This window comes from Gossypium arboreum, chromosome 10, assembly GCF_025698485.1.
Source record: "Gossypium arboreum isolate Shixiya-1 chromosome 10, ASM2569848v2, whole genome shotgun sequence".
Classification (NCBI taxonomy): Eukaryota; Viridiplantae; Streptophyta; class Magnoliopsida; order Malvales; family Malvaceae; genus Gossypium; species Gossypium arboreum.
Genome location: NC_069079.1, coordinates 6211819 through 6266421, shown reverse-complemented (window position 1 = coordinate 6266421; position 54603 = coordinate 6211819). Strand labels below are relative to the sequence as shown.

Genomic DNA, 54603 nt, shown 5'->3' with positions numbered 1-54603 from the left:
ATTAAAACATAAATCGATTTAATAAAACAATTTCGTTTAATCAAATATTAACAAATAATAACGTAATTTTATAATGAATACTGAATGAGATGCACCTAACAACTAAATCAAAACCAAATCCCAAACCACAATTTATAATAAAAGAAAACAAAAATGACTCAACCTCCTAAGGAATTAAAAACAATAACATTAACGAAAAGAAAATGGAACACAAGCCAAGACCCTTCGAGTGTCGTGTCTGCGCCATAGTCTGAAGGATTATCTGTAAAGATAGAAACTTGGGGGAGTGAGCTTTGGAAGTTCAATGTGAGTTCCTTTACAATAAACCAAATCACACAACTATATTTTTAAATAATAAATACACATCATACATCATTATCAAGAATAGCAATCGGATATAAATATTTGTCAATTTCAAACATGGTAAATTGGTGTTGCAACCTTGGTCAAGCAATAGTAATAATATATTCAATCATAGACAATCAATTGAATCAATTTCAGAGTTATTCATATTGTTCACGAAAGATATAGGCACATAAATCAATTCAATCGTTTCATTAAGTAAATTCAATAATGTGTGCATGAATTGTCACATATGTCATACAAAAATCTATTTGAAAATGACTTGTCCTACCCCCAACCACTAACGCTCCAAAATCGGGAGTTGTCTCGAACTCCCTCCACAGACTTAATACCACATCCAGATTTGGGTAATTGCAGATAAAAGTTGTCGGTAACAACGGAAACACGGCCATCTCTCAGATAAGAGCTATCAAAGGGACCGTGAGAGCACAATGAAAATGTCGCAGTTAGGATCTACTGTAACTATGGGTACATAGCGAGACCGTCGCAATTAGAACCTGCTATAACTGTGAGTACACAACAAACAATTAAATGTAGATAAATTGTCGACTCTTCCTCCGATCATATCACCCAATCCTTGCAAAAGTAATATAAATACATTCAAGTCATTCAACCTATATATTGTTTACCTTTAATCTGATAACTAATCGATGAAATTCATGAATAAATTAGACATGCAATTTTGCAAACAATTACGGCATTTGGATCATTCAATCGAGTATCCATAACATTCATGTAACATTATTCACTATTCAAGAAATCAATCAATCAAAAGTAATTCAATAATCCATATATTTCGTTGTTCTATTCCTACTCCAGGACATAATTGATAATCAAGTTCTCTAAATACTATTAAAAACCTAATCAGGGACTGATTTGAATAAAATAATTAAAGTTGAGACAAAACTGTAAATTTTAAGTTTCAGGGGCCACACGGCCGTGTGCAAAGCGAATATGTGAGGGAATATCGAGGGACTTGAGTTAGATTTGAATCAGAACTCCTCATGTGGCTTGGAAAGGGACTTAATGATTGAGTTAATGAAAATTTCAAGGGCTGTTTGGTAAATGGCCCGTTTTGGCCGAATTTCATGAATGGAAAATGAAGTAAACAAAGTGGATAGAACCTAGGAATAAAGGGTTATACTGTGATACTTAACCATTTGACAATTGCAAACATTTCTTAAGTACGTTCTACCACATTAATTTGTTCATCCTTAGTAACAATGGGGTTTGAACTTTAGTTCCGAAAAAGTTATACTAAGCCCTTATCCACTAATGTTAAGACTAAATTGATGATAATGTTTAAAAGAATATAGTCCTATAGTTTTAGGATATTACATTTTAAATATTAAAAAAATTCAATGGGATTTTGTAACGAAAAAATAATTTAAAAAATATTAAAATTTAAATAAATTATTGAGGCGATACCAAAAATTGGTATCCCCTCACAAATTTTGGTATCTTTTCTTGTTGTTTGGTATTCTTCCATAATTTTTGGTACTTCTTCATTTTTTTTTTGTATTCCCTCGTAATTTTTGGCACTTCCTCATATTTTATGGTATTCTTTTATAATTTTTGGTACTTCCTCTTATTTTTTTAATTTTCCCTCATAATTTTTGATATTCTCTCATAGTTTTTTGAACATCTTCATAATTTTTCATACATCATCATATTTTTTGGTACTTTCTCTTCTTTTTTTTCTGTATTCTCTCATAATTTTTTGTACTTCCTCGTACGTTTTGATACATCCTTATAATTTTTAGTACATCCTTCTTCATTTTTTATACTTTCTCCGATTTTATAATATTCTCTCATAATTTTCTGTACTTATCATTTTTTTTAGTATTCCCTCGTATTTTTTGTATTATCTCATAAGTTTTGTACATCTTCATAATTTTTTGTGCATCCTCGTATTTTTTGGTATCCCTCGTAATTTTTTGTACTTCCTCATCTTTTTTAGTATTTCCTCATGATTTTTGATACATCTAAGTTTTGGTACTCCCTCATAATTTTTTGTACTTCCTCGTATTTTTTTGTACTTCCTCATAATTTTTTATACATCATCATAAATTTTGGTACTTTCTCATTACTCTTGGTATACTATCATAATTTTTGGTATTATTTGAAAAGAATGTTTGGCATAAGATATAATTTTAGAGTAAATAAAAAATATTATTTTTAAATTTTAAGAAATTTTAATGAGATTTTGTAATGGAAAAAATATGCTAAAAAGTTATGATTTTGGTATTCCTCAAATTTTTTGTATTTCCTCATATTTTTAATATACTCTTAAATCTTTTAATATGATTTCAAAATGATGATTTGGTACGAAATATAATTTTGGAGTAAAATTAATTACTTTTAAATATTAAAAAATTTCATGGGAAAAAATTGATAACTTTTATTTTATGCTAAATTTTGTGAGGGAAAAATTATATTTTATGATCAATTTTAAAAAATGAAGAATTAAATAAATAAAACAAATTTAGTAACACAAACCAAAATTAATATCCCTCATATGTTTTAATATTTCCTCATGTTTTTCTTTTTACTAATGTTTTTATTTTATTAGTTTTAAATTCTATTAGTATGCAAAAATATTTTATTTCTTTTAAAATTGATTTCTCAAGCCAAACCTTTATTTTGAAAACAAATAAGAAATTTTGACGTCATACTAAAATTATAAGACAATACTGAAAATCATGAAAGATTACCAAAATTATGATCAAATATTCTGAAGGAATTCGTTTTTCAATTTTTTTTTTATCAAGTAACTCATTTACAAATTTTTTTCAAAAATTTTACCTATTTATTAGATAATTCATTTGCAATTACAAGACAACACATTCAAAATATAAAAGAGTTTGAACAAAAATATAGACTTGAAATATAATATTAGACAAAAAACAATACTCGTTTTATAAATGAGTCAAGCCTTGAATAAGCCCTTTTTTACCCTTAGCCCAGGCCCAACCTAAATATATATCTAAAATATCAAAAGTACCGATAACCTTAATAAAGTATTGATACATTTCACAAAAGTATCAATATCCTACCTAATATCAACACTCTCTTAAAGTTTAATGTTTTGAAAATTTAAAAAAAAAAAAATTAAATATCGATACTATAAGTTTTAATATGAGATAGGTCAATTTATACCTGAATTTAACATTTATAATCTAAACTGAGATTAAGCAAAAATTTAAACTTATTTTTTGAGCCGAACCCAAACTTAACAATCGAGCTTAAATTTTCCAAAATGCCACCCACCTTGTTTTATTGTAAATTTTAAAAAAAATTCCAACACTCACCAACTTTATCATGATAAATAAATTTCTTCCGAAATATAGAACAGATAATTGAAATGAAATTCCTTCTTTCCAATATTATCAAAAAAGAGAATTCTGTCCTTCAAATACCCCTCTAAATAAACTTATTTTAAGAAAATCTTTGAAAAAGACAGAATTTGAGGCTCTTGGGGCTTCATATATACCGAATAAATTTGTAAGAACTATTAAGGGGCGGAAAAGAACGATCAAATTTACAACATTTGCATTAGAAACATCAGAGAGAATTTACTATTAAAAAAAAACTCATATTCCACAAAAGTCTCAATGGTGATCTCTTCCCATATTATTCATGTATATCTAACACCTACTGCCGGTTCATTGGACAACTTTACTAGTCTCACTCAGCGAGGTTAATCAAATCTTATCCTTAACAAGGCATGGTTCACAATGCTTCCTTTAGATGAAACCTCCTCGCTATATCCCTAGCATTGTCATATTCATTTAGCTCAACCAACATTTTCTTCAACCGACGAGCTAGTCCACCAGCCTCACTTTCACTCACACCTGACGCATGCCTTCTCTCCAATGTTTTTCCTAACGACAACACACAATCCACCAGCGGTTGCAACTTGCTACTGCACATTTAAAGAGTAAAAAAGAAAAATCATGAGATGCAGAAGTCAGGAAGCTTCCGAACGAGAAGCAATCATGTAATTAAGTCGGAAAATACCAGACCAGTACCCTTGCAGTCGTTTAAAAGGTGAGCCTTTTATGTTATAATTATGTACATATAACTTCTATTATGAGTGTAACGTATTGGTGTGAATTTCGAGAGAGATAAATTTGAAAAGTAAACAGTAAAACAATGATTACAGACCAAGAACAGGGAAAGCAGAAAAAATGTAGATGAAACAAGCAATAATCCACGGGGGAAGAGGCCAGGAATGACAGGAGCAGGATGTTGGATATTTATTCAAATTTGTAGATTATTTAACAGTTCAAGCATAATTGAACCATGGATGCGCAAAATTACTCGGTTCAATAGGTAACACAGATGACCAATTTGATCACAGCAGGTGGAGAGCAATTATGGAAATTTAATGCACCTTAACAGACTATTAGTACCTGGAATCTCGTGAGACATTTGTGCCTGCCCACACCCCAGATAAAGAAGCTACAATACGTTCTGTTCTTGTGACAGCATCATGAACATCTGAAGCAATGCACCGAATATGAGGTAAAATTTTCCCACACAAAAGGTCATCTAGAGCAAGCCTCTCTAAAACTGGCAATGCCAGGATATCCTTCCACAAGCAGATATTTCTCATCAAACGAACAGACATCCCAAACCGATATGCAGCAACTCGTGCAGCATTTGGCACAGCCTTCATCACAAGTGGGCTCCATGTTGGGACCTGCGAAGCAAAAATATCAAAGAATCACAATAATAAGAACAGTTATGAGTTAACATGTCCATAGTCAAAGATAAGACACACATAGAGGCACAGATGCCTTTCTGCAGATGTGCACACACAGAGTTAAAGAAAGCTAGATTGAGATATAAATATATATATACAGAGAAAGAGAGAGAGAGTAAATACCACAATATCAGTAATCGCATCCCTTAGACGAGAGCGGATAGTAACTAATAATTCTGCTAAAGCCTCACTAGAAGGAGGAACATAATCTATAATCAAACTCGTTGCAGAAACAGCATTCTTTGTTTCTTGTGTGCTAAGCAAGTCCCAACAATGGGAAATTTCATGATGCAATACTGGAAGCGCAATCTTTTCCACTAGTGCAGGAATGAGGTTAGCATCAGAATCATCAAGTGCAGAACTTCCATCTTCACAAAAACCATAATTGAATAGCAAATTATGCCTGCAAAGGTGAAAGATATTCTTAGTACGAATAATAATTAAAACAGATGCAAAGTATAAACCTTTAACATGTGTCTGTTCATTCAAGCATGCACCTTTGTTTCTACCAATCAAACCGAGATAACCAAGCCCATATCAAAATATTCAAAACAGGGTACTTCTTAGCATAAATTCTAATTGAAACAGATACAATAATAAACCTTTATCATGTGTTTGTTCATTGAAGCATGCACCTTTGTTAGCACCAATCACCATAAACTAAGATAACAAAGGCAGCAAGCCCATATCAAAAGACTCAAAACAGGCTATTTAAGTTCAATTAGCAATATAACTGAAGTTCTTTAGTTAAGCACCATTACCATTTCATATCAGAAAAGTCTTCATCACCATGGAGTGGGTCCCACCTAAGCAGCTCAAGTCTTACATATGGAGAGAAGATAGAAGGAATACTTAATGACATGTAAGCATCCCGATAGCTTGAAGAATAATCTTTCTTCAATTTTTCAAACTTCTGTTTAACAGCAGAAAGTTGGGAATATTCCTCAGATGCATCACTGAAAATTTCATTTGCTGTTTGAAGCAACATGTCACGGTTTGATCGATATGCTGTACCCTCACTATCACTCTCGTCAGTGCTTGATTCTCCTTCTATTTTCTGGTAGGAATGGTCTGTCTCCATGGATGATAATCTCTTAGAATCAAATCGAGCTTTCCTGCGTTGACGAGCCTCAGCCCTTCGTTCCATATCCAAACGTTTCTGCCGGTTAACATCTCTACCAAATTCATCTAACTTAACCGGTAAATTTACTTGTTCTCTAATGGCAACGGATGCAGCCTGGGCTGCATTTGTAGCAACTTCAATCATTATGGCACTGCTTCCACGTTCACTGAAAACCAACATTGCTGCTTTCACAGCTGCTTCAACCTCCAGCATTTCATCATCATTGTTTGCAGATCTTCTTTCCAAGACAGCCAATGCCCGTTCTTCATTAAGTTTCTGCATATGCTCTTCAAGTTCCTCTATAAGGGGAGCTTTATGCTGGGTAGAAAGTCATAGTAAAAAAGATAAGCATCAGTATACAAACAGGTCTAGTTACAAGCATGCATGAAAAAGAAGCCTCAAGAAACCTGAATATCTAACAAGAAGTCACTCCAAACAAATAAAATTCTTAAGACCATGTTTAAATACAAAAATCAAGTGGTATTAAACATACCATCTAAATCCCAACCGAAGGGCTTTTTAATAATTTATTATGCTTGTACGTGCTAATGTAATTTCAAATATTTAGCTAATTTTCAGATTGTGCATTCATAGCTTACAAGTACTTTTTGCTAATTCAGTTTCTCGCAGCTATCAATGATTGAGAACTTGATATTTGTGACTCAAATTTTATGTTAGTAATATGCTTTTCACAAATGAAATTTCAAATTACTTATTCAGTATTTATTTTTGAGATCACTGGTACTACATGAACAAATCCTGTGTAACAGTGTGTTTGCATGCCTACGAGTAAAATTGTGCTTCAAACATTTTTGGATGTAAAAGGACACTAACTTTTATTTTTACATATTTAAATTATCCTTAATAAAAAGTGATACAAAGAATTAATATCCAGATAGTAATTGAGATTGATATGAATTGAATTCTATCAAAAATGAATTTAACATTTATTATATTTCATTCAGTTTATGTACTTCCTACTTTTGTTATTATTAAATATTTTTGCTGATCAGATTTATTATTAAATACTTCATCACTTATAATTTTAAAAGTAAAAGTTCTAAAATTTAAGATATGTACTCTCCAAAAGAGACAGAGAGAGATCAAAACAAACATCTAATTAAGGAGGAAACTGGCACACAGGAAAACAGGATATAGAATCAGATAAAGCCATACCTGCAAAAATTCACATATAACAGAAACATAATCACGAAGCTTTTGCATAAAGATGAACTTCTCACCAGCAGCAGATAGAGACTTCTCAAGAGCCGTGATATTGAAAAGAGAGGCTGACAAATTCTCATCAGCCTTACTCAATGATGAAATGGTTCTGGCATGAGATTCCTGGTAAGGACATAAAAACTGATTAGGTACCAAATAATTCAAACATCTCTTAATGCACATGAAAACTCAGGTAAAAACATTTGAAAGTGAAGAGTACCTATGCAAAAAAATTTGTAGCATATTTATAAAAGAAAGAATATTAGTAGGCTTTTCTTTCATTAAAAAACACACTAATTTTGTAGCATAGAAAGAGCAAAAATACATCTGTTTATAAGCGGATAAAGCACAATATTCGACTTCCTTGACTCATTCATTATTACAAATTTGTCATGCCCTCTAACTAACTATACAAGCAAAAGCTAGCACCTCTCACAAGTGTTCAATAGGTTCAGGAACTAAACCAATAAAACTCATCTAATGACCTTTGAGAAAACCCGAAACTTAACTTGAGCAAAATATATCCTAAAGTGTAAAGACCATAGTTTAGGGAAGCTAACAAGAACTAGATTAGGAATACGTATCTCAACAATACAACGAAATGAATTAATAAAGCTTGAACAATGACACAAATAAGCACCAAAAGGACTGATTGCAACAATGGACTTTCCTGCATATTGGACTTCCCTTCTGTACTTAGTAGCACAATGGTCATGTCACACTCATTACATGCGTTGCAGATTCGAAGTTAAAACCTGAACTTTAATAGGTATGATTAACCCGTTAAGTAACTATGTGATTTTAGAAAATCCATCAAGAAGTTGATACAATAGTTGACCCATGGAGCCCTTCCATTCAAATCTCATTTGGGTATCAAAGAGCTATTGACAAGTTCTACACATCTTACTATCGACCAAATCCCACATAGTTTTATGGGAAACAATAAATCTACTAAAAAGAAGCTATCAGTCATAAGCAATGGAAGGCTCCACGTAAACACCACAACAACACTACTTAGGCAACTTGTTTGGAACTCAAGTACTACTATCTAATCTTGCAATCTCATTTGAATTGGAAGTTATCAAAAACACATTTACTCAATGCATCACTAAGAAACGCAGCATCGTCAATTAGTCAAACAATCCCAGCAATCAATCAGTTATCAAAAGTCATTTAAGTCCTCGAAAAAACTCTATGGCAAGAGCTTCAGAGATAATATTAGACATCTAGCATAACTTTTGATGCAAATCAATCAAGGAAGCCTACATCACAGTGCACCCATTTCATTGCAATGCCCCACCACCGAAGCCAATAAATGACTAAAATTGGAAAACAAACCAAAACCACAGAAGTAATAGTTTCTAGCATCCTTCCACTTTAGAAAGCTTGAAAAATATCAAAACAATTGACTCCTTACAAGTGTGACTACAGTTATCATGTTCTTCCAGTTTCATGTTAGATTACCCTTTGGATTCAATTTAAAGCATACTTCTCATACAAACTATTGGCAACAACCAAAACTAAAACATACCAACTCATACCCACTAACAGTTAATCAAAATTAAATCACTTTGGCTTCTATTTCAAACTCTTTAAAGACAAGTAGAGAACATAGAGATACCTTAAGCCTCCTCAAATTCTCTTGTAAAGCCTTTTTAGCAATCTCAGCTTGTTGAGATATCGACGCAACATCTAAACCTTGAGAAGCCCCAGCTGCACCAACAATGCTTGAAGATGGAGTAGGTGGCACACTTGGCATCATCGAACCATATGAAGCAATTGTCGAATACCCAAACCTTTTCTGGTGTTGCTGAGGCATATTATGAATCATAGCAACTCCAGCAGTGGTATTACTACTAATTACAACTCCATTTGAAGCGTCATCCAACCTCTTCCCCAGTCCTTTCCGGAACTGCTCTTCTTCCCACAACTTCTCCTCCTCATCATCATTATCCTCATCATGAATCTCATCTTTCCTCGAAACTACACCAATTGCTCTCTCCTCAACAACCTCAAACACACCCTTTTTCCCACTTTCACCCAACAACCGCCCTCGGAACTCTGCTTCCTCCTCATCACTGAACTCTTCCTCTATACCACCACGATTACTCCCACTATCCAGTGATATATAATCAGAAGCAGGCCTTGCAAAAGACTTCCGAGCCCGGTCCTTCTTTGCCTTGATAGCCTCAATAGTTGCCTGGTCAGGAAAGGCCGAAGAATCCATATCTACTTCTTTACCAATCGCCATCGTTGTCAACCTAGATTCTACTTCATCTTTATCAAGTTTATGTTGTGGGACATTCTCTTGCTGGGAGTTCAAATTTTGGGATTGGGGTTTGAGAAGGCCTTTGAGAACAATCTTAGGCTCAGATGACATGGAGGAAGCCCGTGAAGAAGGGGCAGCAAGGGTGCGTGTGTTCTTTTGGAGCTCAAGTAATGCTTCTTTTGTATAAGTACCGGCTTGGGGTTGTACATTGGAAGGTAAAGAAGAAGAGCTTTTGCGGTCTTTCATGGAGGTAATCTTGTGGGCAGATGAGGATTTGGGAAACCGAGAGGAAAAGGGTTTTTCTCTTTCTCTATCTCTGCTTCTATTTGAGGATGATTTGGTTGTTTCTTCTTCATTTTCATCGTCAGCGAAACTAAGGAGTTTCGGAATTTTCTTCGTGGCGGGTTTTGAAGATGAGGGGTTTGTGGTGGCGGTGGTAGAGGTGGGGTTGTTTTTATTATCGTTGCCATTGTCATCGTCATCAACATCATCGCCACGGCGACGGAAGTTTCTGGCTCTGGTACCGCTGCTCATAGTCAATGGAAATCGCCCGAACACTGTGCCAAAAATCACAAAAACAAATAAAATAAATAAAGGAAATAAATAATATATTGAAGAAATTACATAAGTTAAATTAAACACTTAATTTTTCAATACTTCCCTATTAAATTCAATGATTGTTGATGTTATAACGAGCATAAAATATACATTTTTAAACATCTCAAAAAAGTATTAACTCGTTTTAATTCAAATGAGAGAATTTGATTTTTACGAGTTAAAATTTCATGTAATGATAAGTTTATAATTTAATATGTTTTAGTGTATCAAATGATAAAACACAAAAAAATCACACAATGCATTTTTTTCTGTCTCTAAGTCTAGTTACATTTCTAGTGATTTGAACCCCAAAGCAGGAAATTTCTAATATAACAGTTATGATCTATTCACAACCAAAAAGGAAATTACAGCCTTTCAGTTCAAGAATATAACAGGATACTGATAAATAAATCAAGATGCTGCCAACCATATAAACACCAAAAGTTATAAAACTTTTAATCGCAATTAAGGTCGATGCCCTTCAATATTGACAAAAATGTAAAAGAAGAGCCAAACTTGCACTCCATGTGAAGCAGAACGCAAGCATTAACTTCTGATTTAATATCTGGAGAAGATACAAAGAGGCAGATGGCTATTTGATATTTGGATGCAATCCTCCATCAGACACCACATTGCCCACTTCTCCAATATTCCACTCGGGGCCAGGCACTTAAAAAAAAAGCATTTAACAAACTCTTATCACCGGATCTTTAAACATTACAGCACATGATACATGCTGAACTGAAGACAATTCTAGGGAACACATAATCATTACTCATCAGTTAATTATACATCCATTCTGATGTTAATAATCCTGATCCCAGGCAACTTACTGTAATAAACTCAAAACAGTGGCAATAAATCCAGATTTCAGCTCCAACAAAAATATCATACTTGCTAAATCTCAGCCGTAAACTAAACCATAATCAAACACATCCACCAAGAATGTTTTCTCCTTTACCAAATTGCATTAATTTTATAGTGATTTCAACCCCAAAGCCAGAAATTTCTAATATAACAGCTATGATCTATTCCCAACTAAAAAGGAAAAGAAAAACAAGTCATACATTTTTTTCTTAAATAACAGAAGCTCAGGTTACTATAAACTTTCCAAAGTCCTACCATTTGGAACCTAATAAAATACAACCCCTTTTACTCCTTCTATCCCTATTCAAAATCCAACAATTTTTTTTAACTTTTGATAAAGCAAGGCTAGTCTAGCTGAGCTACAAACTTATTAACATCTCAAATCTCAAAAGAGTTAATGAACTGATAAATCTCCAAACCAGAAACCCAGAAAAATTAAAAGAAAACAGATCAAACCCAGATTCAATACAGTTAAAAAATATGCTTAAGGTTATTTTCTACCCATTTTCTACTTAGTGACTACGTGTCAAACATTTTTTCCACTCATTGTTGACGCAAAAACATTAAAATTAAAATTAAAATGAAAATGATATATTATAAATAAATTAAAATAAAAACCTTACATCTAAAAAATATATTTTCCAAGTAATTTATTTTTCTTTTCTAAAGGTTATTATCCATGCTTTTGTTTCCTTCCAAAGGTGCACGGCAAAAGTAAGAAAATAATTCCTTAAACAAAGGAAATTTAAACTCAAGAGTCAAGCCTCCAGGCAAATGTTTATTCAACAGGGACTACTAGCAGGAACATTCAAGTTATCAGTCCAAATTATGCCCTTTATTACCGTTCAGTTTTCAGTTCAACTCCTTATCGTGTGATAGCACAAACATCAATGTGTTTAGCTTCCAATCCAATCACATGCTGACTCAATTTCTGCAGTTGAAGATATCTCATGTCCTTATATCCCCAACCAATAAGAAGAGTTATTTAGCTAATATCCAACCTTATCATTAAATATAATTCAAAATCTTATCCATGCCATACAATACTCAGCATAATTAGTCATCCAACAGATTATCACAGATTGGTCCAATTCATTAGTTAACCTGGAAGAAGTTGTACACTAGAAAAACATATGCGTTCGGTTTTAAAAAAGCACACTGATCCAGACATAGTTCGCTTCCAGTTTGGCTATTTGTACAAAATTTTGATTGCTAAACAAAAAATTTGAATAACTAAAGCAGTTGACAAACAGTTGGTCCAAATGTTCAGATCAGAAACATGCTCAGGTTTGTGCATGTTATCCATAAATGCACGTTAAAAGGTTTCTAAGCCAAACGCAAGACAGAAGTTATGTAGTTTACAAAATATATGCATATTATATATACACAGACACACATGCATACATACATATGCATAGATATCTAACACCACAACATAAAAGTCTTACTAAGGACCAAAGATAACCAAAGTAACAGAGAACTCACCACAACAAAAATAAAGCAGACAAAAGTAACATATTCATGACGAACATGGTAAACAATAACAACCCATGAAATAACAAATAATCTAAATTATCTATCACCACCCCCCCCAAAAAAAAAAAAAGAAAAGAGAAGTAAAAGTAAAAGCATAACCAATACAACAGCAATTAGAAGTTAGGGATAGTATTTCTTATTTGTGTTTTTCAACAAAATCAAGCTAAAAAAATGCTCACAGCTTTAAAACAAAACTCTAATGTTCATACCTTTAAAACAAAAGTCGATGGAGGCAATGTGTGTTGAGGACTGAGGGAAGCGACAGTGGGTGTGAACCGTGAGGTCAGTGGTGGTGACTGGTGAACGATGATGGTGGTGGTCGGCCGGTGGGTGTAGGTGGAGATTGGACTGGCGAAGGCAAATGGAGGAGTATAGGGCTGTTAGAAATTAGGGATTTAGAACTTGTTTTTTGGTTTTCAAGGAGGAACGACAGATTGGACAGAGAGAACAGAGAAAAAAAGGAAGCATAGGGCCTATACTACAGGCATGTTATTCGGGCCGGTTTAAATTAAAAAGAAACGGGACTCATTTTTTTTTAAAGTCCTGGCCATTATCTATTTATTCAAACTTTCTTATTTTTTAGAGGAGCCTTTTAGTATGATTGGTAACCCATTCCTTAGATAGATTAATACATAGGTAAAAGTAAATATTATTTATTTATATTTATTTTAAGTGTTTTATTGAGTTAATATTAAAATTAATTAATATTAATTTAATTTTAAAATTATTAAAATATTTTTGATATATAAATTAAATTATATTTTTATGAAAGTATTTTATCATTTTATATAATAAATCAATAAAAAATTTACCTAAAGAGATTCGAAATTGAAATTAATAAAATATATTCTCATATATAAATTAAGTTATATTTTATGATAATGATTTTATATTTTATTAAAAATCAATAAAAAATCATAATTATATTTAAACACAAAACATCATGAATGATAAATAATTAATTTTACTATTGTAATTAAAAGGTTAATTAATTTTAATAAATATACTTGTTACAAAATTCTTCTCCCATTATAAATTTAATTAATATAAAAGATTATAAGAAACACCCACAAAATAATTTCAGTGTAATTTGAGTTTTCAATTAATAAAAATATTTAAATTTTGTATTAAGTAAAAATAATACTAAAATAAGCTAATCACATGATTAAAACCTATTTTTTTTTAATTTTGCATAGTTTAATGACATGATATGTACTTAATAAGATTATTGAGCTTTAACATTAAGAAGAAAGTTCAAAATTATCAGAGTCTTGCCTAATTATTTTGTCAAAGGTACAATCTTAGTAAAAGAAAATTTATTAGTCCCTCTCAATTTTGATATTGAATAGATTAGTTTATCTTTAAAAATTAAAGTAATTTAATCTTTATCGACTTCAAAATTGAGTAACTAATCACAATATTAATATTTTTTTTCAATTGTATATAATTTTATTGGTATAATACTAAATTTAACTTTCAAATTTTACAGATTTTATCATTTTGTTATTGGTCTAATAAATTTAGCTTGCAATATTTACATCATCTATAAATTTGATCATAATTTAACAAATTTATATAAGATAATATTTGTTTGTCCAAAGAATATCAGTTGGAATAATAGTTAAGCTTTATGGAGAGAGTTCGGGGCAAGTTTGGAGAACTGGTTGTATGGTCGTTTGGTGATGGAGAATCAGTCCGTTTCTAGACTGATATTTGGATTGCAGATCTTGACCCTCTTCATATTCATTATATGGGGGTTGGACCGTTTGAAAGATATAGTAAATTTTGATGGAAAGTGGAATTGAACATTTTGTGTGCTTTGCTTCCATTAAATATACTAGCTTATATTACTAATATGCTACCTCCAAATAAGGATGATTGTAATAGTTTGTTTTTTTATAGTGACAGAACTGTGATTTTGGAATTATAAATTTTTGTCGTGTTGGCTCGTAAATATTATTTATAAAATATTTACGAGTCATTTGAATTGTGTTAAAATTTGATTAAGAAATTTTAACGTTTAGATAACTAATTAAGGTAAAAGAATTAAATTGTAAAAATACAAAATTTGTTAATTATTACATTTAAATGATTAAATAGCTTAATTATTAAATGAGGAAGGATCTATGTAGAATTAGCCCATTTTTTATTATTGTTGGACAGCAATATGAATAAAAATGATAAAATAACATGTATTTTAATGGCATAATAGTAATTAACATTAAAATTAAAACAAAATAATTAGGAAAGATGGTATTTTCTTCTTCATTTCTTCAAATTGATGCCGAAACACCATTGAAGGGGGCTCCAAGCTTCGGTTTCATTTTCCTTGTGTATGTGAGCTCAATTCTCATCTATTTCTTGTAATTTTTATATTTTTAAGATCGTTCCAACTAGGTTCAATTAGCTAGTATCTTCGTTTTTGAATTTGTTAAAAATTTTGAAAATTACCATTGATGAATCTTGGTTGTTTGTGATGATAATGATGTGTTTAAAGTTTTGATTGTGATTTTTTGTTGTTTTGTAAAGTAATTTAAGTTAGTTTTTTATTAAAGGACTAAATTGTAAAAATGTTGAAATTGCATAGTTTATTGGTGAATAAGAGGTGTTTTGTAGACTGTTTAAGGGCCTAGAATATTAGGCTGTAATCTGATCTCTAGAAAATGGTCAATTTTATGATTTTCGGGTTAAAAGACTAAATTGCATACATTGTAAAAGTTTAGGACGATTGTATAATTTTAGAAAAATAAAATGGTATAAAATATAGAATAAATTGGATTATGAAATGAAAGTTAATATTGAAAAAATTTTACATTTTAGATCAATATTAGACCTGTTCATGGGACAGGCCACCGGCCCGGCCCAAAGACCTACCCGAAATGTGGGAGGATTTGAGCTAAAATATAGGCCCGAAAAATGGGTTTGGACAAAAAAATAAGTCCAGTTTAAAAAAGGGACCGGGCCTCGGGTAAGGCATTTTTGGCCCAGTCCGAATTCACTAAAGGAAAAAAAAATTGTTTTTTTTAATATTATTTTCTTATTGTTTTCTCCTATTTTGCTACTATTTTACTATTATGTTGCTACTATTTTATTGTTATTATTTGAATATTATACAAAAACTTATTTTATTGTTAATTTTGTTATTATTTTAAAGACATTTGTTAATTTTGTTATTATTTTAGAGGCATTTGCTTGTTAAGTGCATATATCTTAGTATTATTTAAGTATACATATTTTTAAATTTTATTTTTAATTTGTTGGAAAATATTTATTTTGATGTTTTTAGTATTTTTGATGTATTATATATATATTTTAAAATTATATAAAATAATATAAAAATTAATATGGCCAGACCGGGCCCGAGCCTAGCAAACAGACCTGAATTTTTAGTTGAGTCCAACCCAGCCTAGCTCGGTCCATACACACCTCTAATCAAGATCTTGTTGATTTACGTAGAAAAAGAAAATTTGATAATTTGATATTTATATGAATTGTATGATGATATAATGTGAAATAGTTTATTTTAATAGTTTAATTGATGTTATAATGTTGGGGAAAATGTTATTGGATTTTGGTACTTAGGCTGGATGAACGCTAGATAGAGTATGAATGAATGATGGTGTGTTACGTGGGGTTGGAGTGGAAATTGATGTGGTGTGATATATATATTTTCCCGAGTATACTGAGGTTCAGCTTTTGTTACGAACCCTTGTGTAAGGGTGAGTAAAATTCGATTCGATTCGAAAAACTCGATAAAAAATTCTAATTTTGAATTAAATATTTCAAGTTATTTGAGTTAATCAAATTATTCAGATCAAATTGAATAAAAAATTAAGTTTTTCAATTTAACTCGAATATGAATTACACAATTTGAGTTATCCGAAAATTTAGTTAAGAAAAGGCAAAACTACGTTGTAACAACCCAATTTTGCTCGGCCAAACCCAAAATAAATAAATAAATAAAAGTTCATTATTAAAAGTTCAATTACAAAATGACTCAAAAATGAAGCCAAAATACAAAAAAAAAAAATGGCCCAATGGCTTAAAAACTTAAACTAGTTTCAGAAAAGCCAGAAACCCTCCCCTAGCAGGCAGCAGGCACGCCACCCGAGACCCCTCATCTTGAGGTCTGACGCCTCATCTGCCACCATTGCACCAAAATGGCAAAAGCAAGGGTCTCTCCCCTCCGTTGACCGCACACCGCCTCCTGCAAAAAGAAAGAAAAAGGACAGAACAGTAACAACAAGAAAACAGACGATAAATATGGCAGAAACAACAAAAAGAAAAAATATATATATGTATAATTGGCTATAAAAGCCAGAGATTTGAGATGTAATTTTACACAACACAAAAAAGAAAAGAAATATAAAAACTAAAATCTTAAAACAACAGAGAGCAAAAAACAAAGGTGGTTTATTTCCTTCCATTTTTTTATTCAAAAAAAAAAAGAAAAAGAAAATAATAAATAAAAATAAAACCTTTTGCCTGCCTTTTTATCTTCGCACACTGTTGGTGTCTCCTTTGGTCCGAGAGGCCGTCGAATCCCTAGGGATTCGGCCAATGCCGTAGCTAAGGACGTCAAGAATTGAAAGGTTTTCCTTTTTTTTTGGGGGGGGGGGGAGTTTTGGCTTTAGTCTAGGATTTTCGACTCTGAATCGAAGTTCTACACAGAAAGGGGGTTCAAAGGGGTTTTTGAGCGACTTTTCGGCCATGACGGAGGTCTGCCATTTCTATGGTCGGACTTAAAGGTCCCTTTCAGAGAAAAAAAGGAGAGAAAATAATTTTTTTAAACAGTTTAGAAATGATTTTTGAAACATTTTTTACTTAAATAGGGACCCCTAAACAACATAGTTTCTTTCAAGCCCTAAACGCCCCAAAATGACATCTTTTTTATGGGACCCGAGACCCGACCCAAAAGCTAGCAGATCCACGTGTTTTTGCGATTATGGTCTATTTGCGACCTTGGTCCTTCCGCTTTCAAACTCCTTTTTAATATGGTCCTAATTTCATTTTTTTTCTTTTTAGATTGCACCACTTAATTTTAATTTGTTTTCTATTTAGTCCTTTGTCTGCTGACCTCTTGGGGAATGACACGTCTCTTAGAGTTTTGGATAATTTCCCATTTAGTCCCTTTTTCTTTTCGCGCATTTTATTTTGGTCCTTTATTTTGATTTATTACTTAATTAATTTATTTCTTTATAATTTTCACTTCTAATTTCATTTTAATTTCAATTCAATCTTTCGTTTATCTTATTTACCCTTTTATGGACCTTTTATATTTTTTATTATCCCTTACCCTTTTTTAAAACATTCAAAATTTATGTTATTTAAATTCCCTTTTTTATGTTTTATTAGTATTATCATTATTATTTGTTAATATTCTTTTATTATTCATATTAATATTATGATTATCGCTATTATTATTATAAATTGACATTTTATCATTATAGTTACATTATCATTACTCACAAGCATAGCATCTTTAGTTTATCTTTTATTTGTTTGTTCATTTGTTCATTCATTTATTCGCCTATCATTTTAATATCATCATTTCTTTGTTCACTTGCTACCATATTATTTTTTTGTCAATATCCATACCGTGTATCATGTTAAAAAAATGCGTTCATTTTATTATTAGGCCTACATAAATTAAAAAGCATGTAGTTAAAAGGTTGTGTTTGTTTTATCATATGAATAGAAAAATGTTAAAAAAAGAAAAAGAAAAAAACAAGACAATGTTCATCATTTTTGGAATTAGAGGAGTCGTGCTCCTAACTTACAGAGTATGGCCTCTTTCTAAAACCCGAAATAGTTGAATATCTATTTTAAAAATATAAAAAATGAGATTTAAGTAATGACTAAGTGGCGATCATTCTTGTTTTCGAGGATTTAAGGTATTGTGTCCTAACTTACAGGGCACGATCCTTTCTTCTCGATTAACTTGAAATAAGACTTTTTCTTGAAAATTAATATGGCTAAACGATATTTTGATATTATGTAAAGGGGGATCGTGTTTTAAATTCTCTTCAAATTTTCCGTTATCGATATTAAGACATCAATTAATCAATTAGGTACCAATTTTGGGAGTTACGAGGGTGCTAATCCTTCCTAGTGCGTAATTGACTCTCGAACTCATTTCCTAGATTTTGTAAACCAAAATCATCGTTTTAGTAAATCTCAATTTTTTATTAAAATGATCAAATTATGAGGTGATCCGATCACACCTCATAAAAATGATTGGTGACGACTCTCATTTTCGTTCATTTGTTTTAAAATAAAAAGTCGATTTCAAAAAATGGTTTCAATAGCATCGTTCTGATAAATGTTTACCTTTTCTAAAGTTAAAAATCAAAACCATTAAATTAAAAGGAAAAACTACGTCGTTTTGATAAATGTTTACTCATTAAGTTAAAAGGCAAAACCATTATATTTGTTTATGTCGTTAAATAATCTTGTACTTCGTCTACTAGTTAAATAATGGGTCATGTAAATACAACATTAAGTATAAATAATAGGATTCGTTAACTCGACTTGACTTGAAATTTTTTGACTTGATTCAGTTCAATTCAAAAAAAATTTGAATTAAGTTCGGTTGCTAAAATAGGATTCGTCAACTCGAATAACTAAAAAATTTTCACTTGATTCGACTCGACTCAATCGAATACTCACCCCCTCATGTTATACTATCATGATCTGGCATGTTATGGGGCGGATGTATATCCTGTGGGCTAGGCACTTAGTGTCATAGCGTGTTATCGGTTGGATTAGCTCTTATGAGCGTTTGGCATGTTATCGGGTGGAGTACCTCTTGTGAGCGATTGGCGTGTTTCAGTTGGATTACTTGTGTACTCGTATCTGTAAGTCATTCATCGAGTCGTAAATTGTTGTATTATAACTTATTTAATGATTTTGAAAGGCATGACATGTATTTGACATCATGAATTAACTCGTTGTGGACATAAATGTTTTCCTGGAGATTATTATTTGAGCTTTGAATTGAATTATGGAATTCATTGGTTTGATATTGTGGATGACAAGAAACACTTGTTGTTGAATTATTTTTTATTGAATTGTTATATTTACTTTGGTAAGATTTATTGTTTTTGTACGTCAAACTTACTAAGCTTCAATGAGCTTACTTATATAAATTTATGTTTCTTGTAGATACTTTTGAAGGTTGGATGATTGGATTAGCACTCAAGTCACATTATTCATCTGATTTCGGTAGATCATGAACGTTTATTTTGGATTATATGGCACGTAATAGGTTTGTTTTGTCATTACTTTTGTTTTGGTATGTATATATGTAAAGAGAGCCTAAATGCAAGTTGGTAACTTGAACATCACTACATGGTCTTGAAGTTTATTTGGCAAATGTTTAGATAATGACTTGCTATGGATTATGAATGATGGAAGATGTTTTTGATATAAACTTGTAGTATATGTATGACTAAAAGGTCTATTTGAATTGCTATGATTTGAGGTGCCTATGCCTATATTTAAGTTGTGTGAATTGGCATGTTTTGGTTGACGATTTATATTATTGTATAAGTGTGTATACTTGTAGTACCAATGAGGGCACATTGACTAGGCACTTAAGATGGTTGAAATGATATTATTTAATTTTGTTTAATGTCATTTTGAATAGGTCTAATGGCTAGTAAATGGGTTACTTAATGTCCAAGAAATCTTGAAATGATAAACTTGATATTTATGGTTCATTTAGGTGCATACGACCTAGGACACGCCTGTGCCATTTTGCTATGTACCACACACGGCCTGCGACATGGCCATGTGTATTAAGTCAATGTGTTACACGGCCTAGCACACGGCCTAGCACATGGCCTGTGACAGTGTGGCCTAACTCAGTGAGTTACACGGGTAGGGACATGGCCGTGTGTCACAATTTTGAAAGTTACACGGTCTGGCCACACAGCCGTGTGTCCCATTTTTTTGGATTTTTTTATATTTTCCTGAAATGTTGTAATTTGTTTCAAAATAGTCCCTGAGGTTTTAAGATTGATTGTTTAGTCCCTAAAGTTCAATTTAAGCCTTGTAGATATAAGATATTATTGTAATTCAATAACTCTGTGGTTTTTAAGAAATTATATATGAAATGATTATGATTTACTTGTTTATTTTGTTAACTTGCTATAGCATTCCTGTAACCCTATTCTAGTAACGAATACAGGTTAAGAGTATTACAATGATGGTGGTGTCAGTGCATCTGGATATGGGAAAGCTTGCATAGGTACATGGTTCGAGATGCTTATAGAAACTTGATGGAAATGCTTGAGAGCCGAGGGATAATGCTTGGAATATGATATGGAAAACAATGGTGCCAGAACATATTAAGTAGTCCTGTGCCTTGCTTTGTTGAAGAGTATCCTTTCTAATGTTGAGTATTTGTTAGGCAGAATTAAACACTTTTAATTTGGGTTTTGAATGTACTCCTTACTAAGTTTGGGATGTTCACCTTTTGTCTACTACATTCAATGAGTAATTTTGACAGCTTTTACTTGTCAAATAATATATATATATATTTATATTTATATTGCTTAGCTATAATAGTTATACTTTGTGTTTTCTTTAATGAAGTAATATAATATTATTATACATAAACAACTTTAATCAAAATAAAAGAATATTGTGGAGTTTACAAATGACAATAAACACTTCGACTGGGCTTTAAATGCCACAACCTGATTCAAAAGATTCCCTGACTTAGACATAACAAGAATTGCAAAGTAATTTTTGGGGGTACATTGCAAAGTACATACTAATATAATTTATGTACGCAAGAATTTTCTCTATAGCGAGATTACCTTGAATGTCACACCTAACATTTTATCTATAACAAGATTACCTACGTTGTTAATTATGTTTAAATTTATTCTAATTTAAATCCTAATGACCTACGTTATTTCAATTTTGCATTAATGATTAAGTTCAATCAATAAAATTTGTATACGAGGTCAGTCAATAGCATTACATTACTAAGAAAACATAACAAATTAAATATTCTTATAAACAAATACAACTAATTTACATCATGTTGAGCATAAATATATAACTACTTTCTATATTTACTCTCGTATTTTAAGGGGATATGAATAAAAGATGAAAAGATTACCAAAATAATTGTATTAGGTGGGAAATTTTTTATGGAATTCCATTAATAACATTATTTTTCTCCAAAACATAAAAGGGAAACAACAAGAGACAATCATGTCATTAAGGAGAAAGAACAAAAATTGCTTTAAGTATTCGGATATTTTCATAAGTTCTAAGAATTCAAGGCTCAAAAAGAATCCATAGATTCACAATAATTTGTTGCTTTACCATACTTGTAGCAGAGAAAACAAAGTTAGACGTAAACTCATTTTCAACACACCATGAATCCGGGTAACATAACCCTTAGGTCCTAAATTTGTTGCTTGCGTTTGCTGCAAAAAATGGCACACTTATGGAGAATGTATTATCAAAGCACATACAAATATAACCATTAAAATAACTTAAGGGAGTTTCATTCCAAATCATATATATTTCTAATTACCATGACTTTAAAACCTAAAACAGGCTAAACTTGGGCAGTTCTTGGGTAATCTCAGTTCCACAAACTTTGAAATTCTGGTACCTCAGTACCTAACCTTAGTAGTATCCAAGACACCAGATGAATATATGTATATTTTGCATGCATATCTATAAATTTATATAATAAGCTTAAGATATATAATTAGGGTAATGAACTCTAAGGATTGGTCCAGGGTTTCAATAAAAAATGCAAACTTATTTAAATTCTATTGGATATGTATGCTTTCCTTCTAGTCCATGTATGTTGTGAAATACTCAAAGTAGAGACTTTGATGTTATCCCCTTTCTCGCTGGTAACAGTACATCTAATGAAGAAACTTCTAAGAAAATAAAATAAAGATTTCAATTGAGCAAGCTTTTTATGCTAGGGGCACAAAGTGTCTGCATGATCAAATGCGCATGGCCAGATGAGGTTTAGGAAAGTTATTATTATCTGAACCTAAGTCCAACGCCTACAGGACACCTGACACCAAGCATGGGATCATCACTTTTGACCATTACATACCGGCAAATAATAGGACAATTGTAATACAAACACTACAACATCACATACCTGGCTATGTAGTTACAATATAGCAATATGCAATAAGAATCTCAAACTCAGTTCAGCTGATTGTTGAATATCAAACAACAACTCGGTATTCTTCAACTTATTCCACTCACATTTCAGCTCTTTCTTTCACAAAACAAGACAACTTAATTTCTATAAAGTTACTACCTTGAAATATGTCTAAACAGCGTTTCCATGCATACAAAGACATCAAACAGAAGCAGATAACATGCATCTTTTTTCCCTGCAATAACAAACAAATTACTAACAATATAAAATTACCCCGAATAGGGGATGAGTGTCAAATACTAGTATATGTCTTGAATCTAAGTTTTTTCATATGTTTGGAGATGATTCCCAAATAGTACTTCAAAAAATGAAGAGTGCAGTAACAAAGTATAAAATTAACTAACAATAAAGAAATTTCTAATTACCATTTATCACAATTAAGTAGATAATAAATAAAGAGAAAAGCATGGTCGATCGAATACCGATCATTAATATAGAACAAAGAAACTTCGAAAATCATTAATCGTTAGGCAGACGATTATTCATCACATTACCTTCACATATTACATGAATTAAATTTCTTAGAAACCTATTATCAATTTTTTCCCCAAAGATTCAACCTAGCACCATCAAAATTTTCGATTCAACGAAATATCAACTCACTGAAAATTCCAGCTTTAAATTGGCACGTATCTCTTCAAGACTTGCTTCCCAGCAACCACGGTTCCAGCTGCCAACCCACCAAGCGCACCAGCAACCGCAGCAGACCTTACCCCTCTCGCGGCCCGACAAAGAGCTCCGGTCGCAAGACCCGCCGCCACGCTACTCCATACATCATCACGGTCAGTTACAGCCACGACCCCGCTCTCCATCCCCGCATAAATCAAGCCCACCACACCGATCCTGTTCCCCCATGATCGACCCGTGTGACCCGAACTATTCAAGATCCGATTGATTTTGAGTTTCAAAGTATCGCCTTGCTCGAAATTCCTGAGAGCGGAGAAGAGCCCGACGGCTGCGCCCGATACAGAGCCGCCTAAATAAGCGGAACCGGTATAAAACGTTAGGTTTTCGCCCCAGGAACGGCGCTGGTGGAGGGATTCCTCAGCGAAGAGGAACTCCGGGGAGGTAGGGAGCCTGTAAAGGTTGTTGATAGGAACCTGGAGGTTAAGGTCTTGGTATGGATTGTAAAGTCGGGTGTTTGGTTCGGATTCTGGGTCGGAGCCGCCATGATGAGCCATTGTTAAGGTGAGTTTGGTGGCTCTGAATTCGAGTTAGGGTTTCGTTTTATGGGAGAGAACGGAGAGGAACTTTCGAGGTTGTAACAGAACGATGATTCTCTACGTAGGTCATGTGCTTGAATCTTTATATTGGTCGGTTGGACCGGCTACCCGGTTCAGCTACCTTTTACTTTTTAAAAAGGGTTTCGTAACCATGATCTAGCCTTAGTTCGGTTGCAGTTCAAGCATGCTTATAGGTAGTTCTCCGTGCTGTGTTCGAAAGATAGGAGAGTTTAGATAAAAATATAATTTTAAAAAATAGGTATAGATAAAAAATGAGGTCTATGTTTTGAAAGGGTTGAGCTTTGGATAAGAGTTTTTTAATTCGGATTTGGCTCGGCCTAATTTGACCCGAAAATATTAATATACTTAACAAAGTATTGATATTTTACCTAGTATTCATATCATTTTAAAGTTCAATATTTTGAAAATTAAAGAAAATTTACTTGAGTATCGATACCTTCCCTAAAGTATCGATATCTCGTAGCAAGTATCGATACATTCCCTATTGTATCAATATTATAGACTTTAATACGGGTCAGGTCGAGCCGAGCCTGAGTTTAGCATATATAATTTGTGTCAAGTTTTGACAAAATTTTAAACCTATTTTTCGGGTCAGACCTATCAATAAGCCCTACAATTTTGTCTGAGCCCGGCTCGTGGACGACTCCACTAATAGGTAAAAGAAAGTATAAATAATTTATACTTATTTTAAGTATTTCATTCAATTGATATTACAGATTAACCGGGCATCAATTTAATTTTGAAATTATTAAAATATCTTCGATATACTAAATTAAGTTATATTTTTATGAAAGTGTTTTTATCTTTTATATAATAAGTCAATAAAAATTTATCAAGAAGATATTTGTAATTGAAATTATTAAAATATATTCCGTTAAACTATATTTTTATGAAGATGTTTTTATATTTTTATATAATAACTCAATACAAAATTAATTATAATGATACTTAAATCTAAAAATGATAAATAATTAATTTTACAGATGTAGTCAAAACATCGATTAATTTTTATATGTAATTCTTTTGCCGATACCGATGTATTATAAATTTAATATAAAAATTATAAGAAAGACTCACAAAATAATTTATGTCTGATTTGAATTTTTAATTAATAAAATATATTTAAATTTTGTATGAATAAAAAATTATACTAAAAAGCTAATCACATGACTAAAAACCTATTTGTTTCTCTTTAATTTTGCATAGTTTAATGTGATGACATGCACTTAACAATATTATTTAGCCTAACGTTAGGAAGAAAGTTCGGAAATTACCAGCCTTGCCTAATAATTTTGTTTAAAGGATAATCTTGGTAAAAAAAAATTCTATCTAATCCTCTTAATTTTAATATTAAAAATTAATTTATCTCTAAAGTAAGCAACTAAGGACAATTAATCATAATATTAATTTTTTTTACAATTGCATATAATTTTTATTTGTATAATAATAAATTTTTCTCTCAAATTTTACATATTCTATCAATTTATTTTTATTTAACAAATTTAACCTGTAACATTTATACATTCTATCAATTTGATCATAATTTAACAAATTTATCAGAAATACAAGATAATATGTGTTTGTCAAAAGGAAATCAATCAGAATAATAGTTCAGTTTTATGGAGAGAGAATAGGGCAAGTTTCGAGAACTGATTGTATGTTCGTTGGGTGGTGCAGAATCAGTCCGTTTCCGTTTCTAGACTGATATTTGGATTGCAGATCTTAGCCCTCTTCATACTCATTATATAGGGGTAGGTCCGTTTGAAGGATATGGTCAATTTTGATGGACAATGGAAATGGAACATTTTGTTTGCTTGGCTTCCATAAAATATATTGGCTTATATTGCTAATGTGTTGCCTCCAAATAAGGATGATGGTGTTGTTGGTGCATTTGGAGATGAGGGTGCTCGCATAGGTTCACAGTTTGAGAAGCTTATAGAAACTTGATGGAAAATGCTTGGGAACCGAGGGATAATGCTTGGAATATGATATGGGAAGCAGTGGTGCCGGAACATATTAAGTAATCTCGTGGCTTGCTTTGCGGAAGAGGATCTTTACTAATGCCGAGAGATGTCATCGCTCAACGAAAGGCCTTTCATGTTCAATTTGTGCGTATACACATGAATTGGCTAGTCATGTCTTACGTGAGAGTTCTGCTATTAGAAGCATTTGGGAGCAGTTGGTTCCTGCTAGCTTAAAGCATTGGTTTTTCAACTGCAATTTTACTTGGATTTATAGCAATCTCCAAAAGAAGCATGGTTGTAGTTATGACCGAACCACCTAGGATGTGTTTTTTTCAATGGTCTGTTAATATGCTTGGAGGAATCGTAACTGCTTAGTTTTTTATGCTAAGTATAAAAATAAGGACATGGTTATTAGTTAAATGGCTTGGGCATTGCGGCAGCCAGTTTGAGCTTAATAGACAAGTGAATGGTACAGTGAGCCTAATCAAGTGGGAAGCACTTGATGTTGGTTGGGTTAACTTAACATAGGCGGGGTAGTTAACACTAACAGAAACACGAGTTCAGCAGGAGGTGTGCTTCGCGACAACAAGAGGAACTGTTGCCTTGGTTTTTATCGAAATGTTGGTGTGTCTAATGTGCTTCATAGTTCATACTGAATTACGGGCTATTGCAGATGGGACTGAGAATGCATGGAACAAAGGATACAAACAAGTTGCAGTGGAAGTGGACTGCTTGTGTAACACCCTTAATCCGACTTAATTGTCGGGTCCGAGTTATAGCGTGTCACATTTGTTGTCAGAACAACTACGATCAATTATAGTCAATCTATACAATTTACTGTATTTATTCAAACAAAACACGCATTCAACACTATACACAATCATTTTTAGGTGTTATACAAACTTACAAAAGCTCAATAATAACTCGATATCGAATTAGGACTAAATTGAATTTTTTTCCAAATATAACAATTGGGTATCACGATGCTAAAGACAGTAGCCATACTTCAATTCTCATTAGGTGGGTATTGCAATATCTCGAGTTTGGTACCAAGATATTGAAGACAATAGTCAAGTTTCCCAACTTGAGGATTAAATTGTAAAATTTTTGAAAAAAATGGATCAAGATTGGTATGGCCATACCGAGGACAATCCAATAGATTTCTATTTTGGTAAATTACACATTTTTAGAACTTACTCCAACATTAACATTTCAGCGATTCAAAGATACTTCAAAATACCATTCATTCAGGCATTACAAATTCCAAATAATACATTTCTAAGTCACTTACCAAATCAAACATCTAATTCACATAAATCAAGTTGAACGCCACATTCCAACATATTCACACCTTAACTAAACTAGGCTAATACCTTATCATTTGTAACCTAACCAACTAAACTTGATTGTCTTTTGGGAAACATCCGATTCCAAAGACATCCGATTCCAAAGAAGAGAGATGTTTCACATCTTTTTTATTCAATTCTCTCTTATCTCAATCTCTTTTATTTTAATTAGTGTTTATCTTCATATTATAATTAATCTTTTGATTTATCTTGTTTTCATATTACTACTTAAATCGATCTTATTCATTGCCTTATTAAAATTGGTATGTTGTGGTAGAAATATATATTTTGTGAAGTTAACATCGTAAATGACTTAATTTCAAAGTTGAAGCCACAACAATTGGACGAGTTACAATTTTTTATAGAAATTTCCATGGGGTGCAATTGGTTTTTAAGAGAGATAAATGCTTTGGTGTATCTTAGAGGTGTTCATAAGTCGGATATTTTTTTAATTTTTTAAATATAAATATTTATATTTGTAATTATTTTATTTTTAATATTTAATAGTTTTATATTTTTATTATTTTTATATAGTCATCTTAAGTTTTTTTGTGTTTACATTATAGTAGTATCATATATTCCTATAGATTTAATTTTTATGTATTATAAATTACATAATATAAATCATTACAATTTAAAAATAAGTTAATGAGCAAAGTTCAGACCTTGAATGTTCAAGCATGAAGTGACCCATATTTAAAACTAGGTTAATTTGTTTTGTCCAATCCTATTTTTCGAGCCTAATATTTTTATCGATAAATCGATCTAATGTATCTACTTAGTTGTTTAATTTTTATTTGTTTTTGCCTTATGACACCTTCTATTAAAATATATATTTATATGTAAATATAAAATAATTAAATGGTTATATTTTAGTTTAGTTTAGAAAAAACAAAATTGAATAAAAATTATTATTATTATTTTTTTTTTTTTTGTATATTCCATGTTTGATTTAAGGTTTATATCTGATAGATGGATACACGCCCATACAAAATGGGCATCTGATCGATCCAAAGTCCAAACACATCAAAACCAGTACACAAAAAGTGTCTTTTTAAGTTGTTTTTTTTTCCCTCTTTCCCCCATAAACCAATGTCTTATTGGTTTGATTATTTAATGGGGAAGATGAATAAGGTAACGCTGACATCAATAAAAACCCACTAAATGAAAAAGCAAAGAAAGAAAATCGCTTCTCAACTAAAATTTGATTTGCTCTGCTTTTTCTCTTCTGTCAAATTCCTTTTCTTTTCCTTCACTCTCTCACTTTGACAGACAGGCAAGCAACTTTAACTCCTTCCTTTCTTTTTGCTGCTACATTTTACTGTTTCATAATCAATTGCTCTGTTTTTTTTTTTAATTGCTAAATTACTTTTTTTTGATATTGTAGAGTGATTGTTGTGCTTTGTATCTTGTTTGGGTTTTTTAGGGTTTTGGGAATTAGGCTCTCTAGAAATCAAGGTCTGAGTTTTAGTGGGATAATTGGTTATTATGTGGCGTTATTTTGATGGATTTCAAGGTTCTTTTCTTTGGCCAGTGTTGATTAAATAAAATTGATTTTAACAGAATTGCTTCCTCTTTATTTCTTTGCTTTTAAGCAAGGAGAGCTTAGTTGATTTGACTTTTTGCATAATTAAATTAATTCTTAGTTGTTCCGGCAATCTTTCAAGTGAAGGGTGATGGGTTGGTCGAGTTTTTCTTCAAAATTGGCTTTTGTAATACTCTTCTTTTAGGGGATAGAACCATGTATTTCCTGTTCCATAGGTTAAAATCTGTACTTAGCATTGAGATATTTGCTTTTTTTTAGAAACCTTTCTAATGGCTATTGTGTAGCTGCTAATATGGTGGTACCTTCTTCCGGTGTTCTTGACAGAGCAGGTCCTCCAAAGGCAGAGAGAGGTTCCGAGACCACCAACTGACTTTTAGACCTGGATATTCATATTCCGAACACATGGATTAGATTACTGATCGCATTCCTTCAACATCTTTTCCTTTTTTCTGCATATAACAGTTCAGCGCGTCACACAAATCACTTATTAGCTGTGATATCGTATGATTCACAAAGCTTTCTGGAATGCTATCTTTTCTGTATTTTGATGTTGTTCATGTTCATTTACAAATTAGTCAGCTATAATATTTGTTAATTAGGATCATATCCTAAGTACTTTGTCTCTTCATTGGGTGATTAAATCAGAAGCATATTTACTTTGTTACTTGAAGGATAAGTCTCCTTTATTTGTACTAATAACTGTCATTAGTGACTGTTGAAGGAAAGCCTTGAGGTGTCTTTAATTTGTTAAATTGAACTAAATATGAAATCTACTGCATGCATAAGCAGTTTACTTGTAGTCAAGCGTTTTTGGTTCCCAATTGTTAAAGGACTAAAAATAATTGTCATATCATGATTTCTAGAGATCAAACAGTTACTGTCGTGCTCATGCAGTATGATGAATCTGTTAATTTCTTTTGCATGCATATGAGGGGTTAACGAATTTAGGAACATTAATCGGTAACCAATACTGGCATTTCATTAATGTCTGTTCTGGTTCGAAATAGTTTCAGTTCTGCATTTCACTCAGAAGTTTAAACCATCAAACTCTGCTATGTTTCTGACTGACATCTCCATTAGGCCATTGAATGTGTTAAATTTAGCCTCTTCGAGTAAAACTTTTTGCTACCTCTTGCTTTTAAGCAAGGAGAGCTTAGGTAATTGAACATTCTTTATGCATAATTAAAATGATTCTTAAATGGTCCTTATATGTTGCAGCTATTTAAATGGGTGATGGTTGGTTGGTTTTCTTGAAATTTGGTTTTGTAATATTCTTCTTTTGGGGGATAGGACCAGATAGCAGTTTCATAGGTCAAAATCAGTATCCAGTATCGGGATAGTAACATTTTCTTTTAATGAAACCTTTCTAATGGCTATTGTTGCTGCTAATATGGCATTCTTCCCTGTTCACGACAGAGCCTGTCCTTCAAAGGACACATGAACTAGTAACAATCACAATGAAAATATTGATATATAACTTAATAAACTTTAAATCCTTGAGGAATATGAACTATTGGTTCCTGCTTTCAACATCATTGTGGCTCCATGTATTATTCAGAAAGTTGATTTATGAGCCTAATCAAGTTTTTTACTTCTATTATATATACTTCTGAATATTTTAATCAGGTCCTTAAAGGGCAGAGTGAAGAGCTGAGCCCATCGACTAAGTGTTAGACTTGGATATTCCAAATACATGGATTGGAGTACTGATCTTCTTCCTTCTACATCTTTTAGTTCTGCGTATAATAGTTCACTGCTTGCTCAAAAATTGCTTATTGGCTGTGAAATTGTATTGTTCACATAGCTTTATGGAATTTTGTCTCCTGTATTCAGTTTTCTATATGGTCATTTACAAATTAATCAGCTATAGTATTTACTAGTTAGGACCATTTCGTTTAAGTGCTGCGGATCTTCTTCGAGTTTTTAAATCAGAAGTGTATTTAATGTGCTACTTGAGGTTAAAAATGTCAATAGTCTCCTTTATTTGTGCTAATAACTGTTATCATCGACAGTTTAAGGAAAGCCCTGAGCAATCCATGAAGTCATTACGTTGACAAATCTATGAATATAACTACTAGAACATGCGATTAAAAGTGCCTATATGGGCTTTAATGAGATTTGATTTTACTTGCTGGGAGTTCTCTTTGTCCGATGAATTTACCGGCAGTAGCTGCTCGTGTATCAGCAAATTGTCAAATTCAACCAATATGAAATCCACTGCATGAATATAATCAGTTCACTTCAACTAAAGTATTTTTTGGTTCTCGATTGTCAAAGGAGCACAAATATGTCATGATTTCTTAAGATTAAAGAATTGAATCACTGGTCATGCATCATAAAAGTTACTGTCCTGCTTATGCAATATTATGAACCTGTTAATTGCATGCATATGAATGGATGGTAGGAGCTCTTATGGTTAGCCGTTGTTGGAGGTCTTGTTAAAATTTGGAGTTTTGGATGCCTGTTCTGGTTCAAAATAGTTTCAATTCAACATTTCACTCGAACCTGAAATTTAAACCATGCTATCTGCTATGTTTCTTGGTAAACATATCCAATACACCAATCAATGTGTTCAATTGAGCCTCTTTGAGTAAAATTTATGTGTAATACGTTCATTTTGATTACTTTCATTGATGTGGTAAGAATTTTGGTGAATACAGAGCACTCAACAGAACCAGTTGAAGGCAGAAATGACGAATATACACTTATTAGAGATGCAGAAGACCCGCGCCTGGGGATGTACGATAAACCTCTTCCTTGCTTTGGCTGTGGAATAGGATGGTTTTCGTGAGTTCCCTTGCTCCCCACCATCCTCCTTCAACTCTTCTTCTTGTTTTGGACTTCTGAGCATGTCTGCTTTTCTTTTACAGGCTTCTGTTAGGATTTGTTTTCCCTTTCATGTGGTATTATGCTACCATTCTCTACTTTAGAAGCTACTACCACAGAGATCCTAGGGAGAGAGCTGGACTTGCTGCCTCTGCAATAGCTGTAAGTGCTAATTTAGAGATTGGTGTTTTCTTTAGTTTTGTGGTTATTTTAGTTGCATACAAGGTCCTTAACAGTTTTCTAGTGCGCGTTTACTTTGACTAAAACACATAATGTAATCTGGTAGAAGTGATTATCACAATTACAAATTTCCTTATGTTCCCCACTGTTGAATTGTGTTTGGTCTGCAAGATACTCTTCTAAAACTTTATAGGACCCTTATTATTGTCAACGTCTGAAACTTGGGTGAAAGGATCAAATCTGAAAGTAATTGAAGAAACTGCAAAAAATTATTTAGTTGAACTTGGAATGATATAAGGTAACGAAGAATATGCGTCCCCTTTATAGGCCATTTATCTTTGATATTTAATTCCAAATCATTATTTTTTGCAGGCAATGATATGTACAATTGCTGTAATAATCACAATAGCAGTTCTGATCTTCTAATTCTTGCCACTGCAGTCTGTATATTTACCACTGCATATTGTGCTTCCTCAAACATATGGTGAGACAAGAGTACTAAACCTGTTATGGGGCTAAAAAAAGAGGGTAAGAAACAAAGAGCATATTAGGAACCTCAAGAATCATATAAAGTTTCAGTTGTCTGCGTTGTAGCTCGGTTTAGGCTAGTAAAGAAACAGGAAGTCTATATTGCAACTTTCATGAAAGTAACCGTGTTATAATATCAATGGTGAAGTAGTTACAATCACAATGAAATTCTATCTGCATTTATCAATCAGAAAGTTGGTTTAAGTAGTGTTTGGGATAAGAAAATTGATGATGGTGTTTTGGGAAAGCTCATTAATACTCCATTATTGTGGGTGCTTTTTGGGGCCATTGTTTGGTGGATTATGATAGTGGGAAAAAGGCCATAGACATAGTGTTGATGTTATTGATTGTAATGATGATTGAGAATGTGGGTAAGCTTGATATTTTCATCAATGAAAGATTTTTTTTTATTTTTTGCCATCAATATATATATATATTTAGTAGGGGCTTGGGAAACTTGAATGCTTGGGGATTCTTTTTAGCACATTCGCATTTTCCCAAATATTCCCATTCATTTCCATTTTCCCACCAAATCAGTGGCAGGAATATTTTGAGCTTATATTTATATACAAGTGTAGATGTAAATGACACAACCATAAGCCTAACTTATTCGAATTAGGTCAATTTTGATCGGTTCACGTTTTCAAATGATTTAATTATCGATTCTCTCCGTAAAATTCACCCTCTATACACTACAATAGTATTCTAGTATTGTAAAGATTAGTATTTGGTATATTGATGGTATATACAAACAGTTTTAAAATATTTATTTTTCTAATATTTACTATATCTTTATAGAATAATTGTTAATTCACTGATCCTTTTGTGGAGTTTAAAAGCTCTATTAGCAGTGCACCACTCTCATTATAAATTTTAAGTTTTTATGTTTTATTTTTACTTTTTATATTATCATTGTCGAAACCATCTTTTTGAAAAGAAAAAATGGTTGACTTTTGTTTTGAAAACAAAAATTGGAGTGGCCACCAATCCTTTTTTATGAGGTGTGATCGGGTCACCTTGTGATTGATTGTTTTAATAAAACGTTTTGATTTACTAAAACAATAGTTTTGGTTTACGAAATTCGAGAAAATGGGTTCGGGAGTCGGCTATGCACGAGGAAAGCTTAGCAACCTCGTAACGCCCAAAATTGGTACCTAATTGATTAATTAAGGTCTTAACATCGAAAGATAAAAACCCAAAAAGAATTTAAAATACAATCCTCTCTTTTTTATTAACGTTAATTTTACAAGAAATGTTTGGATAAACGAAGCGGATGCTAAAGACCTTCTTGTCCCGAAGTAATAAAATGTCACATCCAGTACGTCAGCACACGACATTTTAAACCTTCGAGAATAAGCTTATCTTTTGATTTTCAAAACTCATGTATTTTAATTTTAAAAGGATATTTGGTCATTTGGCTTAAACGAGAAAAATCGAAACCCAGTACGTTAGGCGCGATCTCTCGAGTTTCCAAATACATAACATTGTCTTATTTTGAAAATTTTCTTTTTATGAAATAATAGCAAATATGAATTTAAAACGATGTGTATTTATTTTGTTTGAAGTATAATAAAACGGCACATTATGAATAAATACGTTGGGACCTAATTCTCAATATGATTTGAACGAAACAAACTAAAATGGCAATATGAACATGGAATAATAATGTACGAATAAAATGTTATGTTAAGGAATGTCTATAATATGGAAATACTAACAAATCCTAGTATACATAATGCAATAACCACATACTATCACTTTAATACCAACACGAACAATCGAAGGAAATAAGATAAAATAAATAACAAATAATTTCAATGATAAAAAAATAAAATAGGCAACTGAACAAGACAAAACCAATTTTATGGTACAATAAGGACTAATGAATACATAAATAGATATAAAACAGATATTGAAGAAAGCGGTTTGTAAAATATTAAAAATAGAAGAGTAAATTAAAATATAAAATAAAATTAAGGGAGCAATTTGTGAATAAATATACTATAAATAAATATAATAATAATAATAATAGTACTAATAGTAATAATAATGATAATAATAATAATATATAAAAAATAAAAATTAATGATATTGATACATAAATAGAAATAGAAATATAATAATAATAATAATAATAATAATAGTAATAATAATAATAATAATAATAATAATAAAAGTTTTAAAATCATATAAGAGGACATAAATAAATAAATAACAACACGATATAAATAAATAAATAAAATGTTAATAACAAGAGTAAAAAAGCATATATAAAAAAATAATAATGAAAATAATATTAGTATATAAATAGAAATAGAAATATAATAAATAGAAATATAATAATAGTAGAAATATAAATAGATAAATAATAATAATATTGGAATAACAAAATAAATATAAATAGAAACATAATAATAATAGCAATAATATATTAAATTAGTTAATTTGATAATAAAATAGCGAAAATAAAAAAAGATTAAATCAAACCCGAAAGCAAAATTTTGGGGCAAATCAAAAATAAATAAAAGGAAATGGACCAATTTGAACGTGCGAATAACAAGGAGGGACCAAAAGGAAAATAATCCCCACCCTCCAAAACGCACAGCTTCAAGGAGGACCAAAATGCAGTCAAAACAAATTTTAGGGTCAAAATTAAAAATAATAAAAACTTAATTGCAAAACAATAAAAAAGTAGAAGGGCTAAAAGCAATTGGACGAATTTAGAAAAACAAAGAAATTGAAATGAAATGGACAAAATTCCTACATTAAATTGAAAGAGAAAAGAAAATAATTCAATTCCAATAGAAATAAAAAAAGAGAGAATAATTCAATTTCAAATTGAAGTAGGAATACAAAAGTAATTGATCCTTTCAAAGAACAAAATATCACTATTTATATACATGAGGTTTACTAAAAATAGGCTAATTAATTTAATAAATTAAAATAAAATAAAATAAAAATCTTCCTATTTTTGGCTCTTTACAAAGTTAACAAAATTTGATAACTTCTTGGCTTTTTCCATCTTTTTGATTTGGCCCTAATTTAATGATTGTCTTTCAATTTGACCATTTTGGGCTTGTTTTCGACCGATTACATCTTTGGCTTTATTTATTAGGTTATTATTTTTCTTTTTCGGGCTCAGGCCAAAATTAACCTATTACAATCATTTTATCTATCACAATCATCATAAAGTATAAAGTACGTTATTTATTAAATAAGGTGTTTACAACCATTTTCACTTAAATTCAAATAATAAATTTTAATTAAGATATTTTTATTAAATGAAAAATAATAATAATTAAATTGCACTAGTAAAATTTAGTAAAATTATTATTTAAATCTCACAAAATAATATTAATATTAGAACATTATAATTTTTTACATTGAAGTTTTTTTAAAAAAATGTTATTATGAGCGTATAATAACCACCAAAAATGAAATTTAAAATTTTAATAGATAAATGGGGTTATTATAAAAGGATTGTGATTCTAATAGTTTACAAATTACGAGTATAATTAAATTTTATATTTTTATTTTGTAGTATCAAAATTTTCAACTTTGAACCCTAGTAAACATGATTGAACTTGAAGTTAATATGAGAATCAGTTGAAAATTACCAAGTAACCAAATCTAATTTGAATGATATTTAAGTTTAAAAGTAAAAACTGAATTAGGGCAAAATAAGATTGGGGATTTGGAATTTAATTATGCATTTTACGAGAACTAAAATTAATTTCAACTTTGTATTAACTTATATTTTATAATTTTTTAAAATACTAAATTAAAATTCTATTATTTTCGGAGGGTCAATTTAGCAAATTGCTAATATTTTATTAAAGTTTGGGGACCGCCTCTGGTTTGAATTCAACGTATTTCGAGTCACATTCTTACTTTCTTAAACGTGAATAAAGAGGCTACAAAAATGGAAAGAGAGGACCAAAAATATAAAGCTTGTATTGTACAGTAGAGGAGTAAAGTGAGAAGAGACTATACTTACCCGATATTTGGAATTTAAACGTTTTATTTTAATTTTAGAAATTAAATTTCTTATTTTGATAAATTTAAACTTAATAAAAGAATTCTAATAATATTAAAATTAATTTATATTTTTAAATTCGAATAAAAAGTAATTAAATTCTTTACAGTAAATGTAGAAAGATTAAATTCTAAACTTAAAAAAAAAAAAGTAAAGGGACATGGAAATATTTTAACTATTAATTTAACCACCGATGAGAGTACTAAAAAGTCTTACCAAACCCCATAGCTCAATAGATTTAGGTTGCCTCTCGGGCATATATTCCCCCACCCACTTTTCTTTTAACTTCTCTTTTAACCTTTCACTTTGGGATAAATTATCTAAACATGTCGTTTTTTATAATAATAAAAAATCAGATTAGGCAGATTTTTAAAAAATTTACAGGATTAGACCAAAAAATGAAAATGCATCTAATTAGCGGATTGATAAGAAAATACTTCTAACTAAATATACTTTCTGTCACATCCACTGAAAACGTGTAACGTCCCCCCTACCCGAGACCATTGCCGGAGTCAAGCAGGAGACATTACAAAACTTATCTTAGCACTTAAACAGTTTTCGTAGTAAACTATCCATCTGCGTCACAGTCGCTAAAAAAATCATATCTCGAGTTACGAAACTCGAAATCCAATTCCGTAAATTTTTCCTGAAACTAGACTCATATATCTACTTACTAATTTTTTCTAGAATTTTGGTCAGGCCAATTAGTACAGTTTATTATAAGAAGTCTCCCTGTTTCAGGGTTCAGCTACTCTGACCCTTGTGCACTTCGAATCAAATTTCTTCCTGTACAGAAATCCAATGACTATGCCATTTGTTTCAATTAAAATAGACTCAATAATGAATCCATACATATAAAGTTTGAGTCCTAATTCTTAATACACAATTTATGGTGAATTTCTAAAGTCAGAACAGGGAATCCAGAAATTGTTCTAACCCTGTTTCACCAAAACGTAAATATCTCATAAAATACAACTCTTTTACCAATTTTGTTTCTTCCATATAAAATAGATTCATTAAGCTTCAATTACATATTTTATTCATCATCTAATTCACTTTATACTATTTTTGGTATATTTTCAAAGTTGGACTACTGTTACTGTCCAAATCTGTTTTAGTATAAAATGTTGATAACTAAGTTTATAACATCTTCATTTCTTCTTTCTACAACATTTACCAACAATTCCTCTTATTACTCTTCACTAACATATCAAAACATACCATTCTTAAGGTTTTGGTAACATTTACAAAACATACCAAAATATCATTTAACAACTTAGATACTTTCAATATAACCAAAAGACATCCTAGGTACAATGCCATTTTCCAAAAGATAGAAACTTCACCAATTTGAGTTTGGGGATCGGCTTGTATCTTTGAGTCCTTATACTTTCGTACCTAGCTGCACAAGACGAAACAAACCGCATAATCGAGAATACTCTCGTGGTATTTCCATAAACAATAGCTTAATCAACTTTAAAACATGGTAATTCAAACACATTATTGCTATTATTCAATATCAATCAGACTTTAATAACCTTTACTTTATTTACCCTTATTAACATAACTCGGACACTAACGGATACACGGATCCAACCCACACTCCGGGATAAGCACATAGTGCTTCATCGAACAAATCCGAACTTTAACATTATAGTACACAAAGTACTTCATCGGAACAAATCCGAACTTTAACAAGAGTCGACACATAGTGTCTCATCGACTCAATGTCGGAATATCCCAATACTTCCAATTCCTATGACATGTCAACTATATCCGACTAGCCCGACACTGTTAATAGGGTATTCAAAATCACATTCATTTCAATATGGTAAAAATACTTACCTCATTCACATTTTCATACAATATAAATATCAAATATAGCAATAACGATTAAGCTCGGTTTATAGAAATACAAACCACTATTTATCGAATTTAATCGATATCTTCGTTCACTTTCTCTTTTCCTTCTTTGATGACGTATCCGTGCTACGTTTGCTACTAACAATCATACAATTAAAATTCATCAATATACTAATTCATAAAACACATTTTCACTTTCTATCAAACTTTTACAAAATTCCAATTTCGTCCTTTTTCCATTACTAATCTTTTTCTTTAACTTAAGCTTCATATTCTCTTTTAATCAACTCATTAACAATTTCTAACTCATAAAATTCATTATAAAACATAAATTTTGAGCTCTATTCCACTTAATCCCTATTTAAACCTAACTTAGAATTCTTTTAATAAATCACTCAATTTTCACTTCTAACTTCAATTCCTATCAATTTAACCCATAAAACCTCAATTTATTCAACTAAATCAATATCTAAAAATTTTCTATTTTCTTCATTTTAACCTCATACATGTAGAACTTTGAATTAGGCATCCATAAACATAAAAATCATAAGAAAATGAGCTAAAACAACTTACCAATTAAACTTTAGGGCCTTAATCCTCAAATTTCCTTTTCTTTTCTTTCTTTCTTTCCTTCTTTCTTTCTCACGTTTGCTCTCTGTAACTCTTTCTATGTTTCTTTACTCATTATTATTTATTCATTATACTATATTATATTATTATTAACCTATAAAAATATAAATTAACATGTGTAATAGCTATAACATAAAATATCTTATAGCTATTACACATATATACCAACTATTACACATGTTATATCATACATTCACACACATGGCACTTAGGGTCTAATTGCTAGATTAGTCCCTTTTACTTCTTTAATCTATAATTAAACTTTTATTCCTTATGCAATTTAATCCTTTAAACTAAATTCAAGCTACTTCACTTAATTAAACACTAAATAACCATTCAACTATAATTCATAAATATTTCTAATAAATATTCATGAATAAATTTCACGGAAACAGTACTCAAGACTCAATTTCCGATACCGTAACTTTCGGTTCATTACAAAACGCTTCCAAATAGGAGTATTTTTCACAATGACTATCCACCCTAACAGCTCCCCCACCTCCGGCTACTATTTCAATAGCAATTCAACCCCCTGCCCCACACCCATCAAATACTTTCTTTTTCCTATTTAAACCCCTAATTCTATTCATTTTCAATTCAATCTCAACTCATCTCTCTCTCACATTATCAAATTTCTCACTCAATTTTTATTCCTTAACTTTTTTATTAAAATTGTATTAAGGTTTTTTTTAAATTAATTTTTGTATTACAATTTATTTCAGTATTTATTGAAATTAGTAATTGAAAATCTCTAATTCATTTGGATGACAAGCACATTTTGATCAATCAATTGCAAATAGTAAGATTTTTTTATATTTAATCTAATCTAATTTAAATATTTTCTTGTTATATTGAATTTTAATATTTTATATATAGTTGGAAGATCGGATTTTGGAGACGTATCTTTCTAATATACTCACTCCTCCATTGTCTTTAATCGAACCATACTTGAGAGATGCTGAATTTTTGCACGTGGCTCGTATGGGTAGAAGTGTAAATTGGACATCACACTTGTAAGCACATTGGTGGAAAGGTGGAGACCCGAGACACACTCGAGGACGTGCAGTTACAGCTCAGGTTACCAGTGGATGGCCTGGTAGTGACTGGGTCAATTGTCACAGTCGATTGAAGAGATGTAAGCAAACAACTTTTAGGGAGGGTTTCAAACACGATTTATAGAGCCCGAATAGATATTAATTGGTTCAAAAGAAATTTTGGTGAGCTCAATGCGGAATCGAGTGAAGTTGAAAGAGAACAACTCACTCAGGTGTACATCCTTATGATCATTGAGCCTAATGCCCGATAAATCACGAAATCTTGTCCATTTAAGGGGGTCTCCTTATGATCATCAACCTCAACCTGTTGTAAATTACAGGTGATCCAAACTCAATTCCATTCGGAAAAAAAATGCAAACTAAATCAAATCGAGTAGTTTGAGTTTCGATTTTGAATCGAAATAAGTTTTATAATTCAAATACTAGATTGGTGTAAATACGATTATTGTAAATACCTTTATGGTGCTTTTTTTAAAAAAATTACACTAAATTGGACTCTAAATAATTTTAAAATTTTAAAATAATTTTAACTTTATAACTCAAAAATTATAAAAGTCTAATGAATATATATATAAAAGTATAAAACCCTAAACACTAAAACCTACAAAACCTTAACCCTAACTCCACCTTAGCAAAAATCTAAATCTTAACCCTAAAATAAAATAACCCTAGCAGAAGGGAAACGCGTCCAGCTAGAAGCATTTTCCTGCCAATCTACCTAGATGCGTTTTTATTTTTTTTAGCTTAATCCCATAATTTTTTTAAGAACCAACCTAATCCAATAATTTTTCTAAAAAGCGACATTTTAAAGAAATTTACCCTTCACTTTGTGTTCCCCCTTTACTATTATTAATGTCAAATATTTACATAATACGACTTTTAATCTCCTCCATTTTTATTTCTCCACATTTCTAGTCAATAGCTTTTTTTTATGTCAAGAAAAATATTAGATGAAAGAAGATAGAATTTACTTGAAAAAATAAAAAATAAATAACAAGTGATTGTTGTGTCAATTTGTAATTTTATAAAATTTGAAGGATTTAAATTTATCATTTTTGAGAGCTAAGTCACTACATGCTTCTTCTTGCCTATCATTAATTTTATATAAGATTTAATTTGATATTTATAAATCACTCCCCCATTGAAATTGTAAGTGAAACTTGAGAGGTGATAATTGTTTGTAATGCAAATGGTTGATGTTAGTAGGTATGTCCCACATTAGTTAAGTACAAACTATTAAGAGAGTTTTTATATAATTTAACTTCTTATTTTTTTAAGAAATTAGGCCATAGGTAGAGGTGTTCATGGGCCGGGCCGAGCTCAACTAAAAAATCATGCCTATTTATTGGGCTCGGGTCGGGTCAGGCCCAAAAAATGGGCTTAAAATTTTGTCCAAGCCTAACCCGGATAAAAATACTAAAACTCGGGCCCAGCCTGACCCGCCTATATTATTTTTTATATTATTTTTTAAATATATATAATACATCAAAATACTAAAACATCAAAATAAATATTTCCCAACAAATTAAAAATAAATTTTAAAAAATATGTAGACTTAAATAACACTAAGATAAATACAACTTAACAAGCAGATGCTTCTAAAATAATAATAATAATTAACAAATGCCTTTAAAATAATAAGAAAATTAACAATAAAATAATTTTTATACAATATCCAAACAATAACAACAAAATAGTAGCAAAATAGAGAGAAAACAACAAGAAAATAACATTCAAAAATAAAAAAATACAGTTTTTTTGTCCTTTAGTGAATTCAGGCCAGGCCGGGCTCGGGCTAGAAATCCCTTACCCGAGGCCCGACCTATTTTTTAAACAGACCTTATTTTTTGTCCAAGCCCATTTTTCGGGCCTATATTTTTACCCAAATACTCTCACATTTTAGGCAGGCCTTCGGCCCGGGCCGGATAGTCCGACCCATAGATCTATCACATGCATTTATTGTCGTCACTTGCTCGTTCTAGTCAGAGTTAACATGTGTCTTTGACATGTTAATTTTTCAAAAGATAGTTTTATTGTTTTTGAAAATCTGGAATTTGGCTTGGGCGGAAATAAAACTGTTCTTGCATTTTTTACTGTTTTACCCTTCTGTTTTTAGTATAAATAGAAGGTTGATTTTCTTATTTTTTTCACACCGAAAGAAAATACAATATTCTCTGAAAATTTTTTTTTTCTCTTCTTTATCGATTTTCTTAAATACTATACCGATTTATCATATTGTGATTTCCTTGAGAAGATAAATATCAATCGAGTTCTATCTTTTTTATTTGAGTGCATGAATATTAAAACACTGTTAACCTTAAAAGGAACACTTGGACTACACAAACATTCTGAATTTAAGCTATCTCTATTCTATTAATTCTGACACATACATTATCTAAAATATAGAAACTTGATTTGTCCCTACGTCAATATGTGGACTAAAAATATTCAACTAAGCTATTCAAGTGTATTTCGTGTATGTATATAGAAATATTTAAATTTAAATAATAAATTGAGTTAAATAAAATAAATTGTGTAATTTAATTGAAAATCCATTCTTTGAATTGATCCACTCTAAAACAACAATACTAATAATAATAAACTGTGTCGCAACTAGCATTCATTTAGGTTTTGGTATAAGAAATAGACCAATAACTTTTGGCAGCAAATTGCAAAAATTCAAGCCAATTTGCCAAGGAAAGTACAACGGAATATCATTTCCCAGAAACATTCAAAACTTTTTAGCAAGAATTGCACATAAATCCAATGCCCGCCCATCATTTATGCCTTAAGAAATCCCAACCCCAAACAAAACATGCATGCTGCCATAACTTTGAAGCTGTAATTTCTTGCAGAAAAAGCAACAAACAGCCGTCTAAATTACATACATGTCAAAGGAAAAAAAATAATACTACTTTTGTAAAATTTGGAAAATTATATATTTATATTGTGTTTCTATATTATATCATGTTTTAGTTATTTCTAAAATGTTTCATTTTTATATAAATTTTGATGTATTATTAATTGTTATAATAAGTTGGACAAAATGTTAAGGTGGTTTGTTGTATCAGTTCACACTATAAGTGATGCAAAAAGACATTAAATATTTTGGATAATGTTTGAGTAGAGTGATAATTAATGGATGATCTCGGAAGATAGTATATTTATAGAAAAATAAAAGAGTTTTTGAGTGGGTATCTCGTAAAATGATTATCTCTTTAATAGAGTTTAACTTAGATTTAGATTAATATATGACCTAAATGTATCTCAATGTGACCATTTTTGAAATTAATATGCTTGGAAAATTAGAAAAATTAATGAAATTAAATCTGATGTAATGACGTTATGGTGAACCTTTTTATAGCATTACTATTTTTTTTAATTGAAGCCTCTCATGATCAATCCTCTTTTTCTCTCATCTTCTCCTGTAAGCTTCCCACCCTTGCTCATGTTGTTAGTGTCTAATATTTGGCTGATGGCTCATGCGTTGTAGTCGGAGTGTATCCAGCTATATTTTCTACCCCAATTTCTGTGCATATGGTTTTACCTATTTTGGTTGGCCACTTACCAAGCGTTGGAGGATTGTGTTGCTCATCTGTGGCCTTTCTACTTGCGAGATAAAAGAAACAAACACAGAAAGGCAAGTAAAAAGACTTGACCCAAAAGAGAAAAAATAGAGAACGCGCTTTTGTTTCGATTGATACAAGCGGCTGGCTGCTTTCCTTGCTGTTTGTCCATTGTCTTTTTCCTTGCAAAATGCTTATGCTAACACGTCACTCCAAATTCTCATTTATTAATTAATTTCCTTTTAGTAAACCTTAGTTGTCATACGCGGATTTTATGACTTTTCACTCTATTTCACATTTTCACTTTTTTCCCACTAAATTTAAAACATGAAAATTACATAGGAGTAGTAACCTTGGACCATTTTTTTATTTATTTAATTGATAGTGGGTTGCATCTCTAGACTCTAAACTAAAATCATTTTGCTACATGCAAGTATAAATTTGTTGCATTAACTATATTTAAGACAATGAGAATATGTATATATATATACAAAATTTCGCTATTAATTTATAAAATATTAATTAATAAAATATCTTTTAAAAAATATAAATCAAATCAAAATTGTAAACTTCAAAAATTTTATTAAAAAACAAATGTGAGAAAATATAATAAAAGTATAACGGAGGTCTTTATATTAAGAGTTATGTTACATTTTATCTCATTTATTTAAAAAATCAAATTAATTTTATTTATTAAAATTTTATTTATTTTATTATTAAAATTATAATATAACGATAAAATAATTAAATAATTATATTTATTATGTTATGTGCATCTTATGCTAACATGCAATAACTAATTTTTAAAATTAAAATTAATCAATTTTAACAAAATAATCATTTTAGTGTATAGATCGATTTTCTTAATAAATAAGATAAAATATAATGTAACGATGGTTTTACCTAGTTACATATCTTTTGTTATTGCAAGGGGAATACACTTTATTCTTTGCTTTTGGGGTGTCATTCTTACAAGGACAGGACAGTGTTTCATGTGAAGGCATCATCTAGATATTGTAATAATATTTATTTTATTAATTTCTCTTCTTCTCCTTTAAAGTAATTTTTAATTTCAAAATATCCAACATTATTACATTAAAATAAGACTCTCTCATATTCCAATATAAAAATAATAAGACTTTCAATTTTTCAACATAAAATAAAAATAATAAAAATAATTAATTTACATGTCTTCTCTACTACACTTAATCATTGGTTTATATAAGCAAGAAAGCAAAGCATACTCGAAAAACAAAAGGCATTACCCAAAACCAAACCCAAAAGGCAAATCGAGCAAAGCAAGCAACAACAAAGCAAAAAGCTTAAAAGAGTTTAGCCAAAACTTCCCTTATCTCACATTTAAAAAAAAAAAATGGAGGAATTCGATGAAGACATGACCCCATTTTGGCTCCAAACCACCGACAGCCGCCGCCTCCGCCGCCGCCATCTCTTGTTCAATACCGGTATTGTTATTATCCTCTTATTAGCCGTCGCATTCGCTTTTATCTTCATCATCATCCCTTCCTTCTTGTCTTTCACTTCCAAAATATTCAAGCCACAACTCGTTAAAAAATCATGGGATTCCCTCAACCTAGTCCTCGTACTTTTCGCCATTATCTGTGCTTTTCTTAGCAAAAGCAACGGCGACAATGATGCCAATGAGACCCCAACTTCTTCTTACCAAGATTACAAGTTTTCTTCGACGCCAAGACATGTTGTTGACCATCATGTTCGAAGCTCAACTCCAGGTCAATGGAGTTACGATCACGCGTTGTCATCAGATCGGACGGCGTATAACTCGCTGCGGAGGATGAGAAGCAGCAGTTCATATCCAGATCTACGTCAGGAATCTACTTTGACAATGAACGGCGATGATCGGTGGAGGTTTTATGATGATACTGGGTTGTATAATTACCGGAGTAGGTCGAGGCGGGAGCATGATGAAGAACAAGTTTACTTAAATAACTTAAAGGATATAGCTGTTGATACTGTTCATCGTACGTCTCCGCAGCTAGTGTCAGTTCCACCACCTGTAGCAGCAGCAGCAGCATCGCCTCCAACGCCGCCTCAGTCGCCTCCACCGCAGCCTCCTAAGGCTGTTAGAAGGAAACCTAAGCGGCCTTATGAAGATGTTCGACATAGGGAGAGAAGTGAACGTAAGGAAGTCGCGTACAGTGACGTAACAAACAAGTATTCTCTTCCATCACCATCATCACCGCCGCCAACCAAGCCACCAGCTTCACCACCTCCACCTCCTCCACCGCCTCCACCTCCGCCAATATCTGGGTCGGAAAAGAGAATTAAGAAGAGTGAGAAAAAGAGAGGTGGAGTGACTAAAGAATTCTTAACTTCGTTAAGAAGAAAAAAGAAGAAGCAAAGGCAAAGAAGCGTGGAAAACCTTGATGAATTCTTCAACCTTGCAACACTTCCTTTATATCCACCCCCATCACCGCCGCCGCCGCCGCCGCCGCCTCCACCACTACCATCGTTCTATAACATCTTCTCTTCCAAGAAAAACAAAGCCAGAAAGCATCATTCAACCTCTCCACCTCCAACGCTGCCACCGTCAATGGAAGCGCGTGCATCAAAAAGAGAACCCAATAAACCACCTGTAACGACGATCCAGAAACCTCCTTTGCCAGTCAAGATACGAAACGTCAACAATGTCGAAGAGAACGTCGAAAGTGGTAACGAATCGCCGTTCAATACAATCCCTCCGCCGCCACCCCCTCCACCGTTTAAAATGCCGGCGTGGAAGTTCGAAGTACATGGTGATTTCGTCAGATTAAAAAGCATCAACAGTTCAAGGAGTGGGTCACCTGATTTGGATGATCCATTAAGCGGTGAATCGAGCCCTGCGGATGGAAATAAAACCGGTGGTGTCGACGGCGGAGAATCGATGGCAGGCCCATTGTTTTGTCCAAGCCCAGATGTGAATACCAAAGCTGATAATTTCATTGCAAGGTTCAGGGCTGGTTTGAAGCTGGAGAAGATAAACTCTGTCAAAGGGAGGTCTAATCTCGGCCTTGATCCAGGCCCAAGCACTGTGTAAGAAGCAGAACCCTATGACTCATTTAGTATTTTTTTTTTTCCTGAAAATTTGTTGATTTGAGTTATTCATTGTCACTCTTACATGCACAGAAGAAGTTAAATCACAGGATTCTTTTTCTTTTCTGTCATTTTTTCATTAAGTACGATTACAATGTATGTATTTATAGGTGATTTTTTGTTGTTTCATGTATTAGATATTATTGTAAATTTGGGATTTTTTTTGGTGTGAAATAAAAGGCAATCAATCATATAATGTCCTTTCTTTGTTTGGATTTTGGATGTCGTTTGAACTTTTTCTGAAGAACAATAATTGAGGAATCAACGGACTATGTTAATAGGCCAAGGAATAAAACAAATCAAAATGCCTAAACCAAGCAATATAAAGATTTAAAATGCCATTAAATTCAAATGGTAGAGATCCCTTCAAAATCGGTAAGCTTTGCTAAGATGTTATTGTTTTCTCTCCTCAAAGCTACAATCCTAACAAGAAGGCCCTAATGAAAACAAAAATACATTGAAATAACAACAACAATAAAGCCTAAACACAGCAATATAAAAGCACAACATGAGCAAGTCTAATCATGCTCATATTAATCGGCTTAATGAGCTTTACTTGATAAATACTTGTTCAAAACATCCATTACCGACCCGAAATTCGGGTTTGCCAATCAAGTTAATGAGATTTACTTAATAAATACTTCTTCAAAACATCCATTACCGACCCGAAATCTGCAGTGACTTGCACAGGAGGGTTTGCCAATCTGCAAGCCATGTCCTTGATATTCTTAGAGTGATAATCAATCTTACTCTGTGTAAATTTCAACCCATGGGCTGTACTCACCACCACTGTCCTATCAGTAGGACCAATAACCCCACTTCTCCTAAGCTTATTCAGTGCAGTCAATGCCACCCCTGTATGTGGGCAAGTAAACATCCCAGTGGAATCAGCTTGTGCCATGGCATCCATTAACTCTTCCTCTGTCGCTTCCTCAACAATCCCATTCGAATTCTTCAAGGCATATACTGCTCTATCAATGGAAACTGGATCACCAATCTGGATAGCAGAGGCAAATGTTGTTTTCGCTTTCACAGGCTGAAAGTCTTTCCAACCAGACTTGAAATACAAATACAACGGATTCGCATTCGCAGCTTGGGCGCAGACCAACCTAGGAATCTTATCAACAAGTCCCAACTCTTTGCACATTGAAAATCCTTTGTAAAAAGCATAAATATTTCCAAGATTTCCACCAGGAACAATGACCCAATCTGGAACTTCCCAATCAAATTGCTGTAAAATCTCAATAGCAGCCGTTTTTTGTCCTTCAAGCCGCAAACTATTCAGGGAGTTCGCCAAATAAATCGGCAATTCAGCCGTTACTTCTCTAATCAACTGCATACATCCATCGAAATCAGTATCGATACTCAAAACAAATGCACCATTTGCAATGGGTTGAACAAGCTGAGCCATGGAAATCCTATTAGCCGGTAAAAATACAAGAGAAGGAATCCCAGCAGCTGCACAATAAGCAGATAATGCTGCTGATGTATCCCCTGTAGAAGCACAGCCAACTCCAACTACTGGTTTATTCATTTTCCTCAACCTATTAACTTGACTAACTAAAACAGTCATGCCCAAATCTTTAAAGCTACCCGTATGGCTAATCCCACAATGTTTCACCCATAAATCATTCATTCCTAAGAAGTCTTTGCCATACCTTTCAGCCCAGAAGAGGTTAGAGTTACCTTCAAAAGCAGAGATGATATCATCATCGTCGATTTCAGGTAATACCCATTCTTTTTTCGACCAGACACCGGAACCGAACGGCCAAGTAGTCTTTCCGACACGTGAGTCGAAGAGGTTTCGCCAGTAAGCGCCGTCGAAGTGTTTGAGGGCGGACATGTCGTGCTGGACGTCGAGGAGGGAGCCAGATTGAGATCGGTAAACGATCTCGTCGAGAGAGTAGGATTCGTCGGAGGAGGAAGGATCGGTGATGGAGGTGAACGGAACGTATTTAGCGGAGAAGCGAGGGTGGTTGGTGGTAACGGTGGCGGCGTTGTGGAGACGAGCTTCTTCGCGGATGTTGTGATGGGGCTTGAGGGATGGGAGTTGAGGCTTCGTCGACGGTGGTGATGGAGAGGTTTTGGGGAGATCGGAAGTGGAGGCTTTGATGAAATGAAGCGTGGGTTTAGGCGCAATATGGGCGGAGGGCAAAAGCGAAAAAGCAGCCATCGGGGAGGAAATGGTTGGTGGGGAGTCTCGCGAGATCTAAGCGAGTGAGGGGCTTTTCACAACTCCGTCTTTTAAACAACGAAAAGTTGAGGTTTACGGCGGGGGTTTATCACATTTATTTATTTATTCATTTATTTTATTATTATATTATTATTAGATTATAAAGAACTCGCAATATGGTCAAAATAAATTTAAATAATTTTATAAAAAGTTGAAATAATAAAATATTTTTGATAAATTCATAAATTAGTTTGATCGCTTATCGGGTAACACCAAACTCAACAAAATACTTCAATATTAAAAATTTTATTTTGCATACCCTATTTAAAATATAGATATGCATTAAAAATAACTAAAATAAATAATAAAACATAAAATTTCCCAATATAAAATTGAAATATAAAAAATAATTTACACTATAAATAAAATAAAAATTTAAATATATAAATATATGAAATTAAAAATGTTGAGCCCAATTTATGCCCGGGCCCAATACACTTAAAACCCAAAATAATTAACTAAGTAAATTAAACCCAATACAAAACAAACCCTAACAGCCCAGAGCCCAGCAAAAGTAAAGAAAAATGAAATCCTAACAGCTAACACCTTCAGCCGCTGCAACCGTGGAAGTTCCCAAGCACCATACGTCGCTCATCCCTCCGAGTTGTGCGCTCCTCTACTAGGCCACATCAGATACGTGCTCGACTGAACCTACAAACAAGCAAGAAATGGTTGTAAAAAAGGCTATAAAAGTCTTCAAAAACATTGTAAAAGGGACTTTTTTTGCTTTTTTGGTGGCCTCTGATAAGTTCAATAGCTGAAATAATAGAGAAGAGAGATCCATAGTAAATCAAAAATCAAGTCTAAGTTTTGAAAGGTGATTTTTTCATTCTTCTTCCTGAAACTTTCTTTTGATTCATATTTTTTTCTCTTTTTTTTTTATAAACCGATTTTAAGTAAAAAGAAAGAAAGGGGCCTTCCTGGTCTTGATCCGTGAACCGACGGTGGGGTGGAGGTGCGTGGCACCGATGATCCTCCAGGGTGGCACAAGGCTAGGTTGGATTTCTAGCAAAAAAGATGAAGGAGCAGGGAAGAAGGAGCTTTCTGTTTCTTTCTTTTGAAAAAACAATAGAAAAATGAATTAAAAAAAGGGTTCTTTGTACAAGAAATGGCAGAATGCCATTTAATGGCCTTTAAATGGTAGGGGCCACACGTTTGACTCCAAAATGGGGAATTTTCGCGTTTAATCCTTTCCTTTTGCTCCTGCATTCAATCAGACCCTATTCAATTTTTTTATTCTTTTAAATTGCCCCTGGATCTTGCGCGTTGTTCCAATTTAGCCCGCACCTGGGCACTGCGATTTGGGGATTCGACACATTTGCGCTTTTGGTCCCGCGCATTTGCGTGTGTTTATGTTTTGGTCCTTAATGCATTTTTTTCATATTTATTAATTATCCCTTTGAGTCTGCTTTTCTTTCAATTGAATTTTATTTCGCTAATCCTAAGGTTTTAATTTAATTTATTTTATTTTTTTATATATTTTTGTTAAAAAAAAAACTTTTATAAATACTTTGAATTAGTTGGGCCGTATGTCAATTTGTTTTTGTTATTTTCTTTTCCTTCCTAACTATCTAATTATATATTGCTTTTAAAATTCCTTTTACATGATATTATTTCAAACTTTTCGTGTAATATTACATTTAAATAATTCTTATTTGTTATTATACGTATGTAATTTACGATAAAATCAGCTTTGTGTCAAATAGATTATTGCTTTCATATTATTCTATATAAATGTTCTCTTTATATTTACTATATATATTTTTTCCTCTTAAATTTATTATACGTTTTTCCTTTTTTTAGTTGATTCATGTACAATTGGGTTCTTTGGGATCCTATTTTGATTGTATATTTTGTTTGTTTTAAATACCTCTATTTTTTATATTATTTATGTTTAATCTTTTATGCATGTATATTTTTCTTTCCCTTTATTATTTTTTTTATTTTGCTACAATTCAAGCTTTCATTCAAATTATTTACTTTGTGATATTTATTTTAAAATTCATTTGTACATTACTATATGATATATCATTTCTTTTTTTTCCTTGTTTATTCTTTTAAATTCTTACATCTATTACCTATTTAAAATTTTCTTATAGTTTATATAGTTATATTTCCAAATTTTCTTTTTCCTATTATTTATTTTATTTTATTTTAAAAACCTTATTATATTTTATTTGTGTGATTTATTTGAGATTTCTTTTAAAATTGATTTCTTATTCATAAACCCTGGGATATAAATGGTGGTACTTTCATAATATATGATGTGCTGTTATTGCATGTATTCTAAGTTGTTCCTTTGCATGTCCCTATTTAGATTATTCATGAGATGTTATTGCTGCGTGTTTTATTCCTTATGTTACCAAGTTTTCTTAAATAAATACATTTAATTTATTTATTCCATTTCATTTGAAACTTTAAACAAGGCAATGTTCGGTATTTAAAGAATTCAAAGGATCGTGCCCTAACGTACTGGGTTTCGCTTTCTTTGTCTGCTTTAAATATTCGAATATCCTTTTAAAGCTAAAAACGCACGTTTTAAAGGCAATATCACATTTGAGGGTCAAAAATATTGTGTCCTAACGTACTGGATGTAATATTTTACCTTAAGGTGAGATGGTCTTTAATACACATTTGACCCACCTAAATGTTTTAAAAGCCAATAAAAAGAGGATCGCATTTTGAACTATGTCCAAATCTTTAATTTTCGACATTAAGACACTAAATAATTAATCAAGTACCAATTTTGGGTTTGTCGAGGATGCTAATCCTTCCTCGTACGTAACCGACTCCTGAGCCCATTTTCTCAAACTTAGCAGACCAAAAAGAATTATTGTTTTAATAGGCCCAAATGTTTTATTAAAACAATCGATTTTAAGGTGGCCCAATCTCACCTTGGAAAAGATTGGTGGCGACTCCCAATTTTCGTTTTCAAAAGTCGATTTCCTGTTTTCAAAAAAAGGGTTTCGACAGCATGGCGACTCCGCTGGGGAGTTTACTAGTCGAGTTGTAAATTGATTGTTTTCTATCTTATTGTCAAAATTGAAATTTGGTTTTAAATCTACGATCCTCTCATTGTATTTTCTGTGTTTTTGTCAGTTTTTATCATGTGGGTTTTACTTTATTTGTCGAGTCTTTTGATATATTCTTGCATCATTTTGCATGACCATTGTGGTCACGCCTTTTAAGTGGGAGTGAGAAACTATGCTTTCGTGAGGTTTTCACCTCCGCATGGGCTAGGGGATCGCTTCCGGAATACATCCATACTTATGTCTTCGTGAGGTTTTCACCTCCACACGGGCATAAGGAAATGTATTCCCCTGAACCGAACTTGATCTATATGAACCTATAATGGGCGAGGGCCAAGGAATCTGCTGGTTCAGGTACCTTTACACTAGAACTAAATCACATATAGTGAGCTGTAGGAACCCGCCTTAGGTAGAATTACACCTAGCCCTAGTGGTTTTCCGAATAGGCTTTGGCTAATTTATTGATTGCTTTGATTTATATTCTTATGCATGATTCTGACTTGTGCTTTTACTTCTTTCTTTAATAGTGTTTGCATATCATTTTCATCATAAAAGGAGGTGTCGATATACGGTTCGGTTACTAATAGAAAGTTTTGCCATGAAGAACGAATTCCTTGATAAAGTGAAAGACAACGCGTTTGTCCAAAGATGGTTGGAGAATGCACAGTTAGAGAAATGTGACAGTTTGACAAAGGAGTGCACGTCAGAGTTATGGGACTTTACTCGCATTAGTGTGGTTGAACGATCTTGGAGTTGAAAGAATTATGGAGTCACCGGGATGATGAGATGAAGCAGCTACTCTCTCTTGTAATTATGGTGATATTCCTTATCTCCTCGATGTTAAGGTAGATAGGTATTTGTTCCGCGCCATGGCTCAATTTTAGAATTCCGCCTACAGTTGTTTTACTTTCGGAAGGGTGGATCTAGCACCTACTGTCGAGGAATATACAGCCTTGCTCCGTTGTCCGAGGTTTCAAGTTGATAAGATTTATTCTAGAGCTGTCAATACCCAACCTTTGTAAAGAGGTTGATGAACATCACTGGGATGAGTGAACAGTGGGTTGAGGCTCGGGTCCAGCAGAAAGGCAGTGGAAAGTGCATCCATTGGGAAAATTTGAGAGATCTAATCCAGACTCACCCTGACATGAAGAAAAGAGTTGATGTCTTCGCCCTGAGCATTTATGGTTTGGTTATTTTCCCTAAAGCGTTAAGGCATGTAGATGAAGCAGTCGCCGATCTATTTGACCGATTAGGTAAAGGTGTCACTCCAGTTCCTGCAATCCTGGCGGAGACTTTCAGATCTTTGAGTGTATGTCGGAGGTCAGGGGAAGGCAGATTTATTGGGTGTGCACAACTCTTGTTAGTATAGTTTCATAGCCACTTTTGGAGGGTAGAAAAGGCCTCTTACCGACCTTTTTTCGGAGATTACTCACCTTTGAAGGAGATAGTGACCATATCGAGAAAAGATGACATAACAGAGGAAAAATAGATGCCGATACTTCAAAATCTCCAAGAGGAGGATATCGAATGGAAGGCCCCTTGGATGGTTTCTGATGAGATTCTCTATCGATGTGGGAGTTATGATTGGGTCCCTTTGTTGGGATTTGGGGAGCCGTTGGATACGCCCCTCTACTGGTATTGAGGCAATATAGATCAAGACAATTTATACCGATGACGCAGGGGCTAGCTCAGAGTGGGTTCTCATATGAGGAGAAAGACTCCAAGAAAAAGAGCCGTGAGATTTATAATGCCTGGAACCAAACTTGCCGGATAAAGGGAGTTGTTGTGAATCCAATGGTAACTCCTGAATATAACGAATGGTGGAGTAGAAGGGTTAACGATAATATCCCGAGGCCAAATTTAGAAGAAGCTCGACCGATAGAGGAATATCTGCGAGTGGTCCCCTCCGAATTGGAAATCATAAAGCAAGACTTCGAAAAGAAAACCTCGGAGTTAGAAAGGAAAATAGAGCAGTTAGAGGAGGAAAAAGTGTACTTAAAGCTAGATGTTGATGTTCAAAAATCCGAGGCTGAGAATTTGAGAAAAAGAAAGAGAGAAGTTGAGGAGGACCTAGACAGTCTAAAGACTGATTACAACCAGCTGCATAAGTCAATGAGAAATGCTGGTTTGGGTAAAACGTCTGAACAGTGGAGGTAAGAAATCCAAGAGGAAAAGGCTAGGGCCGATTGGTGGGAAAGAAAGTTCCACGATGCTCAGACTCGAGAAGTCACTTGTAAAAAAAGTTTGGACGATAGCCAGAATGAAAAACAGATGTTAAGAGCTCAGGTGGAGGAGTTAGAAAGCAGACTACAAAGAACATCTGTCGTAACTCAAGAATTGAATTAAGAGCTAGTCTAAGTAAGATCGAGAATTTGAAGGGGAAAGTAGAAGAACTTGAAGCTACACTTCAGAACTGTGAGAATCAAATTGAATTATTGGAAGCAAATAATGAGCAACTAGGGGAGTAACTTCACCGATCTCAGTATCAGGTT

The 54603-nt window shown here is 32.3% G+C and overlaps 5 protein-coding genes and 1 non-coding gene across 9 annotated transcripts; 2 read left to right on the top strand and 4 right to left on the bottom strand.

The window, feature by feature from the left end:
- Positions 1-3912: 3912 nt before the first annotated feature.
- On the bottom strand, positions 3913-13290 carry LOC108473664 (transcriptional repressor ILP1). Of its 2 annotated transcripts, none has more exons than XM_017775354.2 (7): positions 12954-13290; positions 9097-10301; positions 7431-7598; positions 5893-6572; positions 5255-5534; positions 4779-5068; positions 3913-4288 (listed from the first exon to the last, which is right to left on the bottom strand). In XM_017775354.2, the coding sequence occupies exons 2-7, from the start codon at positions 10276-10278 to the stop codon at positions 4096-4098; spliced, it is 2793 nt and encodes a 930-aa protein (XP_017630843.1). In that variant the 5' UTR covers positions 10279-10301; positions 12954-13290; the 3' UTR covers positions 3913-4095. The 2 variants fall into 2 exon arrangements, with proteins under 2 accessions (XP_017630843.1, XP_052875976.1); XM_053020016.1 differs by lacking the exon at positions 12954-13290 and adding an exon at positions 12051-12183.
- LOC128282886 (small nucleolar RNA snoR98) lies at positions 10836-10946 on the bottom strand. The gene has a single exon (XR_008273237.1). It is a non-coding gene; the product is annotated as a small nucleolar RNA snoR98 (small nucleolar RNA).
- A 10021-nt stretch (positions 13291-23311) lies between the features above and the next one.
- Positions 23312-24339, bottom strand: LOC108470742 (mitochondrial import inner membrane translocase subunit TIM23-2-like). Its single transcript, XM_017772186.2, has one exon. It carries the CDS (start codon positions 24136-24138, stop codon positions 23575-23577), a length of 564 nt encoding a protein of 187 aa, XP_017627675.1. The 5' UTR covers positions 24139-24339; the 3' UTR covers positions 23312-23574.
- Positions 24340-28491: 4152 nt separating this feature from the next.
- Positions 28492-33001, top strand: LOC108470664 (60S ribosomal protein L18a-like protein). 3 transcript variants are annotated; one of them, XM_053020627.1, is made up of 6 exons: positions 28492-28787; positions 29387-29558; positions 30684-30760; positions 31718-31844; positions 31928-32045; positions 32436-33001. In XM_053020627.1, the coding sequence occupies exons 3-6, from the start codon at positions 30751-30753 to the stop codon at positions 32487-32489; spliced, it is 309 nt and encodes a 102-aa protein (XP_052876587.1). In that variant the 5' UTR covers positions 28492-28787; positions 29387-29558; positions 30684-30750; the 3' UTR covers positions 32490-33001. The 3 variants fall into 3 exon arrangements, with proteins under 3 accessions (XP_052876587.1, XP_017627551.1, XP_052876586.1); XM_017772062.2 differs by having other exon boundaries at positions 29382-29558; XM_053020626.1 differs by lacking the exon at positions 28492-28787 and having other exon boundaries at positions 29382-29558; positions 32505-33001.
- Positions 33002-44844: 11843 nt separating this feature from the next.
- LOC108471262 (uncharacterized) lies at positions 44845-47045 on the top strand. The gene has a single exon (XM_017772897.2). It carries the CDS (start codon positions 45114-45116, stop codon positions 46791-46793), a length of 1680 nt encoding a protein of 559 aa, XP_017628386.1. The 5' UTR covers positions 44845-45113; the 3' UTR covers positions 46794-47045.
- A 145-nt stretch (positions 47046-47190) lies between these two features.
- LOC108474053 (threonine synthase, chloroplastic-like) lies at positions 47191-49147 on the bottom strand. Its single transcript, XM_017775939.2, has one exon. It carries the CDS (start codon positions 49020-49022, stop codon positions 47466-47468), a length of 1557 nt encoding a protein of 518 aa, XP_017631428.1. The 5' UTR covers positions 49023-49147; the 3' UTR covers positions 47191-47465.
- Positions 49148-54603: the final 5456 nt, after the last annotated feature.

What these genes read in the sequence shown, in the direction of transcription:
- LOC108470742 (XM_017772186.2), bottom strand. Translation starts at nt 24,138, where the DNA reads ATGGCTCATCATGGCGGCTCCGACCCAGAATCCGAACCAAACACCCGA.
- LOC108471262 (XM_017772897.2), top strand. Translation starts at nt 45,114, where the DNA reads ATGGAGGAATTCGATGAAGACATGACCCCATTTTGGCTCCAAACCACC.
- LOC108470664 (XM_053020626.1), top strand. An exon ending in TGTGGAATAGGATGGTTTTC is followed by an intron (nt 31,845 to 31,927) that starts GTGAGTTCCCTT and finishes TTTCTTTTACAG; the next exon opens with GCTTCTGTTAGGATTTGTTT. An exon ending in TTGCTGCCTCTGCAATAGCT is followed by an intron (nt 32,046 to 32,504) that starts GTAAGTGCTAAT and finishes TTGCCACTGCAG; the next exon opens with TCTGTATATTTACCACTGCA.
- LOC108473664 (XM_017775354.2), bottom strand. Translation starts at nt 10,278, where the DNA reads ATGAGCAGCGGTACCAGAGCCAGAAACTTCCGTCGCCGTGGCGATGAT. An exon ending in TTATATGTGAATTTTTGCAG is followed by an intron (nt 6,573 to 7,430) that starts GTATGGCTTTAT and finishes CTTTCTACCCAG; the next exon opens with CATAAAGCTCCCCTTATAGA. An exon ending in ATGCGATTACTGATATTGTG is followed by an intron (nt 5,069 to 5,254) that starts GTATTTACTCTC and finishes TTTGCTTCGCAG; the next exon opens with GTCCCAACATGGAGCCCACT.
- LOC108474053 (XM_017775939.2), bottom strand. Translation starts at nt 49,022, where the DNA reads ATGGCTGCTTTTTCGCTTTTGCCCTCCGCCCATATTGCGCCTAAACCC.